Source organism: Epinephelus fuscoguttatus, linkage group LG10, assembly GCF_011397635.1.
Source record: "Epinephelus fuscoguttatus linkage group LG10, E.fuscoguttatus.final_Chr_v1".
NCBI classification, from domain to species: Eukaryota; Metazoa; Chordata; class Actinopteri; order Perciformes; family Serranidae; genus Epinephelus; species Epinephelus fuscoguttatus.
This window is the reverse complement of record NC_064761.1, coordinates 40728969-40796361: the sequence shown is the minus strand read 5'-3', so window position 1 is coordinate 40796361 and position 67393 is coordinate 40728969. Positions and strand designations below refer to the sequence as shown.

Genomic DNA, 67393 nt, shown 5'->3' with positions numbered 1-67393 from the left:
AGTGATGGATCATCTTTATAAAGTCTGATTTGGAAAAAACAAAAACAAAAACTGCAGTGCCAAATGTGTCAGTATCAATAACTCTCTAGGATGTTTGCTTCAACAAGAACCTTTTCGTTCTCAAAGCAGCTTTTCGTTCGAAGTCGGATCCTACAGAGGCTAAGAAGGCAAGACTCCTTCCTAGCATTCGATAAACACACAGTGGAACAGGCTAATGAGTGCTCAGGTGTGTGCCACTGAAGAGGCCCCGCCTTCAATTTCTACCAACTGAGGATACACACATGTATCCTTGAAAATTCTCTGAAGGACGGATCTTGGTAGAATTTGAAGGATCTTTGACACATAAGTCCTTAAGCGAGATTTGATAATGTAGCATCCTTCAAATGCAGCCCTTTAAAGATCCTTCCTCGACTTCGAAAAGCAGGAAAACAAAGGTGAAGTCCCTCCCCTTCTGGTCCCAATGGCCCTTATTTGGGGGAAAAAAATATATACAGAAGTCAACAACGTCAGACTTAAATTTTTGATCCCGATTTTTGATTTGCTAGTAAAGAGTCTCAGTTTGTTGTAGGTCAGTAATGCACCAGATTTGTAACACATAATCATGAGTCAGTAATTCGTAATATAGTCCACATAATCAAGACTACGATCATTTGATCAATGTGCTAAAAGGAGGAAAGAAGGAATTATTAAGGGCGAAGTCACTGTAAGGACGGAGGTTAAGGTCGTGAATGGGTCAAACAATCACAGTACTTTCCACCAGGAGACTGTTTGCGTCCTGCGTGAAACCAAGTAAACTTTTAGTTAAGGTACTTCATCACTGTTTCTTTTTCCTAACCTGATCTAACCTAACCTTACATAACTTTACATTAAAGCCACAGTGTGTAGGAATTTCTCCCATCTAATGCTGAAATCATATATTGCATTCAAACGGATAGCGCACTCTAGTGCCTCACTGTTTCAAATGCGTATTGCAACAATGGTAGCCACTGTGCACCAAAAAGCTATGATAACATTGATGAAACCATGTCATCCGATACTTCATGGAGTATTCATTCAGGCTGCTACACAGACAAACCCCCTCCTCACCATGCTGGCTGTGTTTACAATGTAGGACTGTTGGGGCGGGTGTAAGTTGAAACAAACCAATCATGTCTTGTCTTTTGACAACTTACAAGTGGATCAACCTCACACACCTCATCCCTCTCCTTGCATCACTGCACCACTAACAGTGATGCTGGCCTGTGATTACATTGGCTTGGCTTACCTGTTGGCAAAAAAATGACAGGCAGGCCAATCAAAGCGTCCCTTTTTCAACCTTTCTCCTTCAGCAGCTCTTTCCACCTGGGAAAGGCTACCCCGATGTTGACCCTCGTTTTTTGAATTTGCCGGTCACGTTTCCTTTTTGATCCCCCTTTGCGCTTTCTTGGCAATAAGGATTCCGTCTCTCGTGATGCTGCGTATGCATGATCCTGCATTATGCTCAAACAGTGGGACTTTGTTATGCTGCAGTAGTGCCGGGTAGTAGCGAAGCGCCTCTTGCTCCTCTCCTTCGGCTTCTCAGTCACGCAGCGCTGACTTGGCTCTCAACGAAAACACAGAAGGCCGGGCTCTTCCCTGGTAGTGCTATATGTCCCTTGCTGGCAGATGCATTTTCAAGATGGCAAAATGTTATGGACCCCCCCCCCAAAGAACTTATCGCCCAATGTATAAACAAATCCAAAATTCTCTTTTTATGAGAATAAGTCAGATTATTGAAGGAGGTAATGATACACCTATGATGACATGCATGTATGTAACTTTATATTAAGTACATACCATGATGAAGCTTAACCATGTTTCCTTTCCTGAACCTAACCTAAACTTTACATTAAATATGTTACGTGATGGTGCCATTCCTGAGGCGCTAAGCTGTATGTGCATTTTTGTATGAGCCGTAGAGGATACGCTGCGAGTTTGTTGTTATACTATTTAATTTTGTGTGAAACTGCTCAGTGAACTACATCTCACATCTTGCACAATTTCCATCACCTATGCCATATAGTTAACTGACAGGTAACTTAGCAGTGTTCCAAGTACAAATGTATTGTTATCTTCCCTGATGTTTTTTATCTAGCAACTTCCTGGTCCTTATCACCCAGAAATGAAAGAATGAGCAAAAGCCATTGCCTATGTGAGTACATCCCGCTGCAAGACACACAGGCATCGACACTTTCTCTTTCTCAAGAGAGAAAGTTTTATGACGTCACCTACGTAACTTTTGTAGCCTTTCAAATCATGCATTGTCATAGTCTCATACGTCAACAGTAAGTCAACTGAAAAGATCATTTTGCAAGTCAAGAGGTCGCTGTTTGTCGCTAAACATCATGTAATTATGGCATGACAATTCAAACGGGATAAAAAAAACCCCTCACCATTGACTGGCGTGCAAATTTTTTCTGAAGTTCACCAGAAGGAGAGGGACATCGCCTCACTAACATGGTATGAGTGTGGTTTGATCCCAGGCTCCTCCAGTCCACATGTTGAAGTGTCCTTGGGCAAGATAGTAAACCCCAAATTGCTCCTGATGGCTGTTCCATCAGTTTGTGAGGGAGTGAATGGAGTAGCAGGTTGCACCATGTATGGTAGTCTCGGCCACCAGTGTGTAAATGTGTGTGTGATTGGGTGAATGTGACACTAGTGTAAAAGTGCTCTGAGTGGTCAGAGGACTAAAACGATGCTGTACAATGCGTCCATTTACCATTAACAACTAACTTGCTTCCTGCTTCTGAAGAGTGCTTTCCTGCTTGCTCCAGCCTGCTTCCTTCTTTACTCTGCTTTTTAATCGTTTTACTCCTTCTACAAATCCTGGAAAATCTCTATATCCATCATTTCATGAATTATTTTAAGTAAACCAAGACTTTGAAGAACATTTTTATATTTTTAATCGATCTGACGAGCCAGCAGCACGTCCGGGGGAAGAAACCCAACAAATTCCTTCTGTGAACGCTGTCGGAGATATCAACAAGAAATTAATGAGCTACAAGCACGGATTTTTGCTTTAGAATCTGAAAAAGGACTTCACAAGACGCTCCCAGTGACATCCGGTGGTAAGAAGCCCACAGTTACTTTCAGTAAAAAGGGTGAAAAACCTGCTACTTTCATCTTAAACCTGAATGATACTGTGTCTTTTCCAAAACTCTGTAAAGACCAAAATGCCTCATCCTGGAGAGAACTTGGTGCTAAGCCAAAGCAGCACAAAGTAATGAGAGACAATGTTAATACCTACGTAACATCACCCAAAATACAGCTTACAAACAGATTTTTGCCACTGTCAGAGACTGAATTTAATGATTCTAATGAACAAAGAGAAAATGGATTATCTTCACGAAACTGGAGCCATAAAGTCGGCAAAAGACAGCAGGCAGAAAGACAATCTAGACCAAACGTCAAGGTCAGAGATACGCTGCTGATAGGAGACGGTGCTATCAGTGGTATAAACCACGGAAGAATTCAAACATGCTGCTGTCCCAGTGCCACTGTCTCTGAGATAACAACACTCCTCCCAAAAGTTTTGTCTACACACCGAGGAGTCAAACAGCTGATCGTGCACGTGCAGTGGACATCAGAAAGGAACAGACTGAAGTCTTGAAAAGGGATTTCACTAAGTTCTTCAAGGAGCTTGATAAAGTGGAGGTCAAGGCATTCATTAGTGGACCTTTTCCAAACATAGACAGGAAGATAAACAAGTTCAGCTGGCTGCTTCAGCTGAACACATGGCTGTCCAAAGAGTGTGCGCACAGAGGATTGCACTACATTGAGAACTTTTATCTGTTCTGGAAACGAGAGGACCTGTTCAAGGGAAAGGGCCCACACCTGTGCAGAGGTGGGAGGAGAGTGCTGACGGAACACCTCCTCCACGCTCTGAGGCATCAGAATGGGCTGGGACAGGGTCCTGAGCGACCAGTGGGAGAAAAGAGGAACGAGAGAAGCATCTCTGTCACAGAAGCCAGAGACCGAGCCAGTGTTTCAGCACCAGCTGCACCACAACAGCCTCCACCGCCCCCAGCGAAGGATTCAGCTCCAGCACCACAACAGCCTCCACTGCCCCCAGTGAAGGATTCAGGCCCGCCATCGGTTCCACCTCCTCCCGGGCTCTCATCACAGGCCTTGGACTCGTCTGTGACAGCCCCAGCGAAGGTTTCAGGCCCGCCATCGGTTTCACCTCCCCCCAGGCCCTCATCACAGGCCTTGGACTCGTCTGTGATGGCTCCCAGCTCCTCCCCCTTTTCATCTGGTCCATCACCCAAATTTCCCCTTGCTCGTCCTCCCCTGCCTGCCCCCAGAGCTGGTATCCCTAAGAGCGAGGATGCACAGGGCCTTTGCTGTCCCAGGACTTACAGCCATGATAAAGGTAATATCAAGCTGGGGCCCTGTGAGACAATACTCTCCCCTAGTGCTATATCTACAGCCAGACCACATAGACCAGATTACAGAAGGACAGTTAGACTGTCCAATCAGAGAAATTTAATCCATATCCCTTGTAAAAAGATAATGTCCAGTCCTACTGAAACTAATCTGAAACTTGCTGCGCTTAATGTCAGATCCTTGTCTAACAAATCATTTTTAATTAATAATTTGATCTCTTCGGATAATCTTGATTTTATGTTTTTAACTGAAACATGGCTTGACAAAAACACAGGTAATGCTGTTCTAACGGAATCAGCTCCACCCAACTACAAATTTGAATCTGAAACACGAGAAAACAAAAAGGGTGGAGGTGTCTGTGCAATATTTAGAGATCATATGGTTATGCACAGGTTGTCATTTGGGGTGTTTTCATCATTTGAGTATGTATCCTTTAAAATGGAGCTAAAACAATCTCCGTCCATACTCTGTGTAGTTATATACAGGCCTCCCCAGCACCGTCAAAGTTTTATTGATGATTTTACCAGGATGCTTTCAACTGTATGCACAGACTTTGATGATTTGGTCATTACAGGTGATTTTAATGTACATGTGGATAATGTCTGTGACAGAAATGCTAAAAAGCTCAGTGCTGTCCTTGAAACCTTTGGCCTGACTCAGCATGTGTGTGAGCCCACCCACAGCAGAGCGTAGCACACTCTGGACATGCTCATTACAAAGGGGGTTAATATTTCAAACGTCGATGTGGTTGATGTTGCTCTGTCTGATCATTTCTGTGTCTTCTTTGACCTGTCTGTTTCTCCCAAACCACCGGCTGGTCCTGCAGTTGTTCGGAGGAGAGACATAAATAACAGCACAGGTGCTCTGTTCATGGAAATGATAAACTTTGAAAATGCCTCATGTTCTAATGTTGATGATTTGTTGAACTCTGTTACTTTGAGTGTTTTGAATGTTCTGGACACCATTGCCCCTGTGAAGGTTAAAATGGTTAAAAATAAGCAGAAGGCGCCATGGAGGAATGACGACTCGGTCAGGGCACAGAAAAGGGAGTGCCGGAGGGCCGAGCGGAAATGGCGCAAGTCAAAGCTTCATGTTCATTATGAAATTTATAAAGAAAAGTTGTACGTGTTCAACCGGATCTTACGTAGAACAAGGGAGAGGTACTTTTCTGAAATTATTGGAAACTGCAGTAACAACTCGCGTGTCTTATTTGCAACAGTGAACAGATTAACAAACCCTCCAGCTCAACTGCCGTTGGAACTGATCTCCACATCTAAGTGTAATGAGTTTGCAGTATTCTTTTGCGACAAGGTTCAGACCATTAAAAATGCCATCAATTCCACAACACCAATAACAACCCTGCAGCCACCTAGACACTTAGAGCTGACTCATTTTGCACCTGTAACTGACAAAACTGTCCAAGAGATCATCACCAGTCTGAGTTCGTCTACATGCTGCCTCGATGTGTTACCCACTAGATTTCTAAAGTCTGTGCTGAGCAGTTTGTTACCACTACTCGCTCACATAGTTAACATGTCACTACAATCTGGAACATTCCCAAAGGCCTTGAAAACTGCGGTCATAAAGCCTCTCCTAAAGAAGAGCAGTCTTGATGCCACAGTACTGAACAACTACCGGCCCATTTCAAATCTGCCGTTTTTAGGCAAAGTCCTTGAGAAAGTTGTTTACCAACAGCTTACTGACTTTCTCCTAAAGAACAACTCCTTTTGATGTTTTCCAGTCAGGTTTTAGACCCCATCACAGCACTGAGACCACTCTTATTAAGGTGACAAATGACATCCGCCTGAACACTGACGCAGGCAAAGTCTCAGTTTTAGTCCTGCTTGATCTGAGTGCTGCTTTTGACAGTCGATCATGAGATCCTTTCACGGAGACTAGAGGACTGGGTGGGCATCTCTGGCACTGCCCTAAATTGGTTGAAGTCCTATCTAGAAGACAGGAAGTACTTTGTTGAAATTGGTAACTGTGTCTCAGACCACATGGCCTTGACCTGTGGGGTGCCCCAAGGGTCAATCCTGGAACCCCTTCTGTTCAATCTCTACATGCTGCCTTTAGGCCAGTTGATACAAAGTAATAATGTGTCCTACCACAATTATGCAGACGACACTCAGATCTATGTCTTACTGACAGCAGGTGAATATGGACCAGTGGATTCACTCTGTCACTGCATCCAACAGGTCAGTGTGTGGATGCAAAACAACTTTCTCCAGCTAAATTCAGACAAGACTGAAGTCATCGTATTTGGTCCACAGAAACAAAGAGAAAGTGTCAGCAGTCACCTCCAGTCTCTCTCTAAAACCTACAAATCAGGCTAGAAATCTCGGGTAATAATGGACTCAGACTTGAACTTTAACAGCCACATCAAATCAGTAACATCAGCAGCTTTTACCATCTAAAAACATTGCCAAATCAAAGGTATAGTGTCTAAACCTGACTGGAGAGACTTATCCATGCATTTGTCTCTAGTAGGTTAGACTACTGTAACGGCCTGCTCACTGGCCTCTCCAAACGGGCTGTAAGACAGCTGCAGTACATCCAGAATGCTTGCTGCTCGGGTCCTGACCAGAACCAGGAAGTACGAGCACATTAGTCCTGTGCTCAGGTCTCTACACTGGCTTCCTGTGGCTCAGAGAATAGACTTTAAAGCAGCTCTGCTTGTGTACAAGTCTCTCCACGGCCTAGCACCAAAGTACATCTCTGACATGTTGGTGCCATATGAACCATCTCGGACTCTGAGGACCTCATGGACCGGCCTCCTGCTGGTGCCCAGAGTCAGGACTAAACATGGGGAATCAGGATTCCAGTTTTATGCAGCTAAAATCTGGAACAGTCTTTCTGAAGATGTGAGACAGGCCTCTACTCTGACAATGTTCAAATCTAGGCTCAAAACAGCTCTGTTTCACTGTGCATATGACTGAAAGGATCTTATCTGCACTCTTCTCTTTTAAAGTTCATTTTATAATGATTATTTATGTTTTTTATTTTGTATTGTGATTTTAATGCATTTTCTTGTTCTGTAAAGCACTTTGAATTACTTTGTGTATGAATTGTGCTCTACAAATAAACTTGCCTTGCCTTGCCTTGCTTTTAATATTGTGAGAGCTGCCTTGAGTGTCAACATCACACCACTGGCCTAATTACAATGATACTACAAAGATTCTTCTCAGCCTTTCTCTCTTTTTAAAACTTCCTTAAGTCTGACAAACAAACATTTACATCAATGGTGGGATTTCCTGTTTTCTCTTATCAGTTAGATCCTGAAACAATGGACTCTGCCCACGCAAAATTTGTGCACCAGGCTCGTCTGCTCACAGCGCTGTCGTCCTCTTCGCGGCTTTCCCCTCGCAACCAGATGTCCCTTTCTGGGCTGGAGCCAAAGGATTTAGAGTACAAGCAGGAAGAATGGCTGGCTAAAAAATCAGATAGTGTGTCATCCATTACTGTAGTTTACGTTAGCTTTTCAACCTCCTTTTCACAGCAAAGTAGAGATGATCTGGATTACTACTCCCTCAGGGGAGAACCTGCTACGAGCATTTACACACATGTGCAGCTGGCTGGCACTGCACTTGGAAAAATATGACTGTCATATGTCAGGCATGAGAAGATTTCTTTGCATTACCCTGCAGACTTTCAAAGATATGCAATGATAGAAGCTGCATGGAATGGTGTTGAGCCTGATGTGGTTGTGTGCAAGGATGTAAAAAGGGACCAAAACTATTTCACTGGGAATTCAATATACACAATTTTATTTACATTGACACATGTAGTAGCAACACATCAAATTTACACAGTAACACTAAAGCCTCAGGTTTAATAAATATGTAGCAAAATGCGGGAAAACTCGTAGGGGAGTAATGACATGAAAAATAATCTCTTATTCTGAAACATCTCCTTCCTGGCTGTAAAATCCAGAAATATCATTTCAACTGATATTACCAGGGATATTGATGATCAGATATGATCACTGGGAGCAGTTTAGTCTGTTTGACGAGGCAGTTACCAAGTGAACTGGCATAACTGGTTACAATGGTGAATCAGCCAAAATTAAAACATTAGCCAAAATGAATCTTTTCTGTTTAAGTTACCATGGTGACAGAGACACAAGCAGCTTTTTTTTCCAGTTGAACCTCCAGTTTAAAATCTGTGCACACATAAGAAAATACAGCATAATAAAACTCTGCGTCAGTGTACCACATCTTCATTGAGATAAACATCTTCAAAAGCATCGACATTACTTTACAATATACGCACATTTATATTTACAAAAAGACAGAGCAGTAAGACTGGAGTTTTAGTAGCCTAAACTATTTGATGAATCTTTAGTAGTGGCACCTCTTGACAGTGAATCTTTTAAATTCTGCAATCATACCGACATGCACACAAAGACAAGTACACGTGCATGCTCACACACACATACACACACACACATACACACACATGTTCATACACGCAAACAGGACACTTTCCTGGTGCTCTTCACAACAACATCCACCAGCGGGAAGAGGGGAATCATAATGGTCTGGAATGATACAGACTACTGGCTGAGAGGAGCTGAAAGTCCCACATCTGATGGAGGAAACAGCTGGATACAAAGAAGAGAAGAACTGCCGGGAAACCAGCTACTGGTCGGAGAACAATGAGATGACCAACACACTGAGACTGAGCACTGTGCCCAGCGTCATAGTCTGAACAGATAGTCTTGAAGACCGACTGGCTTGTCACCTCAGGGAATATTGCAGTCCACTTAATGGCAGTTCACATGAGCATTGCCCTGACTTCGTCCATGATATATACTGTACTATGTAGAACCACAGCGGAGCATGGGCAAAAACACTCCCAATTGCCTCAGCCAAAACAAAAAGTTCCCGTTTCCTGGTCCTTCATGAAGGGGAAGAGGGTGAAAAGCAGAGAAAACACATCTCAGAAATGGCAGTACCTGTCTCATGCTTGTAAACAAAGATCATACACTGGATGTGGCAGGAGAGGCAAACCATATAAACCTGAACACTTATTTACACCTTTACAATAAAACTCTCCAGCAGTCCAGCTGTCAAAAAGTGAAACTATACACCTGCATTACATGCTTATGCAACAAAGCGAAGATGAATGTTAAGAGTTACAGGCTTCTCAGACTGTCTTCTTGTCACACATTTAACTGTCAGCCTAGTTGCCAGAAGGAAATGTTTGGATTTTAATTTCTGCAAAACATGGATATGTTACATTTGCACGTTTCATTCGTATCATATCAACATTTATAAAGTGACACAGCTGATTACATGTATATGTCATTGGGAGGTGGAAGGGACATCTAGGTGAAATGGCTGCCAATCTGTAGACTACAGGTTGAGACCAACCAACAAGGAACGTGGTTGTTTTTAGCAAGACTTTGGCGGCATTTCAGGTGGTGATTGTGCCACAAAATAGGGTGTTTTCAGCCAAAATATGATCTCCTCCTAACCATTACCATGTGGTTTTGTGCCTAAACCTTTCAACCATCATTAACCAGTGTTAAGTTTCAACATTTCCACTGAATAATAACATACAAATGTTACATATCAGTGGTTTGCTCAAAGGTACAATACCAACATTTCCCCTGGCAATTGGGCTGTTAAACTCCCAGCTCATTGTACAGCAATGACTAATATCATTACCTACAGATATGTACACATATACAGTCACAAAGCACATATGAAAAGCTAGCGTACCATACCATATCTCAGAAGATGACTGTGTGTGTGAAGCAATCCACGTTATGTGTTAACAGATCCAGTGAAGATAGTTGCTCTCTCGATAGTGACATCCAACATAAAAAGAGCAAAAAAATGTATTTTCTAATTGATTTGAAGCACTTATGGACTCTAAGCATGACCGACCACGCTGTCTAATAGCTTATATACCAGTGTCTCGATATCTATATTTGAATTGGCCCCCGAAAAAAGTGTCTCCTTCATATCAACATAGGTCTGAACAGTTGGAAATAATACTGACAATAAAAGAGTAAAAAAAAAAAAAAAAAAATTTAAAGCTGCATTATATGGTGTATGTAATGATGAAGTTCAAGTGCCTCAAGTGCTTCTCCTCCAACAATTGCAACAGCCAATCAAAAATAAAAATGCTACATAAATATCCATGACAGAAAAACAACAAAGAATAACAAAACACAAAATGTAAAAAGAAAAAAAACTCCAATTATTAGAAAGAAACAAAATAAACTTTATGAAATGTTTAGGAAAAATGTAACTGAACAAAAAAATAACAAAACAGATAACAGTGTAATAATGAAGTTAATGACAGTTTAGAGTAACGGTTGATGTCCCTCCACCCATATCAGTGCCTTTACAGTTCTTTGCTATGAGCAGGGAGCATTAGTCCAACTGTTCTCCCTGTAATCAGTAGGCAATCATAGAAGTGATAATGATAAAAGCCATTCGTCCTTTGTTGTTTCTGGTAATAGATGGCAATTACCATTCCTCTGCAACACTTGAAAACAAATGCTGCTGGTTCTGGGTGGGAGGGTGTAGTGGTTGGATGGTTTGTGGCGGAACATTACAGGCACTTTATGAGGCAGCCAGACAGGTTGGGTGGGTCCTTACACCCGTTGGGCTCTGAGGGTTGTCCCCTCCAGGAAGACCTCGTGCTGGACCAGTAAGGGCTGGGTCTGAGCGCTGTTGTTGCCGGATGAGTTGAGACGGTGAAGCGCAGTGCTCTGAGAACTGGGCTCCTCCCTGGCTCTGGGCGTCACAGGCGGCCTGGAGCTAAAGTTCAGATAAATCTGTAGATAAGGAAGAGGTGGTAAAGAGAGAGAAAGGAGGGTGGGAACTTAGTTTGATATTTCATATTGGTTCAGTTCTGCATTTTCAAACATCTCAGTTAAATGTCAATATTTATCTTATCTGCACGGGTTGTCTCTTTTGTCACTTAGATGTTTTATTCATGCGTCATTACATCATGCAGAGAGAAGTAAAAGGAATAGTCTGACATTTTGGGAAAAACACGTATTCACTATCTTGCTGAGAGTTAATTGAGCTCTGTCGCAAATCTCCTGCAATCAGTGTTATGCACGATTACACTAAAAGAATGCGTTCATTTAACATGCTTGTACTTTTGGTGAACGGTGAACTGAATGTTTTAGTTTGCATCATATGAACTTGAAAAAGAGCGGTGTTCACCCCAGTGACAGTAAACAACACTTGCCGATGCCACTTCAGATAACGCAGCTACTGCTAGTACAGATTCCGACAAAAACACATGACATTTTTATACGCATTGTGCCTGCCGGTTCTGACAAAACCAGTCCGAACCTCAGCTACCTTGGTAACCAATTTTAAAACGACACATCAAGTTAAAGCAACCGACCAGTGCTGGGGAATCTGATGATGAAAAGGAGTCATTAACCATGATTCAGCAGCCGCAAAGTTCCTCCACCCTCGCCAGATTTACAACATTCTGGTAAAGGACCAGGGGTCTCATTTATAAAACACTGCGTAGAATCCAAACTAAAAATGTATGGACAAAAGCCAAAAATGGCTTTTCAACAATTTCTACAATCAGGCTTCCACGTCACCATCTGCATCGCCAATGTCCCGTCACCAAAATTTCTGTAAGCTTGGTTCAGAGTTTCTCCCATCAAGTCTGTTTTTATAGATGACAACTTTTGTGTGGGGAGTAGCGTTCGCCTCTCTCAGGCCTCGTTTTGTGCCCCTGGTCTTTTTTCATATTATTGCTTTCTGTAAATCATGTGCTCTGCAGAACTGAAATCACAACACTTCTTTCAGATAGTTTGATTTACTTCTTTCACCTAAATCAACTGTAGTGATGCCAATGGTGGAGCCGGTGCCAGTTTGTAGGGAAGAATTCTGAATTTTATATTTTATGTTAATGAACTGCTTTACAGTTTGGTTCATGCGGGTTAAATACAATTTCCATTGCATCTACAGTTTACCTTTACTGCACCTCTTTGTTTTCATTTTCTGCATGACGTTATATTTTCTAAGTGGTGAAAACTACAGGCCTACTCACAGTTTTTTCTTGGCTTTCAAAACTAAACTATGTCTGATTCTGTAGTAGTATACAGTAATTCATTTAGTTTGGGAAGTGGGCAGCGGCAATGGCTGGGGGCTGGGGATGGATGAGTAGGTGAGGGTTCAACATAAAAAGAATAGCTTGGAGCAGCTAATTTTAAACTAGAATTACCGCCTTGCTGTTGTATGCCTCCACCCACCAGTCAAGCTGCACCTACAGTCCAAATCCACATCTGTGAAACATGGATGCTTCACACACATCTTCCCCTCCGGGCAGCAAAGATCTGTACAAGCAGCACACTTTGAAGGTGGACACTCTAAGATAAGTGTCACCAATTCAGTATCTGACCAAATGCCCCCCCTTCTGCTCCTCAGATGTGATGTTCAGTAATGGTGAGAAAACTGCTTTTGCAGAACATTATGATGTCACAGTGAAGCTGACCTTTGACCTTTTGGATGTAAAATGTCATCTATCTATGCCTCAAATCTAATGCACGAACACAAGAGTGGTATAGATCTTATTATCTAACTCTCGACAAGAAGCAAACGAGATTAATTCCCAAAATGTCTACTTAACATTGACATTGAACTCTGTGAGCTATTGGAGTGTGACAGGACAGTCATGAGAACAGTGGAGGAACTCATATGTAGCATGATCGAATCAGACCAGCTGAGAGTTCTAACACAACAGCTGGTGCTGTGAGAGGCCCCTGACCTTTGGCTGAATTATGTGTGAACGCTCAGGAGGTGATTTTAAAAAAACAGTGTTCCCACGAGAAGTGATGCGACAGTCTTACAATCGCACAACTGGTGTGTTAGCTGAGAGATTTGTATCAGAAAATCAGAAAAATCAGAAAAAATTAAGCACTTTTTAAAACGTTTTTAGCATGAAATAAGCCTGGTGTCCATTAGTCTGGGTGCAGTGTTAAGCACAGAGGACTATATTTAGGTTTATTTTGCCCAATATGTAGAAACATTTTCTTTTGTGAAGACTAAAAAATTGTGTCAAAGGTACAGTACACAGCCACTTTAAGACCCAGGCGTCACTTCTTTCACTACCTCATAATTCTGCTGAACCACCTGTGAAGTCTTCATTTATTATTTCTAAAAAAATAACTTTTAAACCATTTAAAGTGAGAGTAAACAACCTACATGCTTAGTGGCATCTGACAGCTGTTGTTCGATCCTTTCCACGACCTTCCTGAAGGGGGGTCTGTTGAAGGGGTCAGGATCCCAGCAGGACCTCATAATCTGATACCTGCATCGCAGCACAGAAACACACAAACACATTCATTTGTCTGCAGTTATTACATCCCCTTTCTTTTTTTATGTGTATATTATTCTCTGTTCTCAGTTCCACCTAAGAGTTTTAGTTATGCTTGTGAAAAGCCAAACGCAACAGGATGAGAGCTGACTGCTATTCAACCCCCCACACACTGCATTCTTTTATAGTCTCACCACCTCCACCTACCACCTTACACCATCTCTCTCCTATGATCCTTTTGCGCACACTTGTGTTTCACTTCAAACACCTTTTACACACACTCATATTTCACTTGAGCAAGAACTCACATTTCACTGGGTGCAAACTCTGGAGCATCCATTCTGTATCCTTCTTTTATCAGTTTGTAGAACTTGGCGTCCACAGGCATACCAGGATAAGGACTGTTTCCTACATTCAGCGGGGAGATTCAGTTACATTGTGCTCCTCTGAACACACACAGCCAGTCAGAAAAACACACATACCCAAACACACACACAATGGATGGATAGACTTACCTAGTGAAAAAATTTCCCAAAGCAAGATGCCATATGACCACACGTCACTCTCGAATGTATAAACACACTCGAAGATACTTTCTGGAGACATCCATTTCACTGGCAGACGAGCCTGAAAGAAAAACACAGAGTGAGTAGATTGAAAGATGAAAAGCCTTTCCCCAGTGATGTTTTCTTTTCCTTTCATTTTCTTTTTTACCACGGCTTAGGTTAAAAAACTTTGTGACTGCGGAGTGCTAACTTAACACACTGTACAAAATGCCAAGTATGCACACTTTGTTTGCCTGAGGATCTAAAATAACAGACAACCACAAGAGCCCATCTGCAACGCCCGTACCTGACAGGTATGGAAAAAATGTACCGACGTGCATCGCAGTCAACTCATCAGCTGTCATTTGGAAATACTACCTGCTTGCCAGGAGGCACAATAAATGCAGGATTTAATATGATTTAATGTTGTATCTTGAGGCTAATGATTTTAATAAAATAGGATATTTGTCGCGATCAATCAGATGAAACAGTTCAACTGAGGCCACCGCCACACTAAAGTTTAAAGGAACCGTACACCTTGAGATGTGAAATGAGTTATTCTGGGTAATGTATGATAAAGTTCAAGGACGAAATAAGTTTGTCTTGCAGAGAGATATATGTACCTGTGATATATGCTATCCTCACATAAGAAGAATCAAGTGCAAGCGCAATAGATGCCCGGATTTTTTGTTTATTTGTTTTATAACATGATGGCTGCAGATATGAAAACTTTCACATCTCTGGATTGGGTTTCACGAGTTTTATGAAATACTAGCTAGCTGAAACCAGGATGTACAATCGAAACCTAAGAATTGCCATAGCTAGCAAAGCTAAGCCTTTAGTAATGTGTAAATCCATCAGAAACATCTGAAGCTATGTTGTCTCAAAAGCAATCAGCTCTATGTGAAAGTCATTAGTTGGGTTTCCATCTGAATGGGAAAATTTTATACAAATTTTCAGAATATTGACAATAAAATAGGAATTTACTGGTATGCGCTTTTCTATCCATAAGTGGATATCTGGGGTTGGTTTGAGATAAGCAGTATCTCAGCAGTATTAGTCAGGTGCCACTAAAGAATAAGACGAAGCAACAAAATGACATAATTAAGAATGCCAGCCAAATATCAAACCAAGGAAACAATGGATGCATAATAATGGAGAACACCCTGGACAATGGAAGTAAAGACTTTTGAACAACAAATTTTACAGAGCTGTTACCAGAACTCTGTGAAGAGGATCTAGGGTCTCATTTGTAAACGTTGCGTACGCACAAAACGAGGCCTGAAAGAGTCGTATGGCACTTCCCACGCAAAAGTTTCATCTATAAAACCAGACTTAATGGGAGAAACTTTGACCTATGCTTATGAACATTTCAGAGACAGGAATTTGGCAACGCGGACGGTGAGCTGGAAGCCTGATAGTAGAAATTTAATATTTTTTCAGTACAAGCCATTTTCGACTTTTGTCAGTACGTACACTTAGTATGGAATCTACATTGTTTTATAAATAAGACACCTGGTGACAGCCCTGTGTGCAGAAGTGTGTAAAAAGCCATTTAGAGATGACAGAGAGCTTCCAATGACCTTTGCAATGACGTAACAAATACCTAACATTATGGTTCAATGGTGTTCATTATGTCTTTAGTTTATGATAGTGACTTTAGTTGTTCTTTTATCTCAGACATGTTAGGATATTCCGCCTTCCTCAGAAGTGTCACTTGGTGGTGGTTGTGACACGTCTTTATCAGCTGATGCGTCAGTCAATCGGTCATGCGTCCCTAACATCGGCTGATTGACAGATCTCTTATAAAGACGCGTCACTTCTGAGGAAGGCGGAAGTTTCCACCGAAACATGTCAAGGTATGTAATATCCCAACATGTCTGAGATAAAAGAACAACTAAAGTCACTACCTAACATTATGGCATGTCATAATTTATTCGCTGAATCTGTTTCCATTGCGCTTAGTCACTTCTACCTTTTAATGATACACCAACTTATCTACCTCCCCAAGTGTAAATACTATATTCACAATACCTCAAGATTCTTTTTAACTGTTGGCGTTTCTACTCAGGTGAATGGAAACACACCTACTGTACTGTTGCACCACAAGCTTTAACCGAACCACCAACATTAACAGTTAAATGAGGCTAAATGATGTATTAAACCTCAGTGCTAATCCTTTCTATATGTAGGCATGACTGATTTTCTCTACTTTCTTTCCTTCTTTATTTATATTTGAAGAAATTTGTGTCAGAGTTGATATTTTCATGGAGTTTAGAGTGTAAAAGACCTAATTATGCTAACGTAACTGACATCATCAGTCTAACATTTTGTTGTTTTAATCTAATTTAACAGCGTACATTGTTAAACGCTTCATTAGTGTCATGTTGATGTGTCAATATTCCATATTACCTCCTTTAGTCTTCACATTACTCTTCACGTTAGCAAGCTAACATTAGCTTTGTCAGTCAATTACCTATGCAAGAGTTACACTTGGCACCAGTAGGTGTAAATATTTAGTGACAACTTATCTCTATGTAAGAACAAGTTTCAGTGGTGCAACCTGTTTCATTTTAGTGTTACGTAAATGTTCACTTTGTAAACACTTATTGTGCTAAGTCTGAATTTACAAATAGCTGGGAGGAACCAGGGCTCTACCAGAGGTGACATTAGCTAAAACTTTCCTCGAAGTAGAAAGTCAAATGCAGCTGTATTTACTGTTTGGCCTTGAACATGTGTTGTAACATTAAATAACTTGACTTATCTTAACATACATATAGAGCTAAAAACTAGCTTTCTAGTGAATTGGAACAGTTCCTGAGGTGGAGGTTTGCTGCACAGTAGCTCTGACAAGTAAAGACATGATGGACTAAAGCCTGATTTATGAAAGTGCACTCAGCACTTCCAGTGAATGTTTCATTTTTTATTTTTAGCAGGGAAATGTGTTGCTTAGCACTTATTTCATGATGCAAACCTGGAGAATTTTAAGTTGCAGACACTGTCTTATATTTTTTGCACATTAGACTCTAGGTATGATGTTTTTCTGTGTGCTGACTTGGAGATTTGCGTCGCCCTGGTTCCCTCATTAGAAAGCCAATGTGATTTTTCCATTGGATTTTGCATCATTGCAGGAATAAGCTCTGTGGTAAACAGGAGTTTTGTGTTCAGCAAGATAATCTACACAAATGAGCACAACTTTCATGACTTTTTCAGCCTACATGAATTTGCCAGAGGTAAAAGCTAATGTTAGGCTGAAACTGAACTACACTATGGTCCCATGATTTAATATCACTACCATAACAAGACTGAAGATGAGTTCAGCGTGATGACATTCTGTCATCTCATTTAGCCACTTGTTTGCAAACGCCTTCAAAATTCAAGTGAGGTATTAACTCGTATTTTCTCGTAGAACAAAACGGGAAAATATCTTCTTACCAAAAACCCATTCAAAAAAAACCCATTGACTTTGAAACAAGTAAACCGGGAGTGCTAAAATGCTAACTCATTTCTGGGTTTTAGGCACTCTATGCGATTAGGTAGTCACAGCAAACTTCTCTGACACATCTATTGGAGTTTTTGTGCGCCGGAATGAGCAACATTGGGCCGGTGTTGTGTCGAAGACTTTTTCCCCATCTATGTGTTTCCCCTACTTGAAACAAACCTTGTCCCTGACCTTAAACTCAAACACAATCCAAAGGGGAAACAGACTTTGATACAATGGCAGATCCGGTTGCCCATGTCATCAAAACACTTTGCAGACATCTGAAAAAATCAAACGTGCATCTCCTTGTCCATGGCCTGCATTTGTTGGACCAAAACACATTCACCCTGTAGCTCCCTTGTTTGGCTCAATGGACGTACTGAAGACCTCCTTTTCTTGCTCTCCCTCTCAGTAGAAGTAATCGTTCAATTTACAATCTCCTCCTCTTCAACTAACTCACTGATTTCATCAAATCCCTTCTTTACCTAAATGCAAAAGGATAAAAGGTAGCACAAATATAGACACAAAGCAAAATGCCCTCAGAAGGACATACCGATCAGGATGATATAATGTACATAAACAATCCTGCTATCGAGCAGCTCTGTAATTTCTGTCTATCGAGCGGCTAACTAAGTACTTTACAAATTTAATGAATTAGAACATCGTTTCAACTCAGGAAGCCAAAGCACTGGGTTTGATTTAAGACAAACATGTTGGAGGAGGAACTTTGTGACACCACTGGATGTACCCTGCATCTCAAATTCCCAAATGTCAAGTGCAGACTTACATTGCCTTTGACTACGTAGTTGGAGTCCGTGTTGATGTCCCGGGCCAGGCCAAAATCACAGATCTTTGCCACCCTTCCTTGAGTCAGGAGAATATTTCTGGCAGCCAAGTCTCTGTGGATACACTTAAGAACAAATGCACCACTGCCTTTAATATCTGATTATACATGTGATGTACGTGACCAATCAATGATATAACATTAGGCATGGATGGAGCTCTTTTTATAATGCAGCTTGGTACTGAATTTCCACACTTGAATCTGTAACACGCAACCACTGACACTGATACATGAGCTCACTGACGACAGTATCTTGCCTCCACAGCTAATAAATCTTTCAACAGCATGCTCCAACAAGCATTTTAGATCCGTTTACTAGCCGTGGAAACATGATTCATGCTCTGATATCATCAATAGAAATAATATCTATCATCCAAAACCAAGAGATGATTGATATGCGATGCTCACATTTTTGGAGGCTAAGAACTCCATGCCTTTGGCCACTTGATGTGAGAAGCTGAGAAGGTCTTCAGTGTCTAGAGACAGACCGTCCTCGTCAAACAACTCACTCTCTGCGTCTGCTTCAAAGTAGGAGCCCCCTGAGAGGACAAAACAGGATAGATATTATTTTTCTGACATGGTATGAGTCTTACTTCAACTGCTTCTCTGTGTATTTTAAGACTGAGATATTTGATGAATGGCTGGCTTGCTTGCCTTTGCGTAGTGAGCGTCTCTTCTCGGAAGATGAGCTGGACGGCAGGTTGCCAGCAGCAGAAGGCCTCATGGTCATGTAGCCGTTCAAGCTGTCACTGTGAAGAGGAAAGGAGCAGTCTGGTCTCAGCTGAGCACAGCCACACAAAGACACGCTGCTGTCCAAATACCCTCCTCCTACGCACGTTCTGGATAGTAAATACTAGTACTCTTTTCTCCTACACACACAATATACCACTCTTTATACACAAAAAAGAACCTGACCCAGCAGCGTCTCTCTGCGGCATGACGTTGCGGTAGTAGCAGTCTTCCTCGAGCTTATAGCAGATGAAGGATTCCCTCTTTCTGCGTAGAAAGTTAAGGAGGTCTCCAAAGCAGCAGTACTCTGTGATCACCAGTGTAGGGCCTGCAGACAAAGAAATGTGCCTCATGATCATGATCTGTCAACATAGATGACTCACAGCTTTTGTAAAAAGGCTGAGTAACTAGGTGAAATAAAGCTCTACGGTGACGGCAAACAGAATTAATCTCTTTAAATTCTGTCAGCATTCTCTAACGTTCACAGTTTCAATCCACAGTCTTAAAGGGGCTCTATGGGAAATTAAGAGTGTATGAGTTGTCTGGTCACGGTGCTCAACATAGAGGGGGCTGAGCTGATGGCAAGCAGCTGACAGTGCTAATTCCATTAACAGTGCTAAACAACAGCAGCATTGCTGACATAGATCAGTGTTGATTGGGGAGAACTAGAGGGTGGAGGCTATGCTTCAGCGTGGTGCCGTCTTATACACTGTTTGTACGTATACTATGAAAACTAATGCACCGCAAATTGTATTTAATGCTTGTAATCATGAGCCAGTAATTTGTATAACAAATGTTATCGAGAGGCTGCATCACATAACCGATGCACCAATATGTAACATTATGGCGCCCAACTGTGTTTCTTTTCCTATACCTAACTTTACTTGCCTCAACCTAAGCTACATTTCAGTAGGACAACTCATGTCTTTAATATTTATTTCACCAGCAGAACATAGCTGGAGTTTGGCATATAGACTCTGGCCTCTGATTAAATATTTCCACCTTAGCCAGAGCCTGCAGGTGCATGCTGAGGTGGAGGTGGGGCTGAAAGAGCGAGCAGCAATACTGATGGAGGACAGCAGTGGCATTGACGAGGCAAAGGGAGAGCTGGGAAGATTTTGGAGCTTAAATACACCGCCAAATTGGGAGGGTGTGTTTTGTAGATGCCGTATGGAGAGTGACGTATGATGTGTGTGTATGAATCAGTGCAGCTCGAGTTGACTGCCTGAACTAGCTCACAGGTGTCGCTCCATAAGTTAACTTGCCTAAACCTAACCTTTGTAACTTTATATTAAGTTCTTAACTTTACGTTATGTATCTTTCATGGAGCATTAACTTATTTGATGAAGAATGTGCCTGTCTGTACGATATCGTATAAGCTGTTGTACGAGGATACGTCGGTAGGACACACGTGCACTAACAGGCATGCTCAGGAGGACTGCCTTACCACAACAGACCACAAAGAAGATCAGATTATAACACACAGAGCATGACTTCATTCTTTGCCCAGGATGCCATTACTCCACTTTATCTTAACACAGCAAATAGTTGTTTGCTGTTATATTAACACTCTGAGTGTCGCGCAAAGAACCTTTAAATGATAATACAGGACAACATGGATGACGCACCTCCAACAGTGCAGGCTCCCAGCAGGTTGACAATATTCATGTGGTTTCCCAAGTAGCTGAGGACTTTCAGCTCTGACATCAGTGCCTCCTTCTCTGTTGCATGAGCGCTGGCTATGGGAATGAGAAGAAAGATAATCAGAGTCAGATCAGTCAAACAGTGATGACATATCTTGATCTTGTATTTGCAGGATTAAAAAAGAGAGAGCGGCGCTGGAGGCTAATTAAAATAAAAAGGTGCCTGTTAAATATTTTCAATTTGGCAGCAGTGTGCAAGCCACCAAATAAAATTAACCACATAATTGCTGTATTTCTCTGAACACCTGCAGCAAAGTTATTCATTCATCACTACTTCAAAAGCTAGCATGCACATTTGTCATAGAGTCACAAATAGCCACGCTGTGCTCGCTCCACTTCATTTGCATGTGTGTTAACAGTGCTTACATTTGAGCATTTTCACAGCCACCGTCATGACTGAATCTGCTTTCGAGAGTCCATATGCAGTGGCTTCCACCACTTTCCCAAATGCACCAGATCCCAGCGTCTTCCCTGAAGACAAGAAGACAAAACTGTTATTCCCCATCCTGTTTCCCTCCCACAAACTGGCCCTGTGCCAGCGTTCCTGGGACAACACCAGTTTTAGCCCCGGGGCTGTGTACGTAGGCACCAGGACACGCAGGATCCTGTTTAAGGAGGTTTGTTAAAAACAACACCCAGAATATGTCAACAATATCATGTTTGCAGTGAGGGAGTGGGATTACATCATTAATGAGCTGTGAAACTGGTTAGTGACCATGGACATAGCTAAAACCTTGATGCTGTGACCATACACAAAAAACAGAGTTTGTCAATCAGCATGAAGTAGCCTGAGGGGGGCAGTGGTGATGTCATGCCGACTGCACTGTTAGACATTACTGAGACTGTTACTGACAAAAGCCTTCATTTATCTCCACATCACTGTGCTCAGAGGGTGATTTACACCCAGACATAAAAACCAGGACGTACACTACGGTGTCAGAAATGACAGATTAACTAAATTATGGAGGCCTCATCGCAGATCACGCTGCAGATAATTGTGAGAAAGGAGTGCTGGAGGCTCACCAAATCGCAAGTTGTTTCGAGGAAACTCCCACTGGTGATCGTATGGTAGCTGGGTGGGGTCAATGTAAACATAGTTGTTTCCATGGATGCCTTCGATGACTTTCCACTGTATCTGGTATTTGGGTTTCTGGCATGAACGCAGAAAAAAACATCAATTACAAATGAACTCATGTGGTTTTGACATGCTTTAGTCTACTGATTGACTCTTGTCTCAAAATTAGATAGAAGAGGGTGTGCCATGTGGGAAAAGTGCAGAGCTGTCTTACCTGCATGTACTTGTAGAACAGCATGATGAGGACGAGACAGAGGATGCCTGCTGCTGATACAGAGCCAATTAGCAGTGGGGTGAATAGATCATGGGGAACAGTTCTCTCTGCAGGGAGACAGAAATTATCATTTTAGATACAAGTGCAGCAGCCTGTTATCATGCACTGTTTGTACGTAAACCTACATAAAGTAATGCATCGCAATTTGTATAAGCTAACCCATGTAATCATGAGCCAGTAATGTGTGTGTATAACCCAGGTAATGGGGAAGGTTGCATTCACGTGACCATACACTGACACGAGTAAAAAAAGGAAGTAAGACCGAAAGTCCACGTAAGCAGGTAGGCTGGGGTGATGGATGCATCACGAAGCACAGGACTTTCCCAGGGAGACGGTGTTGGAAACTATGTGAAACCAAATGAATTTTGAGTTTTTCTAAATTTAACCTACCTAACTTTATATGAAGTATGTAACGTAACAATCCCATTCATGATGTGCTCTTTCATTAGATAACATACGAACTGTTGTAAGAGAATATGTTGCTTAGGTTTGTAGCACTGTTAAGTTTTGTGTGGGACAGCTCAGTGGACTACATCTGTATCACCCACACCAGCTAGCTAGGTTAATTAGTTGAAGAGTTAGAGTCCTTTTAAGGTATGTTGTCACCATGTTTCTTTTCCCGAACCTAACCTGCGTAACTTTACGTTAGAAGCTGACATAATGTGCATATGCGGCTGTAAGACGATAACTAGCATAGGTTTGTCATACTGTCTAGCTAACTAGCCAGGTAACCGAGAGAGTTAGAGTACCTTTAACTTACATTGTCACCGTGTTTCTTCTCCTAAACCTAATCTACGTAACTTTACGTTATGTAGCCTACATATATCGTGACAACATAATTTGTTGGGCGCTAATTTGGTAGATGTCATAAAATGGTTGTATTTGCATTTTTGTAAGATATCTTACAAACCGTTGTAAGACGATACATTGTGTAGGTTTGTCATAGTAGCTAGCAAGCTAGGTAACTTAGAGTAAGAGTTCTTTTAACGTACATCATCACCATGTTTCTTTACCTAAACTTTACTTATGGAAGTTTACTTGCCGAAACCTTAAAACACTTAAAGAAATTTAAATTGCCTAAACCTAACCTTTGTCGTAGTAGCTAGCTAGCTAGCTAGGTCACGTAGAGTAGAGTTCTTTTAACATATGTCGTCACCATTTTTTTTTTTTTTTTTGCCTAAACCTAACCCACATACACATTAAGTACATAACAACATTAAGTATGTAACGTCATTCTAATTTGTAAGATATCATATGAAGTGTTGTATGTGCGTTTTTGTAATATCATTCAAATTGTTGTGTGACGATACATTGCATAGGTTTGTAGTAGTGAGCTAGGTCACTTAGCATGAGAGTTAGAGTTCTTTTAATGTATGCCATCACCATTTTTTCTTTTTCTTTTTTTTTTTTTTTTGCCTAAACCTAACCTTCGTACAGTTTAAGTATCTAACTCTACGTTAAGTACATAACGTCATTTGTGGGGCGCTTATTCGTTAGATATCATACGAAACGTTGAGGGTACATTGACAGCTGTGGTAATAGAGTCAATCAGTGATTCTTTTAATGGTTTGCCGTGTTTACACTCTAAATGACATTGCAAAGGGGCATTACGGTAAGCCACAGAGGGCTAAGTCACAGTGAAGCTCACTTTGGTTAAATCACAGCGAACTAATCCAATTATATGTGTAAACATACTAGTGTTCTCTGCTTTTTTTCCTGTGTTTGCAAATTTTGCATTTTATTTTGTACTGACTGCTTGAAATCCGTTTCGATCAAACAGTATTTTTCTGTATTTCTGTTGCTTTTACAGCTGTGGCTGTGAGTAATTATATATAATCAGTGTTCTGTTCCTTTGTGTCTGGCTGTTTGTGGTGTCTTATTGTTTTGCTCCTCTGTACAGTGGGGTGTAATAAGCTCTTTAGAGATAAGAAGCTTTCTCTCCACTTCAAATCTGAGAATGCAGAGTCTGCAGGAACTAATCCCCTGTAAACCTGTCAGTGGTTTCTAAAGCTCTGTGTATTCTGTGCCGCAGCTCACTGACACCTCCAAGCCTCCCACAGCCCCAGAATGCCCAGCACCGCCAGGACTCCCACTGCGCTCCACACTCTCAGCGCCTCCGCCTGGTCTGCTGTTACTCTGTGAAGCGCAAAAATCCTGGGCACACGCTCCCAAAGGCCTGTCCTGCCTGGCCACAAACACTCTCCTCCCTCATAATGCTCGCCCACATACCCGCTGTAGCCACAGTTAGCCCCCCGTGTCCTGCATAAACCCAGGTTTCCAGGCTCAGGCAGGGACAACTTCGCTGTACTTTCAGTTCCTGCACCGACACTGCTTTGAGGACATTGTGCAGCAGATGGGGAAGCCGTTATAACAGAGCGGATTTGGAGTCATAAAGTAAACAATGGACTACAGCTTATTCCTATCTGTATGTGACATCTTATCGTGGCCAATCATGTTTGAGGTATCTCCCCTTGCTTATGTTTACCTAACAGATTGTAGACGACCAACCTCTATTTGTAAGACCACAATTATGGGTTAATCCTCGCCAAAATCATACTTGTAGTAAATATTTTGAGTTGAGGATTAAGTCCAGTGTGGGGCTTACAGAACTGCTACGATAACTTTGTTTTTTAGCACACAGGACAAGGAAGTTCGAATGAAACTAACTTCAGGTGGACAAAGATTTGCAATCTGAAAAAAGGGAGGTTTTCATGTCTGTATGTCCTCTCTTGTAGTGTTGACTCTGTTGTGCTTAGTTCTAATCTGAAGGTGAGGACATGCAGAGGATTACATCAAATCAGCAACAAAACATGAGACTGACAGGCGCCCCCGTCAGTATCACATGACCCCTTTTGAACTGTGCGGATAGATTACTGAACGGGTCTACAGGCACAAGCCCAGGGGCCCAAAGTGTCTTGGTGGCATTTTGAAGGTGATTACCAGGGGGGGCAAATATTAACACATATCTATCAGAAAGGGATTCAAAATGACCACAAAATGACACAAAAAGACCACAACTGCAAAGAGAAAGAAAATATCTCCAAAAATAGGCAAAACAACCACAAAGAGACACAAAACAACCACAAGGAGAAATAAAATGACCACAAAGAGATGCAAAACGACCACAGTCTGTTTGTCTGGCACCTATCTGTGCCCAGGGACCCACTGCCTCATCATCTGCCCATGCATGAACTGCATCTGACTTTATCTAACGTGAGCGTGCGTGTATGTGAGATCAACTCACCGCTGATGGAAAAGAGCGTGTAGGCCTGCTCCCCCTCCACCGTGGCCACACATTCCAGAGTACTGAACCGTCCTCTGCTCACGTTCACCCGACTCTCCACCTCCGTCTTCCCAAACATGGGGCTGAAGAGTGTGACGGTGATGACATTGTGCTCCTCCTGGGTGGCATTCACCTGTTGAGAGCACCTGAAAGCAAAAGATTACATGTTGTTGACGTGGCTCACTCAGGCATCTGTTCCCTTTGTCTCTGCAAGACATGCATTCCTAGTTTCCTGAGTCTTTAACACCTGTGCGACATAAAACTTTACACAATACTCTGCACTGTATGTCTGAACGTCTGGCAGAAGTCACAACAATAGTGGGGAATTCCTCCTGAGCTCATGAAATATAGGTGAAATGTGTAAAATGTTACCCAGGGCTCCATAATTCACAGCGCTGCAGCATAAAGAAAAGCTGCTGATGTCTGAGTGCCTTCTGGTCACATGCTCACTCAGGTCAGGTTACTTTATCTTTCTGTACATACAGTACATTTGCGTGCTTATATGTAATTAGTATTAAGTAGATTTGATTATAATTAAAAAATTACTGGATAAAGTTTGGATAAGCACTTGTGATTCACATCCTGTGCTGCTTGGGATTGGTGTCACTATAGCAACCAGGTGCTCCTCCTTCAACACACTTTATGTTTGACACGAGATGAGACGTGTCCAGTAGTATCCAGGCAGACGTGCCGAGTCCCTACCAATCACAAGTCAATTCTTTCCAATCCCCAGTCACATGAGGCCCATCTTAACGCTGTCAACCAATCACAAGTCAGCCCACGTCAAATCCAACAATCCCACATTCCACCGTCATCATCAGTCCTGACCCTGTCCAGTGTGTCTTTAGTGTGACCTTAAGGACCCTCGAGATGCACGTCATGAGAGTTTTGCAAGTGTTTGAATGTAATACTACAGATAAAGTGCACATCTGAAATGGTGGGCGGGTGCTTTGCAATGAATGGGTGGTGGCTGATCACCCACGGAGTTTCACCTTGTATCTATGGTTGAACACACAGACCCGTCACTCCCATTCAAAAAGCCATGACATATGTTAGCAAACAGATCGATTAGTTGGAAGCATGTTTGTTTAGTAACATATAATGCTTTGGATTTTGGTTTGGCAGTTTTTCTTCTGTTTAGTCAGTTTGATGACCAGTCTTTCTTAAAAGCTGAGGGAAACTTTAACCAATAAATATGCAGAAATGTAGATTAAGTTCTGGATTGGAAGATAAACCATATCTCCTTTTTGTAAAGATCCAGTGTGTAGGATGTCAGGGTCATAATGGCAGAAATGGAATCTAATAAATATGTTTTCTTTAAATATGTTTTCTTTAGTATATCAATATCTACATAGTGGGACCTTGTCCACAGTGATCACAACGTTGCACCCTAATGTTTCTACAGTAGCCCTGAATGGACAAACCAAACACTGGCTCTAAACAGTTTCGTTTTATCCAACATAGTTAGCAGCCCCTCCAAGACAAGAGTATCGGAAAAAACACTAATTTTTAATTTGAAACTGCTTTATTCAGTGTTTTTACTGGTTTAAATCAGCAGGTCCGTTTGTGTTGGAGCGGCAGAGACCTCTGTGGATAATTCGGCTCCTGGTAAAAACCTCCTGAACGTCTAGATCTTAAGTCATCAGAAAAAGAGGTGAGCACACTCATCTGCGACGTGCCAAACAGTGTCAGAGAAACACTAATTTGTATCGTGAAGCTGTTTTATTCAGTGTTTTAAGGGTTTTAATCAGCGGGTCTGTTTATTTTGGCGAGGAAGAGATCTCAGCGGATACTTCGGCTCCCGGTGAAAACCTCCTGAGCAACAAACACTAATACCAATAGGAATACTGTCCAGGAGAAGTTTCAGCTGCTTTTTATTTGCAATCCTCGCCGCTAGATGCCACCAAATCTCCCTAAATCTTGCAAACTGGACCTTTAAGCTACTCAAATAAAACATTTAAATATTAGGTTTTTCTCCATGACACTGAACATTCATTATAAGTAACAATTTGCATTGCTAATCTTTAGCTATTTTTTTTTTTATCAAATGTTATCACACAAACTCATCAGGACTGTGAGGGTGTGGTTATTATTGGCCTAACTTAACTGACAATGGCCTGGAGGCACGAGCAAATAACCCCACAGATGCCATCACTAAATTCTGATTGGTGCAGGGACATATGACATCACATTTCCCAGCATAGCCCCACTCACTGCAAGATCAAGAGAAACTTTTATCAGTAAAAATTAATTGGTGTAGATAAAGTTTGAAATTGGTGGACAGGACTATATCTACTTTTCTCCTCAACGTTAAGTTGTTTGCTAAATAAGTCTTTCTCTATAAAATTAAATATTTATTGCTAATAAAAGCAACAGTTTAAAAATAATAATCTAGTTACTTTATGAAGGTGTGGTTATCATTGACCTGATCTGACTGACAATAGCCTGGAGGCATCTGCAAGTAACCCCACTCATGACTAAATTCTGATTGGTGCAGGGATGTATGGTATCATTATTTTCTTTCCTGCCCCTGCCTGCTGCAAACCAGTGAGTGAAGCTCAAACGAATTCAGAAACACACAAATCTTTCATGTGAAACACCCCGAACTGAGGAGGAAAATTGAGTGGTCATGTACCACACAATCACTGACAGTCAGACGCTGACTGAGAAAAAAGGTTTTCAAAAAATTTCACCTGGCATAGGGCTGCTCACAGTAGTACCAGGTGATCTGCGGGGCAGGGAACCCCTCCGCCACACAGCGTACCTGTCCGTCCACTGGACCCTCATGAGATACAATCTCAGGTTTACCTAACAAACAGAGGTTAATGTCAGAATATGTCAAGTAAGATATTTATGACAAGCTGGAGAGACTTTCACATCTAATTGCACTGAACCTAAGCGAGATATGAACGACACAGGGTGGGCCCGAGGTAAAGAGCAAGACCTAATTTCACACAAGGACAAAGGTCAAATCCATTTCCACACGTCAGCTCCTGAAGATTAATGCAATGTGGAGTACTGGAATCCATTATGTGGCTTAAGGGAACAAAAAACCTTTGAAGAAATCTAATTACAACTTACTGATCACAAAGATGGTGAATGTGTGGTTTACTGAAGCGTCACCGTTGGAGGCTTGAAAGGTGTAAACTCCGCCCTCTGACATTTTCAGTCGCACCAGCCTCAGCTCAAAGCTGTACCTGAACATAAAGACATTACATTTTCAGCATGAGTGCACTTATCAATGTTCATTAGCTAAGAATCATTAGGTAAGATGTTTTTAATGCTTCATTAGTGCATAAACAGAAAAGAGCAGATTCTCTTTCATCATGCTGCCTTGAAATGTTCTGAAATTTGCATTTTAGATTATAACCAGTCTTGTGTTTGTCTCCTGCTCTGTTATGCAGTTCACTGACAGTATGCACATGCAAATCATGCCACTTTCAATTATTCTCAAGTCTACTGTAGACATCTCTTTTTATATTGATTGAGATTGTTCTTGGTGTGAGTTGTTGCGTGTAGAGATGTCTGCCTTCTCTCCACTATAATGCAACTAGATGGCACTTGGCTTGTGGTGCTCAAAGCGCAAAGAAATACATTTAAGAAACTTAACTGCGATGTATTTTTCCCAAAATCATGACCTGGTTACTCAAGATAATCCACAGATATTCTACTATACCCGCCGACTTTATCCCCGCTCTGAAGGAAGAGTGCATCTACTCATGGATGAGAGGCTTGTGATCATGACAGTACGGGATGTAAACATTAATGGCGTCATCCATGGCTGAGCTGTAACGTTAGCTAGCTCAGTGAGTGCTAGGTGGGCTAGCAGTAGATGCACACTTCCTTCTGCACAGTGATACAGTTGGTGGGTGTCGTTCTGTAAATAACACTTAACGTAAAAGGGAATAACATTTATTTTTGATTGGATGAACTGTCCCTTTTAACATTGTAAAAAAAAATGCGTTCCCTCATTTACGATTTACTTAAGGGAGTTACAACCAGTAGCGGCTTAAAGGTCATGTCCTATCCTCCCCCTATCAAAGACACATTTGTAACAACCCCATGAAATGCAAGCTAAAATCCATTATGCGTAACATGCAGCCTTGGATAATATTATGTAATATTTCTAGCTGCAGCACAGAGGTAATTCTGCAGATATTTCATGCTTTCTTTTCCTGTGAAAGCCATTTATATTCTGACAGTTCCTGTTTCACTAGAAACCCCCAAAGCGTTTTCTTTTTTGTTTGTTTCCAGCTGTATTTCTCATGGAGCTGTGACAAGTGCCACTGTTACATCAGCACCTCCACTGGCCTGCAGTCAAACCAAGGGTGTGAAATTCCACTCAAAGAGGGTAATGAACATTTTCATCTATGTGGCAAAACTGAGGCACTTAAAGCGAGTGTGTGTGTTTCTGTGTTGTCTCACTTGTATTCATGGCTTCGCATGGTGATGACATGGTCAGTTGTGTTCTTCAGCTCGTGGCCCATGAAGCTCCAGGAGAAAGAGTGCGGCTTCGGATAAGCCTCCATGTCAACATTTAGGGTCAAACTCTCGCCTGAACGGACATGGATGGTTTCGTTGATTGTGGGTGTTGAGTTGATGAAGCCTTTCTCTGAAAAATCAGGAAATGAGAGTCTTAGGATTTGCAGAAATAAAATGTATTCTATATTTATTAAAGTAAAAGTAGGTGGTGCTGCTCTGGAGACTTACAGGCAAGTCACAAACATGCATATGAAGACCTCACAGCATAAAAAGATGGGGCACAACACACAAGAATCACTCCACATACAGTTTATACATGCAAAGGAAAAGTCTGGGAAATACACTTGCAAAGTAAGATGAGAAGATCAACACCTCTCTAATATCTGACTGTTAAACATAAGGCTGGTGGCTAGCTTAGCTTAGCATAAAGCCTGGAAATGGGGGGTAAACAGCCTGCCTGGTTCTGTCCAAAGGTAACCACCTACCAGCACCTATAAGGCTAATTAACACCATATATCATGTTTGTTTGATCCGTACACAGGCTGAGGCATGAAAACAACAGTTCTCTTTTTCTTTATGTGGGACTATGTGACTATTTCTGCAGCCAGAATCCAGCCAGCACAAACCCAAGCTCTGGGGGTCTGATCTGCCCCGACTCCACGCTAGTTCAGCAAACTTTCTGTTGCTGCCATTACAATGGTTATACTCCCTCTGGCCACTAGCCCACCATGACCCCCGAGGCTGGGGGGTCTGCTCTGGCAAAATTTTAGCCGCTTCAGCTGCTGACTGATGGTCCATCTTAGAGCTACTTCCCACTGTCCTCCAAGGGAAGCAGTCCACAGTGGTGGGGAGCGAGGTGGATAGACAGCAGTGTCTAGCTAGCTAATTCTTGTCTGATTTGTGGTCTGATGAACAGAAAGAGGGTGGAGAAAGGTGGGGCTGAGCAAATGTGCTGTATACATCTTTGTACAGAGCCAGGCTAGCTGCTTTCAATCATAATTGACTGCTGAGGGAAGCTTCATATTTACCATACAAATTTGTGTGTGGCAAAGGCATACATTTTGTTTCAACATTGGAGTGGGGATACATAATAAACGGGGGGGTTGGATATCCTCTGCCAGAAAACTCTGAGCATCAAACACTTAGATTATCTTGCATTCTGGTGAGTTTTGGGGGGTGAACGTGTCCCTTGCATCCCCCCTGAAATCTACACCTATGGGGTGTGGTATCAGTCTTCTCATTTAACTCCGCAAGATGGCAAATGTGTATTTCAGAAATTTCAAAATTGGAATACTTAAAGCTGCTGTCAGTGCTTTTGTGAGGAGATAAATTAAATATCAAGAAATTCCACACAAAACAATTGATTGAAAGAAAATACTCTTTGGGTTAATACCTCCAAAAGTTACCGACTGCAGCTTTAGCTAAAAGTAAATGTCTTCATGTACTCACCATAAACATCGAGCCACACTGACTGCGTGCTGACCCCCTTTTCATTCTGAGCTTCACACTGGTAGTTTCCCGCGTCTTCAGGCCTGACCGCTGCGATGTGCAACGTGGCACTGCGCACATGAGTGAAGTGCTCCGTCAGGATACGCGAAGAACTGTCAACCTTTGCTGGTTGCTGTGGATACCAGACGGCACCCTGTCAACGCCCAGAGATCTCTAGAGATTAACCCCGTCTGCGTGTCTATCCTCGCCAAGCACACAAATACTGACACAGACACACAACTGCCTGCATGCACACACACAGTCACTGACACACAGTAGTCCGCATGATGCTTATGCAGCCAAGATCCTGAAGCTTAGACAGTATGAACTTTGACCCCTTTTACTCTCGTTCATTAGAACAACCACTGATACCAACTACACAGCAAGAAAGCTTGTCAGTAGAAAGAAAAGTGATTTAAATAATTTAATTTAAGATAATAAAAACAAATGTTTCATTTCATTTGATTGGTACGATTGTGTACTGGAATGCCATTTTCCACATGATTGTCACTGGGGTTTGTTTTCTTGTTTGGGAAACTTAAAGACCATGAGTTGTGACAGCTTAATTGGGATCATTTTTCAGTCAATAATCAATGTAGCTGACACGTAGTTATCAGTTGGTGTCATAACATAACATTTACAAAAGGAGACTTATAAAGATGTTTTTACAGTGGATTCAGAAAATAATTAAATCCCCAGGACAGCTCATATATTCAGGGGCTGACTCTTCACAATCTTACAAGACAACAAACAACACTCAGTACAGTTTTTCTATTTGTGTTCCACCAACAACAAAGAAAAAGAAAAGGCAAAATGGTCTCACCGAGCCAGGTGGGGTGACCCAATTTAGAGTGATCTCTCCATTGACGTTAGTGGTGTTGCAGGTGAGGGAGAGACTGTCCTTCCACGTAAGAATTACTCTTCCGGTTGCCTGCATCTCAATCACGGGAGGCGCATCAGGAACTGAAAGGAAAACAAATGTGATTGAATGTTCAGCCTGTGTGTGTGTGTGTGTGTGTGTGTGTGTGTGTGTGTGTGTGTGTGTGTGTGTGTGTGTGTCAGGAAGCTTTTAAAGCAACAAAGCACATGCATTTATACCACTTTACCTGGTTTTACTGTCAGGTAGTAGTCACGTGATCTAACAAACTTCTCTCCAAGTCTTCCTGTGCACACATAGCAACCCTCGTAGGCCTTTTGTGTGTTGTTGATGATGATGCCTTGCTCCAGGCTTGCAGAGAACCGGAGACCAGAGGCCAAAGCTCCACCGGAACATGTTTCTAGGCGCAGGTTGTCCAGACTTGGATCAGTTGCCAGGCAGGAGATGGAAGCGTTTTCTCCCACACGAGTGAGAATCTTGAACACCATTGATTTTCTGAAGGGATTGTCAGGATCTGCCAAAAAATGGAGGCGTCAGAGCTGTAAGCGGGGCTGCACACTGAGTTGTTGAAGCTTCAGTTTAGTGACAGCTGATATAACAATGCTACTCTGTTTAACATGCCCTATTTTCCCAACACTATTTTGTTTTTTGATCTCTTGCCATAGAATTACTAGGACGCCCTTGCTTCTGTATAACCGTGTGATTGGCTGGCTGGTCACACATCATCACCTGTTAATGATTATGAACTCAGACATCATTTTTGATACTATTTATAGTATTATTTTTTTTCCTGTAACAGCCATTCAATGTATATACATTTACTGGTTAGGTTTTTATAGAGTAGTTTTCATTTGTAGTGGCGGGGTCCGCCACTACAAGAATTGGATCCAAATTGCCTTAAAATGCACAAGGGATTAAAACAGTTGGTTGTGCTGGAGCTTCACTCAGGTGCCATTAAATCATTGCAGAAGAAGAGGGCACAATGAGATGTATAATTAAAAGAGCGCCATTCAAACCCAAGCGGCAACCTATGGAGCTGAAAAATGAATCCAATATGAAAGTGCCAAAAACTGCAGTTCACCTAATGGCCACTTGAGGCTGGCTCTTAATATAACATTAGTTAAAATTTTGATGGGTTTAAAGTTACACATAATGGAGGGCGTGGCGGCTTTGAGCGACAGACTATCTGCGAGGCGTCACAACAGTCTGAGTCAGATCCCTGGGTCACCTCTGGCTCCAAAAATTTCAATGGGGATAAACAAAATGCAAAAGTCAAGGCTTCAAAATAGGAATCCACAAATGAATTGGTGACAGTACAATGGCTATGTCTATTATTTTTATACAGTCTTATGATCAGAACTAAAATGGTGGAAAACAATATGTAAAACATGGAGATCTAGCCTTTATGTTTGTTCCGTGCATTACTTTGGTTAGTATTATGGTCTAGTTAAAGTGGTGTCTTTGACCTGTAGTAGCCCTATGGAGCTGTTTTTCCACACATGGTCTGTTTGGTTTGTCACATGCACACAAACAAGGTCACACATGAAAGCATGTACACATGCTCACACAATCCTTGTAGTGGTTTCACCCTGTTTGACTGATCTACAGGTGGCGGTAACGTGACAAGAAAGATAGCAACGAATACAGTGACAAAGGTAACTAGTTAACATTTATTTTCGTAACGTACATTTGCATAATAACAGATGGATGGAAATGCACTCACTGCCTCACTGTTTAGCTGTTTACTCTCTTCAAACTGGATCAGAGCTGTATGAAGTTACAGCCAATGCAAACTGGACACGGAATGACTGTTATTGTGAAGCAATCCCAAGAAACACAATTTGTAACAGTGCTTAGCATGATCATTCATATAAATGTGTCCACAAAAGAAAACAGCTACCATAAAACTTTAATTAATAGCTCAGGCTATTATTTGCTTTAATTGCTGAAATCAACAGGCCTATTTTTGGGACAGGCCTTTAATTCCTTTCACTCAAAAGCTCAGCAAAGATCAAGAACTACAATCAAATTGTTTATTGAAACCAGTATGAATATTACTTGTTTAAAAATGTAGCTTCAGATTATATATCAATTATGAATCATTCACTTGATCTAGCTCTGACAGACAGAGCATCAGAGAGACAAAGAGTTACAGCACTCGAGGATTACAGCACCCAGCACACAGACACAACACCACTTTATCCTGTTAAAACAACACTCACAACTTGGATTAATTTTTTATGAAAAACCCTTTTGATTCTTTTGATTTGAGGAGCGTCACGGACTTAAGGAATATGAATAACTTACATTTGAGGTAGCCAACAACTGCTTTTATACATCCGAAGAACTTCTATTAAATAAATGAACTGTTTGGCAACCAGACCAGGCGTCTATTTAAGACAGGAGTTTATTTGTCAAAATATTTAGCCACACCGGGCTAGTAAAAGAGACTGGGCATTCAAATGGCGCTCGGCTTTTAATTGAAGTTTTACAGTAATTTAACAAAACAATGTGAGTTTGTTTAAAACACCACATTTTTGGTTGGCTGCATTGTAACACAGATACACCAGCTGCTCCTCTGTTGTATTGTTGACATGTTTGCCTCCCCCCCTAAAATTCTGGGACCTATCAAACTGCAGTTGCTGTTACCATGGTAACTGCGGGTGTCACCACATCAACCAGAACTGAAATTGTAAGGACAACAACTTTAAATCTAGTTATTCTACTGGTTTTTAGTTTTTCAAATTTGTACAACGACCAGACACAAAGATTGATCTGTCCAAGTGATCACACAGCTGCGATTATCTCAACAGAAAATTGAGTTGTCTCATGATATTAATCAAATTCAAATATCTTTTCATGAAGCGAAATCTGAGTCTAAATCGAAAAAGTAGTTACTGCTTGTTGTCTTAACAGTGGACAAGGTGATTGTGTACTGAATGATCAGCACATGATACCAGGCAGCCTGCAGTGATGGAACTGGGCCAAGGGGATGTGGAGTCACACAGAGGAGGAAATACAGTAAAACTCAGTCATGCACTCAGTAAATAGTTACAGTATCTACTGTACCTGTCCGGGGCAAAGTTACAAACACCTTTCTCTGTGAGCACACCCACACACACTGCTCCCTGTCACTACAGCGAGAAATGCCAAAATACTTCCTTCTGCTGTACTCTGCTGCTCTGTATTTCAGCTCTCTCTCACGCACACACATAACCAAAAGCACATTGACAGTTGCATCCATTTACCTTTCACATATACGTAGATGGAGGTTTGCTCCTTGGAGCTCTCCTCCAGGCAGATGTAGCGGCCCATGTGAAGAGGTTGAGCCCTGGGGATGCGCAGTATGGACATCCCAGGGGTCTTTTTCTCTCCCCGCACCTTCGGCCGGTCCTCCCGCTGCCACTGCATCTCCTTCTCGCCCTGGCAATGCAGCTCGAAGGGTGTGTTGAGCGGGACGACAAGGTGGGGCCCGGCGGGGGTAATGGTGGGCTTGGTGTTGCCTACAGAAAGGGAAATCAGCTGCATGTCAAACATACTAAAATCAGGATGAGCCAATTCGTGTTATTTGTATGATACAAAATACTTTTTTAACCACACTTTGGAGGGAAAACATCATGACATCATCGCATAATTGTTGCCATGTTGCAGATATTTGTCTTTACTCAGAGAAAGAGAGAGATAATTACTTGTTAACTCTCAAAGTTGAGTTATGAGCAGAATCATTTTCCCACCACTGTGAAGTCATTGCGTGTCACCATGTTCAACCCCACAAGATTCACATGCATGAGACAAGCTTAAAGGTACAGCTCCTGATCCAAAGGTAAACTACAGGATCGCTCCACCTCCAGACTCGAAACAAAAGACAAGATTTATACCTGCTCTCATTTCCAAATTGATTGAGAGGATTTTTTGTTCAACAGCTTAACAACCTGACAACACCTACATACTGTGCAAGTAAAAACTGTAATCTTGAAGCAGTGGTTCCCGACCAGTAATGTCTCGTGACATCTTAAAACAAAGCATGGTCCGCTTGTGACCCCTCATTACGAGGCTTGTGCTGCAGAGGTAACAAAACTATGATTATTATGATCATTTAGGGAACACAAACACTCTTATTTTTCATCTGCAACTCCAACTGCAACAATATGAGTGACAAGACTTGCACATCTAATTCTGACTAGCATCATAATGCAGGTAAAGAGGCTTGATGGGGATTGAACCCTCAGCCTCTTGACATCTGAGCAGATCTCTGTAATCACAGGGCCGAGGAAACCAAATGATGTTATAAACAAGCAAGATTCTTTAATCAACCTTTTACCGTCATGCTTTACAGAGGCAGCTCTACCCAATAGCTGTTGCTTGGGGCCCCTGACCTCTGAGGGCCCCCTAGAATTTTTTTTTTAATGAATACGAGACAATAATGATAAAAAAGTTTGACTCCCTGAACAAAAATTGACAACTCACGAAACAATAAGCTCAGAGATGGGGGAAATATATAGTTAAAGTGGGCTAAGTCAGCTATTTACTGTTCCTGTAAAACAAGCTCCAACGATTCTGTGGTTAAACAAAGATATCATGTTTTGTGGTTGTTAGTTATGATAAGGTAAACAAAATTAATGAACAGGACAAGAACAAAAGCCAACACAAACTCAGATCTCCACAAGCCATTATCGCAGCCCATGATTTACTGTAAGTTAAATAAATTACAATTGGAGTTAAAAGAGTGGTATAATTCTTCAGAAGTTCCTCATGTAATGACAAGTACAAGTACAATGTACCTTAAACCCTGGTATATGAAAGGTCACGGTAATAATAATCAATTTAAGACAAACTGGACTTAACTACTTGCTTATAGCTTTCCAAACTCGTGTTCCAAACTAATGCTGACTTACGTTTTTGGTTCCTAATAAAATCCCTGTCACTGGAAACTTATGTTAACATTTTATTCAAACAGTGCTCCTTTTGTCTTTCTTTCTCATTTCAGCACTTTATTATTAGTCACCTTAAAAAATGTATCTGCTTCCTTGTGCATCATGTCTTTTTATTCATATCATCCTTTTCATTCGGGCATCTTACACACGAAGACGGGTGAGGTTCAGCCCATTATACCGACACTATAACATTAAAACATGCATCAGACTTTAACCAGATCAAGCAAAAGGCCCTGAGAATGACCATTTATAGGTTTAGGGTGTAAAAGACAAATAGTGTGTTTACTGTAGTCTGTTTGCTGCTGATGCAGCCGGTCCCATTTTAGTCTTTACATGTTTTATTTGCTTAAACTAATATTTTTATTTACCATCCACACGTCGGTTCACTGTCATGTGAAGTGGCAACACCTTACAATAAGCCCCCCACCCCCCCAATCAAATTCTGCCTCAGGCCCCCAAAAGTCTAGGTCTGGTCCTGCCATGCTGTAAAATAAAACAAATGTCTGTAGCATTAGGATGGGTACTGTGGAGTGCTTTCAGAGCCAAAGATTCAATCCACTGGGTCAAGTGAAAACAGGTGGGGGCAGTGAAGAATGAGTAATGTTTGTTCCCACTGCATCTTTTTCTATTGAAGCCACCTGTGGCAAACTGTGTCAGCAGCTTCCTCTGGTGAGACTGCAGCAGCAGCAGTGTGAAACAAGGTGCTGTTGACTAAGACGCTCCCACTATCTTCCCATCTCTCCTTTGATTAAATAAATAAAGAAATAAACACGTCTGAATCAGTTACTCTGCCATTCCCATAGCCTTCACTTCAACAGACGAGCCATGAAACGTGAAAGGGTGTGGCGATGGTGGTGGTGGTGGCACGATAGAAACGCATGAATATGTAGAATCACAGGACAGCAAACAGGATTGTATCATTGTGCAGAAACTGGTCTGTTTGTAGACTGTTGCTTCCAATGGCTCCTGTGTTTGCAGAGCTTCTGCACCTATGCGTAAATATTTGACAACAACTGCGGAATAGAGGTGAAGGCATAAAGGTTTGGTTATCAACAGAATGGAAGAGAAGAGATAAGAAAAGTAGGATCTACAAGTTCTTTGTTTTATTTTTAGAATTTAAACATATATTTGGTTATTGATGAAATGACCACAGAGCGCAAGAAAACGCGCTAAAAGTTAATTGGGTCTGTCGCCTGCGTAAACGGGCTCAAGGCAAACTTCATGGCGTGCACTATTGCATCACATGACAGGCGAGCCTGTGCACACTGCCTGGAGATGTGGCAGTCATTCAAATACCCAGATGACATCGACACGGCGTGAACATCAGCGGTCTCCCATGAGCGCATCTTATAGCCTACTCTCAAGCTGTCGATCAGATGGATACATACGGGCAGAAAACAGAGCCCACCTGGTGCCGCTCTGAGCTGCGGGAAGCTCGCAGACGCACCGAGGGCGCAAAAGAGCGCAACGGCAACACTCCACTTCACTTCACAGCTTGTTTCGACAAAGGATGGCTTGTGTGTGTACGACTTCAGCTTCCCATAAATGTGCGACCCAAGTCTAAAGAGTTCCCAAATTCAGCACTACAAGCAACATTGTAAAAAAAAGTTGACTTTGAATTTAATCCATGTAGAGCAGACTAACAACTGTTAAATTAAACCCTCAAATAAAAAACAATAGAACGAGACCTGGTAAGGGTATTAAAATGCCATAAAAGCCCAATTACTGGTTTATGGACCGTGACCTCTGAATCCAGATCTTGAAGATGAAGCCAGGCCGTAATAGTTACAGTATGTTTTGAAAAACACCACAAAAAACGTTCAAGAACTGCTCTGTTAAAGTCACACATGTAACAATGTTTATACAAAATGTGTTAAATTATATAAGCATGCAAACCAGCTCTGGGCATAGGCTACCAGTTACTAGTTTGCATCGCTTCCTAGGAATTAGGAGTTGCCAATATATTTCCATAATGACGGTTACGCGCGAGGAGGAAAACCGCATGAACCTGTCGCGTTCATCGAGTACAACACGATCACAAAGTCTCTCTGCATCGCGCTCATGCACAGTATATTATTCTGCATCCTACTTCATCTCCACTGTTTGATTACTTCTTTGTTAATGGCGCTCTGGTGTCTGAATAAAACATGAATTATTGAAGTAGCGCGCTGGCATCCAGATCATCAGCCAAAGTATCCACTTTCCTCATCGGGTTTCAGTGACTTCGGGTTGTCTTATCAGCAGCCTTCAGATCTCGTTGCACCGCTTTCCCAGAACAAAGAAAAGTGTGGAGAAACGCATCATAAAGACGATGCGGAACAAGTGGAGCAATTCATTTCACTATAGTGTGGATTATCTTTGTCTAGCTGGGCTAAAGGGAGATGAATACCTGTAGTCGACCCCGTGGTGCTCAACAAAAGCAACAAGTTGCGTGCGTAAAGTGGCGCATCAAGTGCAAAAGCTGAGTCTTACCTGGATGAAAGGTTAACTGTAGAAAGACAGACAGCAGTATCCAGTGGTATTCCATAGTGATTATTCCATGGGTCTAGCTGTGAAGGTGAGCCAGTGCCTCTCTGGTTAAGGTGTCTCTACTCTACTCGCTGAGCGCGTCGGAGTTGTGGGAAGTTGACTGTGATAGAGGCGCACTTACAAGTCTTTAAAGGCACAGATGCTCGCTCGCAACAGCAGCAGTCGTCGCCTATCTGCAAACATGCTGTTCTCCTGGAGCGCGCCAGAGGGGACGATACAGGCCGACCAGGTATCTCTGACTGACTGTGGCGTCAACAACATGTTTATAGGAGCCGGTGGTGGAGCCTATTACTGACACGCTACACACGAGAGGGAGGCGTTTGGGACCTGTTGTCTACTTCCCGACAAAGAAAGAGAAAAGAGCGAGCAGAGGCAGACTGACAGATCAAGACAAAGACACATGCATCCAGTTTTTATGTCTTTTTAATTTATTATGGTATGGTTTATGGTTTTTCCTCCTTTAATCAAAAACAAACCTTTTACAGCCAACACCGAGAACATACATTTCAGCTCTGGGGATGACTGGCCTACAGCAACGTTTCTCCAGTATTTTTTATTTGATTTAATATGATTTATTCATATTTATGTCATGTCACAACAGATAAGTCATTGAGGCTAAAATCCTAAATTAAGACAAGAAAACCACATAAGACCCTCTGTTTTGCCGCCTCATGATACCACACATGACACTTTTTGAACACTGGTACACACACACACACACACCCTTTCAGAGTTGGCCTATTTTTGCATTGGCTATGAAACACCCGCTGTTTTTTATGATGCATGTTAACAACAGTTATTGCCTTTTTTTAAAATTGAAAACAGCCTTTCGTAATGAAGTAAACCACCCGCTTCAAGTTTGCATCAAATACTGTATCCAATTCTAGTGACTTTTAGGGAAAAGCAGAGGGGGGAAGTCAGGATAAACCGAAATGCTCTGTCTCTTTTTTTCCTGTGATGTGATGTTTAACCATTTTATTAAGATTTCTGCACGTACACTGTCGACTGTTGGTGCATTATAAGGGGTTTGTTGCATGGAATTTCCACACTTCTCGGATGGGAGCGCTATAAGGGCTTTTTAAAAACCTTCTCCAGCGATTATTCTTGCACGTCCATAAATTGGGAGATTATTTTTTATTAGATTTATTTATTCATACAGACAACACAAATTAATCAACATTTGTGTAAATGTGCCAGTGTTAGCCAGCTAGCTATTTTTCAACTGCAGTCCTTTGGCAAGATGTTTTGAAACCAATAAAAGGATAAAAAAAAATCACAGGACAAAAATGCCGTAAAGACATAAAGACAACACTAACTACAGCAATTAGAAATTGTCATGATAGAACAGAAGCCATGCAAAGCAACTAGCAACAGCAGAGCACCAGTACAATACAATAACACAACAACAGCAAACAGCATGTTAGCACATGCAAGCAACACAAAGCACCAACACACAGATTAGCATTACATTCAGACATGCAGAGCAGAAATAGAAAGTAAAAGCACACAAAACAGCTATGAGTAACTGATAAGAAAAGAATGATCAGTATATCTGTAGAAGCAGATATATACTGACTTTGCAACACATTCTCACTCCGACCTCATCTTGGATTTTCCACGTCTACACATGACCAAGGAGCCCAGGTGCTGCTGTTGATGTTCTGGGACACCATGTCAACTTCAGCCTGTTATATTGATCCTGTTTTTCAAAATACACCTCTGTTTTCACAGGAAATCTACAGTTTGCACACAGTCTCTGTCCAAATAAACATACTATGTCGGTACAACACCTCAAATAAATGTTTTTTCCTTCAACAATGAAAGCACATAGGGGTGTGGTCAGTGGTGCCAGGTGAGCTAGCAGTAGATGTGTGCTTCCTTTTGCATGGTGATACAGTTGGCAGGTGTAATTCAGCAGGAAGAAAATAGTTCCTACATGAATCTGCTCAGAACAAGGTCTGTGGATCATCTTCACCAGGTCCTGAATTCTGGAAAGAGACATTGCTGTTGAGTTTTACAAACATATGTTTTTGGCAGTTTAAGAATCTAGATTGACAAACAGCATTTCAGGTAAAAGGAAAAAAAACTCTATTTTTGATGTCGGGGTGAACTGTCCCTTTAACATACAATGTTTGGATGCACATGCAAATAATTTGGGCTGTGGGTGTGGCCTAAACCAGCCCCAAATCCAAACATCCACAACCAAAACACCATGTGTGAACAATATGATACTTGGTCTACTTGTTTTACAAATAACAACAAACAATTCTGCGGTGGCATTTTTGACCCGAGGCCATGACTGTCACCATTAAGCCATTTAAACAAACAACATGAAATTTGAGACATGTGCTTAGAAAGAAGATAATCAATCATAATTTAAAAACTGTGGCTGAAGTGACACGTGGCGGATGCATAGAACTTCACGTGTCGCATTTGGCAAAAAATCTTATCTAGATTCTTCTTCTTTTTCTGGTCTGTAAATACTCATTACCTCCTCACATGGTTTGTGTGCATTTTGTCATGAGCGCTATAGGTACTTGAAGCACAGAAGTGCTGCAGGCTGCTGTATCAATATATTTATTTAACACAAGACTCCTGCCACCTGACAGGGATCTGCAGAGGAGAGTTTGAAATAACAAGCTCCTGTTTTCATTCTGTGTGCTGGGTTTTCTTTACAACCACACAATTTTGTACTCATAAGCAGTTTTTGTGTGGGGAAAAAACATGCTTGTTGGTAAAAATGTCTCAACATCATTAAAGGTATGAAGCATAAATTCATTCTTTGTCATTTAATATCCTCTAGAATGATTTCTCATAACGTGAGCACCACAGACCACTCTTAAAGGCCCTAATGGCTTACACACTGAAACCAAATCTCTAATTTGACTTCCTCGAAGCATTAACTCCTGTAAAAGACCCATCAATTATCACACATTGATTTTTCCATTCACATAAATGTCTGTTAGGATAACAGACAATGATTTTTGATCAACATATAAAACGACCTTGAACAACAGCTTGTTGTCAAATCAACCAATGACGGCATTTTTATTCATTTCTATTCATTCACGGGTTGCTTTCAGTGGCATAGCCCAAACATACATGAGAATGAGTTGCTTCCTGCAGGCAACAGAAGTGGGATTCATGTGTGAAGCAATGTAAAGCTCAGAAACTTCAATTCTTCAATTTTCTTATTTACAGAATAGAGTAAGGATACACAGGTTAGAGACAGAAGGAAAAAGATGTAGTCGACTATGTTATACATTTGTAAAATAGTACGTGTTCTGTAAGACTCTTATCATAGAAAATGCACAAAAACAAAGCTGTATTTTATTTCCTTTTTAACCACAAACAACAACAAACCTTTTTACATCTACTCTCACAAACATGCTGTTATGTAAAATGAAAGAAAGTTGTGTCTATGTTCAAAGAGGAGGCACCAGCCTCCTCTTTGAGCCTTCAAAACAAATGTCTCTGTCCAAAACATTTCCTGATGTGTTGGTTGAAGTCAGTAGGGAAAGGCACTGGGACACTGGGAGAGGGAAGTGGGAACATGATACTATCTTCATGCTGAATAATGTTTGTTTAAGTCTGTACACAGCCATTTATGAGCAACGGATTCTGAGTCCACAGTTACAGTTAGTTTTGATAAAACAGTCATACCAACTTTGTCTCAACTGCTTCCCTGGGAGTTACAAGCGGGCGCATGCGGGCATATGTTCATCTAAATGCAAACTGAAGATGCATTGATGGAGGGGTGATGCATTGTAGAAAGGCTTGTTTAGGGAACTGAGGCTTGTTAGAACTTGTGTAGGTGATTTAACAACTCCTTAGGAGCCTTCAATTCCAGAGAAGCTGACATCCCAGCAAGTCTGTGGGATGTCACCTAAAAAGAAAATGGATGTAGAAAATAATGAATAAATGAAATAAAATGCTATCACTAATGATTGAGATATAATGAAAATCATAAAATTAATGAAAATGGTTCATAAAAATAAAAAAAACTTTTTTCCCCACTTTGTTTTTGCTATTTTAAGTTTACATTTTTATGTGATATGTGTGTATACGAAGACATGTGGCCAGCAGGTCTGTCAAAGTGAAAACATATTGTACGTTTCTGCAACCCACTGATGCTTTACATTTACACGTGATTATGTTGCAATGCATTGAGACAATGCTTTGTTTCAACAATGCTGTAGTTAACGTGTGGTTGGGTTCATGTACAAAAAGCACTGGTTGGGAAAAGATCATGTTTTGGCTTAAAATACCTGTTTTTCTGGGGCACAATCCGAACAGGAAATGCAGCCATGTCAAGGTAAAAGCTTTATCCCTGCTGAGAAAACAGTCTCTAGAAAACACTTGCGTTTAGTGGCTAAAAATAACCTAGAAAAACAGCAACAGGTCACTAAAAGCATGTTTGGTACTATAAATCACTGATATTGGTGCCAAAAAAGCCACTCAAAATACAGTGACAGGTTGCTACAAAATGCCCTCGTTTGGTGCCTAAAAAAGCTGTTGGAAAAACATCCACAGCTTACTTAAATTGCCCATGTTTGGTACTATAAAACACCTATATTTGATGCCAAAAAAGCCACTCGAAAAGCAGTGACAGGTTGCTAAAAAAAACAAACACATTTAGTGCCCAAAAAGCAGTTGGAAAGCAGCAAACGGTCACTATGGGACACCTACATTTGGTGCCCAAAAAGCCAGCAACAGGTTGCTACAAAACACCTACGTTTGGTGCTTCAGGACCTGACAGGTGGCTACAGAACCCGTTTGCTGGCTCAAAAGCCATAGGAAGAACAGCCATGGGTTGCTAAAAGCAGTTTGGTACTATAAAACATCAACATTTGGTGCCCAAAAAGCCGCTGGAAAAACAGTGATGAATTGGTACAAAACACCCACATTTGGTGCCTAAAAAGCTGCTTGGAAAAAAACAGTAACAGGTTGCTACGAAACACCTACATTTGCTGGCTAAAAATCCACTGGAAAACAGCCATGGGTCACTAAGAGCACCCATGTTTGGTACTATAAAACACCAATATTTGGTACCCAAAAAGCTGCCGGAAATTGCTCATTTGATACTATAAAACACCAGTGTTTAGTGCCAAAAAAGCCACTCCAAAAACAGTGACAGGTTGCTACAAAACACCTAATTTTGGTGCTAAAAAAATCGCTCGAAAAACTGACAGGTGGGTACAAAACACCCACATTTTGTGGCAAAAAAGCCACTTGAAATGCAGCAACAGGTCGCTCCAAGGTGCAGACGACGTCTCTCACCTAGATGGCGCACCATCCACCGTTTTCTCATTCTCCAGATGACAAATTAAGCTCCTATACAATGTAACATTGATACATATTAAACATGCAAATGTAATGTATGTGCTCATGGCTTGTAGAAATGTACGAGGCCAACATTTTTTGTAGGTGTAGGTGGGATGAAAGCAGCACCACATGATATCAAGGAGAGACAAAATATGAACACCATCAGTGTAATGTCCAGCACATGCAACTTAAGCAACTTAATGAGGGCTTTTCTGCAATTCTTATAAAATAAGTCCTTTTTCTTCATTCCTACATCCTTCTGTGCTTTTCATTAATACAATCCCTTTGCTGCGCTTCATCAGAATTGCAGTGAAATCAAAAATCTTTCACTATTGGGGTTGATGTATTACATTTTGTGCAAGCATCTGTTTTCACCACAGCCAGCACTGGAAAAGCCAAACAGCTTTCACCCGTGGATCTGTTACCACTTACTCTGTGGTCTGTAATCACTGTCTTTTAGTTCAGTACAACTCAATAAGGCTGCTGACATTAGGTGACCGGGTAAAAATGCTGCTTGCATCTATGGTATAATTTACATTCCTTTCTATTGCTGTTGTCATAGAACTCCATAGTAATATACTTCAAATGTGAAATGAAATGTTTATGGATTTATGCAGTTTTCTAACAGAAGTAAAAAAAAAAACCCAAACAAAAAAAAAAAAACAGAAGTAATACACAAGACATCACCTCTATTTGGTGATACTTATACTATAAGAATAAGCATAACACAAGGAGAATAATAAATCACACAAGGCAGTGCCAGACCTAGTACATTTGGTACCCCAGGCAAGCCCTCCCACCCCCCACCCTCCCTTGTAGTTATTCCAAACAACAACAAAAGCTAATGTGAAATCAACTTGGTAAAGTTTGGGGGCCTGTGAGTGAGATGGCTCTTGCTCAAATCTAATGCTCTCCACAGACTTCCCATTCCACCACACCCATCAATGCTAGCATGTTCTCACTGTGATGATCACTCACTGATGAACACATTAAGGTGAAATTAAAAATAGATAATTAAAAAGTAATAAATAAATAATCTAATAAATAATCAAGTAAATAAATCTGGTGCCCTCATATATACGTTTTTTTGGGGGTCGGATATTACCGCCCAGTGGGAAGGGCACCCTGTCACATGATCTGCCACTGCAGGGAGGTGACAGAAGGTTGGCTGCTTAGCCCTGCCAGCAAAGGTGTTAACAAGTTTTATTTTGCGCTGAGATGAAGCAGAGCTATGTCTGCCATGTTTTTGAAAAGGCTAATGTTTCTCCTGCAATGCTGCAAAGTGATACTCAAAGGACAATGCTTTGTGGAGGGTAAAATTAGATCCCACTCTCTCAATACATCAACATTGAAGAGCACTAAAACAGTTTTAGTTCTATTCATCAGAATGTGACAAGAGGATCAAAGACAGGAGGCGAACATTGCTAGAAAACATTTTCTTTTTCAGTTGAGTTATCGTCATGCCACAAGCAAGGTATGGACTTAACTAAGGATGTCAAAGGCAAATAGTGACTCTTTAATCTGTTAAAGGCTGATAAAAAGAGTTGTACAGAGCTAAAACCTAAAGATGCCGAACTGAAATATTCTTTCTATATTCTTTTACCTTGATTAATTTTTGAGAAATTGTGATTTGAACAATACGAAAAAATTCGAAATACTGATCATGGCAGAAACAGACTAGACTTGTAGCTCCCTTGAAAATATGACACTGTATCCATTCCAAATTTTCACACAAGTATAAAATGTAGTTTATCAGATTTCATAAAAACCCATTCAAGCTTTCAAAATAAGTGACTTTTTAATTTCTGTGTTATAGTTCAATAGTTCATTTAAGACAGGATGTGACTTCCACCAGCTGTGTCTAAACTCTAGATAACATAGAGGGCACACAAATAAAACATCGTCAAACCCACAGTCAGCGGGTCCATGTCATTGGTTCGACAGCCCATTGGTTCGACATCCCATTAGTCCAACTGTCCGCGGTGCTGAACGGCTCGCGGCGGGCGTATGGTGCGCCGCGACCGGCTTGAGGCGGAGCAGGCTCACGGCTTATGAGTTTGTCACTTTCTTTTTCATTTTAACCCACACCATGATCTTTTCCTGACCCTAACCAAGTGGTTTTTGTGCCTAAACATAACCAGACCTTAACCACAGGGCATCATGATGATTTCGGAATGGACTTCGGAACAATGAGTTTAATATGGTCGGAACAATGGGCTGTCGAACCAATGGGCAGTTCCCCAGTCAGCGTGGACCTCTTGACCTATGGCTAAGCCACGCCCCCCTCCACTCACTCGGACAAACTATCAACATTCAGTGACCAGCGCTATGGCAGTTGTCATAGTACACAGCATTTTGCAGGAGGCAGTTGATAATTTTTGGGGACATAACAATCAGATGTCATTGAGAAGTAACCAAAAGGGCCTAAACTACACATTGGAGGGATATATTCATCATTTTATTGTTGAGAAGGTCGATGAAAAGCTTAAATTACAAGCCAAAATTTACAGGTCACAGTGTATGCTTGCGAACCGCATCTCGTTGCCGTCACCATCAAAGACAACAAGTTAAAGTGCCACTGAAGTTAAGGTTTTTGGCTCAGAATATGAGAAAAGGATAACGGCCTTCAGTGTTTCCCACAGGACAGGAATCTATTCGTGGTGGTGTGGTCCTGGTGGGGGGGGGGGGTATTAAAAATATTTTCAATACTCATCTGTGTGAATGAAGTGAACATCCAACGTCAGAGTTAATTACTAACGAACAGAACCACACGGCCGGGCTCCACCGGCTGCAAACCTACGTCACATCAGCGTAGCGTCGTGGCGTATTCATTTGGGCTCCACTGACTGCGTACGGAAGCGACACGTAGAGACGCCAGCAGGGTTGTTTACTGTTTGCCGAGCCGAGAGGCTGCATGTAGGCTGCATGAAATGTTAAAGCATTATCCACCTAAATTATTACATATATTTGAGTTAACTACAAGTTTACTGTACTGTTTGTCATCTACTCGCTTTCAAATGTCCACCACGGACATTTACACAATGTCACGGATAAACATGGGTAAATGCATGGAAAAAATCATCACATATCACCTCTGATAATGGTTTATTCATTTAAAAACACATTGTGCTCGTTTAGCACACTATTTCATATAGTTTTTATCTGCTGGAGGGTCACGTAGGGGAGCATAGCGCGACAAACATAGAAGAGCCGCATAAAATAGAGCTGTCGCGCGACAGACGGGGGTTGTCATGCCACTTCCGTTGCCAGTGGAGCCGCTGTAATTGATTAACAGGGGGGCGAGCTGCTACGGGACTCGCGCTGCAGTTAACACTACTAACAGCGTGAGTTAATGTCTCTGCACATGTTGAGCTTCCACCTATGTTAATACAGACACAGGCTAATAAAACAGCTAATATAACATGATGAGTTAGAGTTGTTTGGACCACTTTTGGACTTGTTTGCCCACATATTTGTACTGAGAGGTCTTTGGATCCGTTCTGCTACTACGTCTGCTTCTTCTTCTTCTTCTGGTGGACCAGGTGCGTTAAGTGCGTCTTTACGATGCATACTGCCACCTATTGCACCGGAACTGTAACGACAAGCTACATTCACAGACACTGAGTCCCATTATAATGTGTTTATGAGCGAGGTCGAACAGGTAGCGCCAAAAGCAGAAAAATCTATATGTGGCGGAGATAATTTATTCGTGGCGCACCGCCACAGATAAATGAATGTATGGGAAACACTGGCCTTTTTACCATCTTTACCAAGAGTGTCTCTCCGTTAGTTTGGTGCTACAGTATTTACACTGAATCATTCAGCATAACGTTTGCCAACCTTTGTTATCTCTGCCATTACAGATAAGTTAATGAAGCTAAGCTCCAGAAGTTAACGTTAGCTTAACTAGAGCCCTTTGGACAACAGCTAACAATGATGTACGATCACCAAAGTACAAAACTAGAACAAAATAGGCTAATGAACTCCCAGCAAACAAGGTGACATGATGAACAACGCAGCTAGGAGCTAACGTTAGGCTAACTTTAGCTAACGTTAGCTAGAGATGTTAAAGATAACTTTATATTTCTTTCCAGCAAAGTGACAATATGTTGCCTCAAACACAATGTTGACTTACCTTAGAACAGATGTAGACATCATTGTTAATCTTATTCACGTTGAGTTGATGTTGTGGTCTAACGTTACCACACAACTTTATCCAAAGGAGACACTTTTCTCGGTTGAGATGTGGTTTAAAGTGTAAAAAATACACCTCGTCGCCCAGCCTCTCAGGATACCTTGTGTCAGAGTTGCATGTACTCCATGCACACCGTTTGACCATTTTTAAACTTCAAATCTCCAAAAAAGCTCATAAAACCGAACAAAACTGACTTTCTGTAATGCATTTCAATGGACATGATCCAGCCAGAGACTGTCCTATGGGAATAGTATACGCACTGTGATTGGCTCATCGTTTTTGAGGGCGGGACTTATTTTATACAGTCTATGGAGGTGACAGGTTTTGAGGCTGGACAAAAAAGTGTGGTTTAAATGGCACTGACTAACTTTGAAATGAATGTATATGGGGATTGCTGCGGTACCCAGACAAGAACAGGATCTGAAGCATATTTCTGAGAGGATTACTTAACATGAAAGCAGCAGGACAAAGCGGTAAAACTGGGCTTGGCAGTGCCCAAATTGACAGCACATACAACATACATGTGCTCTATTAGATTATTGCCTGTACCCAACTGTGGCAAATCTGAGTGTCAGCTTATCAAATTGTGTTATTTTCTGATTTTCCTTGTGTGCAAATTGTTGCCTCGCCATTTGGTTCCATCAAAGAAATGCTACAGAGCTATTAGATAACACTGTGCAATGTGTGCCAGTAAACATGCTAGCAGATTAGCTTGCTAGTAACAGCACTAGCTCGGCTCCCTTTGACTTGCTGGTCGAAAAGGTCCATGGAGAGTCACCAAAGGTCGAGGGTCGTATTTCCAGAGCACAAAGGCAACCCTTTAAGCTCCTTATTTGGAACTTCCTGGCTCCAAGTGGAAGAGATGGGCAAAGAAAAAGAGGCATATATAACCAATGTGCACAGGATAGGGCATTGTTGTGGTTATGTTTAGAGTTTAATTTTTCCCAAAGGTCACTATTGAGTGGCACATGGGTCAACAGGGGATTTGGGCTGAGCCAGAAGGTCATTCTGGGGGCACTGGGGCTGCTGGAGTGCCAAAAGTTTAACTTCAGGGCAAAAATAAAGCATGGAAGTGTTGTGTTGGGCACTTCCTGGTCGACAAAAGGACACTTTGGCATTCAGAGCAAAAGTAATTGACACAGTAAAATGAAAAACAACAATAATGAAGTTAAACAAATTTGGTGCACGCAATGTTGAAAAAAAAATTCAATGGAGACCTGGGGTAGGATGGTGGGAACTGCACTTTGGAGTAAAACAAGGCACAATATTGACTACAATAAACATTATGAATGAGTTATTGGAGACTTGATGGCTGAAGGAATGAGAAAGGATCAGAGCCAGAACCATCACAGAAATATGTTTAGAAGCATTTGAGAATCTTCTGCATGAGCAGAGCTCTTAATTCTAATAATTATAAAACTAAAGAAGGTCTGGAACAATTTTAAGTCTCATACATTTGTTAAAGTAAACCTATGTATCTTTTTCTAAACAGCCACTGTGGCCACATGTGACAAGGATAATTGTTAACGCTTAAAAAAGTGGAGAGGCCCGGATGACTCAATAATGTCAACTAGTCCTTACCCATTGGTAGCTTTGTCACCTTCTACCTATGCCAATCCTCAATGCCTATGTGCAGTTTCACATAGATTGACCACGTCAGTGAGTAGAAAAACGTGGGACAGACAGAATGACTGACTGACAGAATGACACACTGACAGTTTCCGTGATTATGTACAGCATACCATACCATGACTTAGTCATACCAAACATTAGAAAAAACACCAACATTGGTCCACAGGGGGAGCCACAGTGATCTATCGCATTTTAGCCATTTTGAAGCATTTTTCTGTTGTTATAGCGCCACCCAGTTGCCAATTAGAGTTAAATTTCTCCAGTCACCTTGAGGCGTCCTGTTCTACATATCTACCAAGTTTAGTAAAAATCCATATGGCGGTTAGGCCTAGATAAGAAATGAGCTCTCTAGCTCCCCCATTTTGTTTGATGGGCTCAATAATGGAGGGGTCCCCTCAGATTATGTGTGCTCATATGCCTACAAAGTTGCGTGGTGATGGGTGAAACCCTTGAGATGTTATACACCTTTATGTGATGAGCCACGCCCTCCGCAATATTCATTGCCTTATAGAAGCTCAGTTTTAGGAAGTTTTCCAACTTTTGCCAAGAGGGAACTTTAGATATTGGTCCCTAGATTATGTTCACCCATTTTCATGCAGATCGCTCAAACTTCCTAGGAAGAGATCCATTTGAAGTGTTTTTCAAAAAATTCAACATGGTGGAAAATCTATATAAGCGGAAGTTATGGGTTCTTGAGGCAAATGTGTTCCTCATGAGGAGAGGCATCTCTGTGCAAAGTTTCATGTCTCTACGACATACGAGGCATGACATATGCCCATTCAAAGTTTGACATTTCAATCGGTTGCTATAGCGCCCCCCTTTGGCCAATTGATGTAATATTGCTTCATTGGCATCCTCCCATGACCCTCTACCACTGTGCCAAATTTCACACGGATTGACCAAGTCAGTGAGGAGAAAAACATGGAACAGACACACAGACAGAGTTTTTGTCATTAAACAGTAAGATAAGATGACACAGAGAAACCTACAGATAGCTAACATTAGCCACAATAAGCTAGCACTTGTACCAGGTGAAGTAAAACTGAAACTGCAAAAACTTCTGCTTTTCATTTGTGAGTGAAAAATTGTGTTCTTTTTTTCCTAATTTAAAAGTACAGATGTCTAATTTTAAAATCTTTGCAAGAGTGTACTATGGGTACATCAAACCAGCACTAAAAACAACCAGCGTAGTTCTGACCAATCAAGAGCAGCTTTCTTGCACAAGGCTTTTGATCTGGTCTGCTTGTAAATGCTGCCGTGAGAATACAAACAAACTCCAGGCAATTAGGCAACTTTGTAATAAAATTAGTCCCTGATTCGACCCAAGCAAGAGACCTCTAGGTCTGAAAGCACCCTGAAAGTTTTGGCATACCTGCTACATATGAGACGGACAAATGTAACATGTGGTTTGCAGAAACGTACAATGCCAACATTTATTATGGTGACTGAGTGGAAATGATGCAACTTTGAGCACTTAAGAACTTACAGAACTTACACCTGTACCTTTCTCTGAACAGCTGAAGTCCTTAATGTCTTTTAGTATTTTATCATGAGTTCAGTTTAAACATCAGAAAGTCTCTGCTCAGTCATTATGGACAAGAATAATAACAGTGTTTCACACAAGCTACATCTAACAACATAATAATCGTGAATTATTTTGCTAGCGAGCTCCTCATTGGAGACCACTTGGTTCCCAGGACCACACAGTCAGAAATATTGCCGCTTTTCAAAGGAGGCCAGAATGAAAAATGAGCTTTTATCACTTCTTTTACTCCATGGTGTGAATTGTCAACGTTGCCCTTCCCTCAATTTTATATGTATCCCATGAACTTGTTGCAATCTCTTCCAACTATAATGCTTTGTTTGTTGTGCCATAAACCTATCAACTTAATGCTAACAGACTGCAATGAACCTCTGAGAGTCATAGAAGAGGAAGTAGCAGGTCTGACACAGCTATACTTTAACATTGTCTATAATCCACTTCTGCAGCGGGGAGGCCCAGCTGTCTGTTATCACCCTGTAGACATTAAAAACACAGTTTCCCAGACAGGGAAGGCTGTTTGCTGCAGGAGTTCAGACACATTTACGATGTAGATATGACTGGAAATTGCAGCTTTGAGAGGAGAGACGTTTTTGTTTTTAATGTTGATTATTTACTCCACCAAGGTTGGTTTAATATTTTACTCAGAGAGTTTGCTTGGATACAAATTATAATAAGAGAGCTCTGTTATTTTCTCCATAGCCTTTTGTTTTTGTTTCAAATGTTCTTGGCAGCAGGCAGGTGAAAAAAACAAAAAGCCTGTGAGAATAAGCTTCAACAGCGCTTCTGCAGAATTCCCCACAGGCCTCATTTGCTTATGCCGATATTGGCATAGTCAGTGAATGCACAGAGTAGCAACCTTGATATACAAATACTGTTGTAACCACTGTTCAACCATTATGTCTAGTAATGAAAATGAATGTTATCGCTAAAATGTGTTATTTGTCATACAGACGATGCATTATTTCCTACTAGGAATCCATTATTCACAGTTAATAAAGTTTTGTCAGTGTTATTTCCCATCTGTTTCAGTTTAAGTCAGAGCTGTTAGTATGAAGGCTTTGTGATCTCAAAGCGCTAAATGAACCTTAAACTTAATGCAGGTGTTGACTAGCACCCAGTGAACTGCCAGTGTCCAGGTCCGACATTTTACTTAAGGCTACCACAGCACAGACCTCTAACTGGAATTTATTAAGTGTTTGTCGTCCCGTAAAAACAAAAAAAGGGCATGAGAGAAACAGGTGTTTTTGGGAGGGTAGGGAATCAGTTTGTGGATCATGGAGGGATTTGAATCTGCTCAGCTGGTTAGAGAGATCCTTCAAAACTAAAATTTCATCAATCCAACCAGCCCATTGTCTTCCCAACTCATCAGATTCTTTGTCAGTGGACCAAAATGTTAAATATGACACTCTAGGTAGCCTCCTGTTCTCTGGATGTTCACAGATGGCGTCTCAATTGATGCTAGTTACGAATATTGTGTATTTTCAAAATACATTTCCATGCTCACAGGAAATGTTGTTTCTGTTGCAGCCCTGAGCTCTGTAAGCTTGTCTTCTTCAAAATAAACTCACAAGGTTGGGAAAGCACTTTGTTTTTAGGTCTATTTCTCTAGGTTTAGGCAACAACATTCACCTCAACTCAACTCAACTATATCATTGCACCTTTCACACAAACATGCAGCCCAAAGTGCTTTACTTAGCAAAACTAGAAGAACATGGATACAGTTTAAAGCAGTCTTTCCAAACTGGTGGTTCGTGGTCCAAAAGTGGGTCACGGCCCATTCTGAATGGACCGCAAGTGACTCACGAACATGTTAAGTTTGTTAAAAACAGACTTTGGGCCTGTCCCAATACTCACACTTCCCCTAGAAATACCCACTTGCACTTGGTTGTGTACGTCCACGTTTAGGCTAGTGGTGTCCCAAAACAGAATTGAGGTAGTGGAAGTGGTTTCCAACACTTAAAACAACGGAAAACAATTTGTTACTGTACGATCGGATTGTAGGCTATATAAACAATAGATGGTTGGACTAGCGTAAACTCATCAGCAACTCGGTTGATCAGAACTAGAAGATGTTGTAGGCGCCTCCTGTTTTTAGCATTTCTTTTCTGTTGATTCATCAGACGGAGAAGAATAAACATAGCACACGCCACAACACAAGCGCTGGAACCGGCATTTTCAAACCTGAATGACTACCGGTATCTTGCATCGCCACTACGAGTGAGGTATGCCTGCACGTCAGCCACGCCTCTTTGCATGAACTGGTGCCTCATTTCTTACGGAAAGCTCTCTACCCTAATATTTCTCACTTCCTTCAAGATTTAAGGGGTAGAAATGGGATTGGGACTTTATTTTAGAGTGCAGTGAATTTCGAGCTTTTATTTTAAAGTGCCGTTTCCTGCTGTAGTGTGAGTGACTAATAGACCAACCCAGTCTTACTCCGAAGTCGTCGAATCCCATGCTTGGGCAGTGACTTGCAGCGTCAGACGCAGACAATAAAAGCCATCGTTTAACATTGGCGTGATACATGGCCGGTCAGCATTATACCACCGGGCACTGTTAAACTATAATGGTGACCAGCTGTGTCAGGGTAAAAAGCAGCTGGACAAGAACAAAAGTTAAGGCAGCAAAATCCCGAGTGGGTTGGCAGGACGGTGGTGGATAGGTCCAGCACTGACTTTCACCCAGCAGAGTGGTGTTCACATCCTGTGAGATTCTAAAGCCAAACCCTCTTCTTTTTTCCAAAACCTAACCACATGCATTTATTGTTGAAGAAAAAAAAAATGTCGATTTGTGATGTTGTACTGATGTAGTGCGTTTATTTTGAAGGAGACTGCATGTTAACATTAGATTTCCTGTGAAAAAGGAAGTGTATATCCAAAGAAGACAATGCATGTAACAGGCAGAACTTGACACAGTGTCCCAGAACGTCAACAACCAACACACCTCTCTCTTTCCCCCTTTCACACTTGTCTGTCCTATCAATTAAAGGCCAAAATGCCCCCAAAAATATCTTTAAAAACAAAACAAAAAAACAACCAACACACCCAGGGTACCTTGCACATCGTATCTAGATGTAGAAATCCATGACCAAATGGCAATATGTGACGAGGTTGGAGTGAGAGCGTGTTGAACGAACAGCTACTTAATAATAATAATAATAATAATAATAATAATGATGATGATGACGATGATGATGATGATGATAATAATAATGATAATAATAATAATACATTTTATTTGAAAGCGCCTTTCAGGACACCCAAGGTCACTGTACAGAAAATATAAAAACAAAGATATAAAATACAAGATAAAAGACAACAAACAATAAAAAGGGAGGGGGGACCATGTGAAGCAGTTTAGAGAGAGTAAGCAAGTCTGAACAGATGAGTTTTGAGTTTAGATTTGAAGATGGGCAGGGTGGCAGAGTTACGGAGGTCAGGTGGCAGTGAGTTCCAGAGTTGGGGAGCAGAGCAGCTGAAAGCTCTGCTCCCCATAGAGCTAAGGCGGGCAGCGGGTACAGTGAGATGGAGGGAGGAGGAAGATCTGAAGGCAAGGGATGGGGTGACAATGTGCAGGAGGTCAGAGAGGTAAGGAGGGGCGAGGATAGACTTGTAGGTGTACAGAAGGATTTTGTAGGTGATTCTTTGATTAACCGGGAGCCAGTGGAGTTGCTGAAGGACAGGTGTGATGTGGTGGGAAGAGGAGGTTTTGGTGATGATCCGGGCAGCAGAGTTCTGAACCAGCTGAAGTTTATGGAGGGACTTTTGAGGGAGGCCGAAGAGGAGTGAATTACAATAGTCAAGGCGGGAGGTTACAAGGCTATGGACGAGGATAGCGGTGGTGTGGGGGGTGAGGGAGGGGCGGAGACAATTCATGGAGCGCAGGTGGAAATAAGCAGACCGGGTGATTCTATTAATGTGAGATTGAAAGGATAGTGTACTGTCCAGGATGACACCCAGACTCTTAACCTGAGGGGAGGGGGAGACTAAGGAGCTGATGGAGAGAGAGACAAGGTGTCAGCTTTAGATAGGGTGGATTTGGTGCCAATGAGTAGGAATTCAGTTTTATTGCTGTTTAATTTTAGAAAGTTAGAGGTGAACCATGATTTTATTTCAGAAAGACAGGATGTGAGGGAGGGGGTGGGAGTGTGGAGTTAGGTTTGCAAGAGAGGTAGAGCTGGGTGTCATCCGCGAAGCAGTGGAAATTAATGTTAAATTTGCGGAAGATATGGCCGAGGGGGAGGAGGTAGGTTATGAAGAGGAGGGGCAGGACAGAGACAGCTAACTAGCTCAACAACATGGCCAAATGCACATATGATGCTTAATGTATTAAACTGTGTGGACCTTGAACTAATGACTAAGGAGAAATCTGGACCCCGTGGCTGGACCATAACGTTACAAAAATAAGACAATAAAGTATACATATTTTTTTTTAAAAGCAAACAAAGAATAAATAAAAAATCTATAGAATAAACAGAAAATAAATAAATAAAAATAAAGTAAAAATAAACAGATAAGATAAGGTAAAAATGAATGACTAACACATTTAATTAAGGCAGTAATCCATCCATCCATTTTCAACCACATATCTGAAGCTGGGTCACAGGGGCAGCAGGCTGAGGAAAGTATTCCAGATGTCCCTCTCCCCAGTAACACTTTCCAGCTCCTCCCGGGGGACCCTGAGGTTTTCCTAGGCCAGACGAGATATGTAATCCCTCAAGTGTGTCCTGGGTCTGCCCCGGGGCCTCCTGCCAGTGGGACATGCCCACAACACCTCTAGCGGGAGGTGCCCAGGAGGCATCCTGATCAGATGCCTAACCACCTCAACTGACCCCTTTTTAGATGTGAAGGAGCAGCAGCTCTACTCTGACCTCTCAACTCAGACTCTCAGCTCGCCATTTATCCTCACGCATTTCCTCTCAATACAAGAATCTGGTGCCCAGATTTTAATATGGTTTGAGGTTCACACTCATATCCTCCAAGATCACAAAGATTTAAGAAATTCAGAAAAAGAATTTTGCTCCCCACACCAAGGCAAAGCATCTATGGTAATGTGGTCTACCAGTCAGGCTGTGACTAAGATTTGTAAGTTAGTGTGTAAAGACGTTTGTTTTTCATTTCTGACATCCATTTTTTTCTTTGGTAAATGCTAAATGAGTATTTGCAGTTCATTTTTTGTACTTACACACGTTGGTCGTCTGTTATAGACTGATCGCTTTATACGAGTTCCTCCTTGCTGGCTGTTGGGTGTGTTTTCTCAGAGCTTTGTTATTTAGTGCAGTTTGAACAGTCGCAATTTATTTTTAGACATCCGGGTGATAATTGAGATAACTGTCGACAAATTACAGTGTAATTATTGGGTATATGGGATAACAATTAAATACTGGGTTAGGTAAGGCAATGACAACTTAAATTACACTCTACGTCACTGAATACTTATTTAATACAAGTCATGCAATGTCTCAGGGTGGGACACATGACAGTGGTGATACTGAAATGAAAATTCTTATGATATATTTTTATTATGGATTTTCGTTATTGCTAAAGTGTATATTATTGTTGGAGAACAACATTAGGCTGAGCCTGGGAAGAAGGATGCACCTTTACAGCTGTGGCTGTAAAATAGTTACATTCATTTTATTGGACAAACTACAGTTTAAAGATCAAGATCAAGATCAACTTTATTGTCCCACAGAGTGGGAAATTTGTCTTGGGCCCCACACCCATACTGCAGCCACAGAAATACAACAAAGACAATAGTGCATAGACGAAGAACAGTGTGATATTCTTAAGAACATCAAATGACTTATCCATTTTTATATATTTGTTACCCCCATATTCTCTGTACTTCTTCATCTGCATCTACCCAGCAAATATTTCTGTGTGTGCGAAATATTTACCCTGTCATTTGTACAATTACAAATTATAGCATGAATTGTAATTGTGACACCAACATCATATACTCACCCTGAGTTACATTCAACAAATAAGCCAATAACAGAGAAAATTCTTGAAGAAGTCAAAGGGGTCTGCGTTTAACAACAGCAATACTATATCAAAACCACTCCCACACAGCTCCTGCAGTATAATCCAAGTCTCATTTATTCAGTTGTGTGCTCAGTACTTCCCAAACACATGCATCTTCGCAAAGATGTTCCAATTTAAAACGCGTTTTACATAAACAGTGCCACACATGGACGAGTAGTGTGCCTGTGCTGGTTATACAAAAGTGTTTTAAACATTTACACATTTAGAGATCTGTAAATATTTTCTCTGTAGTAAGAATGCAAATTGTGAATGTAACTACAGTCAAATAGAATTGTGAGTTGTTGGGACCAGACCTCACAGCAGGTCATTAATTACTGGAAACTGGCGGTTTAAAATATCTATTAGAAATTTTTGATAAGAATTATCATTAATTATGTTACATAATCACCTTGTGGCGCACCATTCCCAAACAGGGAAAAAATGATAGCCAGTCAATGAAATTAGTCGCATATAATGCACTAAACTATCAGTTTGGAGCCCTGATTAATAACTAAATCAATAACTATAGTATAACCAGAATTACCAAATTAATAGTGATAGTTAAAGGATTTTGCAGTTCTTGACACAGTTGTTTACAATTAATTCGCTCTTGTGCAAAATTACACAGACAGCAAGTAAGATCCCAAAAGTGTTTATTCACAAGAAAACAAGCAAAACAAAAATCATGTTTGAAGCTGTGTACGTGGGCAGGATGTCACCCTGGGGTGGGACACTTGAGGCACCTTTGTGGAGATGAGTGCCAAATGACTGTCCTTTGTTTGATGGAAAAAAAAAAAACATGCGGTATCAGCCACTATTTCAGATGGGAAGACCCAGAGGAAAATCATCTGTGCAGTCCCGGGAATCCCAACAAACTGCTCCAAGATGGTGCGTTTACTGCGCTTATATTCATATTCAAGCCAGAGCCTTTTTCCCCAAGGAGCACATGTGCACCTAAGCTGAAAAAGTAAGGAGCGCACAAAGAGCTTTAGGGGCACAATGTAAATTGAGCAAATAATGTGTTTTCCGTAATAAACGTGATGCAAATGGACATTTACAAGCAAAATTATTTAATGAATTTGTATATAAAATGTACAGAAAGGTAAAATCATCAAGTTTTGAAAAAGTGTTGCAATTTAATTTTGTCTTTAATGTTATTATCTTATATATATTATCTTTGCAATATGATTATCTTATATAATGTTATTACTATCCTAAAACATTCTCCAGGTCCTCTGAAACTCTGCAGGACTTATTTCCACCCTGCCCAGCAGCGGTGCCGTGGCAAACGGTCCCTAACTGCGGGGAGAGGGGAGAGGGCTTCCCCGGAGGTCTCCTCTGCCACACTTTGGGTTAGGGTTAGGGAAGGTTTAGGGAAGAGGGAAGAGGGAAGGCTGCTGGAGTTCCTCCAACATTTGCGGTTAGATTATCTTTTTTTTTTTATTGACAAAAATATAGGCTGCTTCAGCTGATTTTTTTATGTGCACATTTGCCCCTACATATTTTTTACAGTTTGCACACACCTATTTTTATTTTGAAACGCTTGCACTGTCGAGCGCTGCCAGAGCTGAATGAAATCATGAGTAGCAGGCCTGAATAATACTATTAAATGCTGTTCATTAGCCTCCTGACAAGCCTCAAATGCTGGCAAATGAAATTCATACCATAGAGGTCTAAACAATTTTATGGACTTTTCCACTGTAGCTGAATCATAATGATTGCTTCAGGCAACTACAATTGTTTTGAGTCTGCTCTGGAAGCCATCACAGTTTTCTTCTCATATGGCCTATCACTGCTCACATCGACAATAATGATATACAAAGACAGTCAAAGCAGAACAATCAATAGTTCAGCAGCCGTGACAGAGGAATTGAAACGCTGCTAATCAATCATTTCAAAGGTTCTGCTCCACACATGGAGTTGAATTGCAGTCTGAACTACAAACACTGAACCGTGTAACGATGCATTTGGTTCAAACAGAGGGCTTTTATCCACACTGACCCTGAGTGCTCAGTGCACTGCAATGTAGAAACATGTGCAGATAGACAAAACAAAAGCACATAAAGAAAACATCAGTGGAACCATCTTTCACTCTCAGTCCAGGAGGCAGACAGCATCTCCACATTTAGGAGTAGCTTACAGTCAGGGCTGGCTCAGGCTTCCCTTGGACCGACCCGCAGTTAGGCTGATATAGGCCTAATACGCTGAGCTCCTCTCTCCTCCTCTTACTCTCTTTCTCTCTTTACACACAGTCAGGTCCAATAAATGCACGTTACTAACTTGGCTTCTTCCTCAGAGCTGTTGTGCATTCTCGTCTCTCAGGGTCCCAAGGATCAGCAGTGCGCCTTGATCGTGGGTCGCGGCTGTGCTGCTGCCATGGGTCCTGGCTGATGCCTCCTGCTACTGCCATTATACACATACAGTCATTACTGTTACACACATGTACTAGCTTATATTGATATATATGTACATATAACATATATACTATCATATACTACTATTATTCATTCATTTTCCGTAACCTCTTATCCTGTTAGTGATCACTGTTAGGGCTGGAGCCTATCCCAGCTGACGCTGGGCGAGAGGCGGGGTACACCTTGGACAGGACGCCAGACTATCACATGGAGACAGACAACCATTCACACTCACACTCACACCTACGGCCAATTTAGAGTCACCAGTTAACCTGCATGTCTTTGGACTGTGGGAGGAAGCTGGAGTACCCCGAGAAAACCCATGCTGACACGGGGAGAACATGCAGACTCCACACAGAGGATTTCCCCCACCCTGGGTTCAAAGCAGGAACCCTCTTGCTGTAAGATGATAATACTAACCGCTGCACCACCCTGCCGCCTCACTACTATTATTTGAAGTCATATTTCTATTATTATTGCTGTTACTGTTTTTATTGTCATTGCTGTGCATCCCCCTCTCACTACGTATCATTTTGTCATGTGGATTACTGTAATGTTATCATGTTGGTCTGTTCTATACACATGACATATATTGCACGTCTGTCAGTTCAGGGAGAGGTTGCTCCTCCTGGGTTTTTCCTTATCCGCTGTGAGGGTCCAGAACAGAGGGATGTGTCTGTTGTAAAGCCCTCTGAGGCAAATTGTGATGTGTTATATTAGGCTATATAAATAGAATTAAATTGAAATGAATTGACTTTAGGAAAAAAATGCCACAAGGAAAGAAAACTCAACCAATTAGAGGAACGTAAGTTGCACTTGTTACCGGCTCACCCTTTTCCCCCTTAAGGGCGGTGGCCTTGAGGGTAACCTGTGAGGGTGTGATGTGTGCTTTTATGTGTGTGTGTGTGAAGGGAAGCAGCTCTCTCGGGGTGTCATGGTGAAGACGGCAGGCGGCAAAGAGCAATGATAGTCAGCAGAATAAAGTGTCTCGATAAGCTCAGGGTTACTGTTAAACCTCATGACAAGGCCATGTTAATTGTTTTGTGGTGAAGACTGCAATAAAGCCACTGTTGGTGAGCGGCACCCTGACGCCTCGCCATCCCTCCTTCTGCAGAGTGGGCCAGACCGCTAGAAGCTAGTTACCAGCTAATAACAATGTCACTGAGAGAGGTGACACACAGAACACAACGGAAACAAGATCATTATTATAGCTGCTGCAACAAGCAGAAGAATTGGAAGACATTTAGGAATTTAGCAACACAATCTGCCTTTTGCATCAGCTGAGGCTTGAACTCACAGCCTCTGAGACTAAGAATCAATTTCTATCTCACTGAATCTATTTCTATTATCAATTTCTATAATCAATTTCTATCTCACTGAGCTACTTCATTTGTAGCTTCGCAAACTGACTAAGCCAGATGTGCAGGTTTAGCAGCAGTCAACGCATGGAAAAGCAGATTTTAAACCACTGTAAAAAATTCAGTTATTGAAACAAAAATCTGAAAATACACTTACTGCATCTAGACAGCATAGAGATGTTGGTAATTTGTTTTAACAATGATTGATTTGCTCCATAAGTGAAAAACTGATGTTTAACTAGTTGAGCTATGTGCAAAGTGAGAAGCCTCAGATGGTTTCACACTGAAGTATTGACACTGGATCTTTGTGCAAAGTTTGGTTTATTTTCAAGCATGAGAAGGCAGATTTTCTAGCAGAAAAAAGACTTGAAGATGCTGCACAGTGATCAGTCACGCTCAGGCAATTTTAAGCAGTAAGCTGGAGCACAAGAAGATGATTACATTACAGTGTGAATTCTGCACCAGTTGAGGCTTGAACCCACAACCTCTGGAACCTGAGACAGTCATCTACCGCTCTGAGCTAATTGGCAAGTAGCAACTCAACAGTGGCTTCACAAACTGAGTAAGCCATTCACTGTTGTGTAGGAAAGCAGCCATCCATGCATGGAAAGGCAGATTTGAAACCACTGTAAAAAAAATTCAGTTATTAAGACAAAAATCTGAAAATACACATATTGCATCTAGACAGCATGGAGATGTTGGTAATTTGTTTGTAACAATGATTGATTTGCTTCATAAGTGAAAAACGGATGTTTACCATTTTTACATTGACTCCAATTGTTCACATTAGAGCAAAATTCAAAATGCTGTCAAAAATTCAGTCTTTGAGATAAAATTCTGAAATTTGCCACACATCATCTACCATGACTATAGAATTTTGTCTTTTTTCATGAACATTGAAGATTTATTTAGCAAGAATTTGCATGTATATGTTTACAGTACCGTTTACAGTCAAACATTTTGATGCACTGTAGCCTCAATTTTTGATAAATCAAAAATCTGAGAAACATAGTTTGTGTAGGACAGTCTGAAGATGCTCTGTAGCAAGTTTGGTGTCAGTTGAGCAAAAACTGTGGGAGGAGATAGGTTTAAGAAGTTTTACAGTTTTTGAAAAAAAAAAAAGTGAACTTCATAATTTTTAATAGGTTTAAATGTACAAAAGTTTCTTCAGTATTGGGGCTACAGTTTGATGAAAGTTGTTTTGAACTTTAGATGCTTGCTGTAGCGCCACCATCAGGACTATTGGCTTGAGTTTACAGCTGAGGATATCTGGCATGAGACTGGACTTTTGTGCAAAGTTTGGTGAGTTTTCACCCATGGGAAGTATGATTTCCTCGGAAGAGGAAGGAGGAATAGGAAGAAGAAGAAGGAGAAGGAGAAGGAGAAGAAGACGAAGAAGAACTAGCATTACAATAGTGTCCTGGCAGCTAATAAGACGTGTTTGGTTGTGTTTTTTGTATTTGCAGTGCATTAGGAGAGCAGCATCCTGAGATGAGTCTGAAGTAGTGTTAAAGTTAGTGTCACGCTCTGTCCACCACCACTGTGAAATACAAGACCAAGAGCTAAAAGTAACCAAAGTCTTTCATGGTGCCCTTTTCTGTTGTAGGGGAAGACAGACTCAGTCCAACTATTGCCTGTGCTGAAACAGTAGAGCTGCAGCTGTAGTGGCTCTGCCAGACTGCTGCTGGATTAAAACCCTAAATACTTTATTTAGTGCGGCTGAGAATTTAATGTGTTTCCTTCACACCACATGGAGGGCATATTGTGGCCATTCTTTGAAACAATGTGGGAGTCAGATGCACTTTGGTGACTTTAGAGAGTTTATTTCTGTCAGTCTGGAAAATGAAAAGAGTATATTTTCCCCCATTTAAGCCTGGGGCTCGTACAGAGTACCAACACAGTCCACTGTCACTGATCACATGAATGGAAGGATGTCATCCTCAGGCCAAGGCCACAAGTCAAAGAGCACATGACTACTACATTGGCTCAGTAGCACGCAAGTGCACATGCATCCACACAGACAAGCAGACACACCAAAGCAAACACACACTTGCTTGTTTTTGCATGAAACTGTTTTTGTGTCTTACACTGTCTCCTGCCAGTGTAAGACACAAAAACAGTTTTATGCAAAAACAAGCCCTCACACGTTAAAAAACAAGCCACACACAGTTGTTTTGAGTAAACAAGGTTGTGTCAGTCTTCCAGGAAGCAAGGTGATGTTCTAGACCAAATCTATAAGGTCAGTGTGTGTTTGAGAGGAGAGGGAGGGGTCAGGGGGTGAAACAGATGATTGGATTGTTTCAATACATTTCAGACAGCCAGAGATCATACTAGAGACTGTATCGCTGATAGAGCAAATTCCAGGGAACCTTTTCAGTGTAGCACCAACTGGTGAATCAAAATAGAGGAAATACTGTAATATGAGGCAGGCCGTGTACATTAATGTTTAAATATACTACTGCATGTGGCTGGAGTGGTGAATGCAACAGTGGAACTGAATAGCTGGGTGTCTGGTGTCTTTAACAATCACTACTGTAGTCCAAGACCAAGTGGTGCTTGTCAAACCTGAACTGTCAGAGACTGTCTTTTCAAAGTAAGTTCCCTTTCATGGATAATTAACATTATGCTGATCTCTACAGTCATTTATTCATGTTGTGGCTGTAGCAGGTGGAGCTATATAAAGTGATTTGTGTGGCCCCTGAGATGAGTTTATGGACCAATTTAGAAAATAGATCCTTGCAAATATGAAAATGAAAGTCCTTTTTTATTTGATTTGATTTATTAAGTGAGAAAATTTGGAGGGAAAAAGCACATTTTTCACTCTAAGAAATGGTATGATGTCACTGCTGCTGACCTTTAGCCCTGAACAGACATGGGACCAATCGGAAACAGAGAAAGTTTTGTGCTTTAAACAGCATAACCTCTTAAATGCCAGTTTCATTTGGAAAGCCCTGACCCTTACTAATCATGTACGAAATCAAGTGTAAGAAAAAAGTAAAAATCTGCATGAGGACAATTTCAGTCTTTATTTTCAGTTTTAGATCTGTCTTAAACTCTTACACTCAGGATAACAGAAGCTATTTGACTGCTGATTACTGAACAACAAACCAAATGAAATTGTCACAATAAAAAACAGATTAAAAAAAAACCTTATAATATGTTAGCTAGCGAATGTCTGCATTAAATATATACAAAATTCACGATATAAAATTATATTTTTCTTATTATTTGTACATTTAAAGGAAATATGAGCTGTTTGGAAATGACATCCGATGAACATATTCTCAGTTTAACAAAAGTTGACATTGATTTCTTCTTATTTCAGTTCCCGCCATGGAGCAAACTGTCCTCCGGCCATGTGCTCTCCTGTCACATGACGATGCAGTCACCAAGTACACAAACTCTAAAAACAACCTCCCTGAATTTACATTCTGTGCGGTGTGGTGGAGATGACAGTAACTCCAAAACACAGGAGAATTTTTTATGAGAAAATACATAAAATACTAATATCTCACAACACATCATATATTTCATTAAAATGGGTATTTATGTGTCAGTTAAAATTAGATTAATATTAGATTAAAACTAAGCATGTCCAACATCTGGCCCAGGCAAAGAGGAAATACACTAAAAACACACATAAAAGGGCTCTTTTTTTTCAATAAAAATAATCATTTATTCTTGTATGTTCCTTTTGGTGACAAGTGTGAGAAGAGATCTTATTTCTGACAGGTTACATAAAAGAATTAATACAAGAAGAAGTCTTAAAAGTGCTGTTTGGATCCCTGTTCTGCCTGAGCCTCCAGCATCTCATATGATTTCTGAAAGCAAACTTTCTTCACAGTCATGAGTTAGCATGTTTTCCTAGCTTGCAGCAAGTTCCCAACAACAAGGCCTATGTAATTACCGCTATGAATTAGACATTAAGGGGTTTTTGGTCTTCCTACAGCATATACAATGTGTGTGTGTGTATTTTTTAGGAGGTCGGGCTAAGAGGACTGTTTATGTAATGTGGCCGCTGTTTATTTTCCCATTTTCGTGTGACAAATCAATGAAAGTATCTCTTACAGAGATGGTGTTTTAATCTGTATATGATGCCCCGTTAAGCCTGGGAAGCACATGCCGGCCCCTCAGAGAAAAAGCTGGAAATAGGACACCGGCCTCGGGGACATGCAGCGGCCAAGAGACAAATCTCTTTTACAGCAGATCTGTCTAAACCCCGGACTACTCCTGGACCTGTTCTCCCAGAGGAGCGAGGATGGAGACCTCACGGATGGCAATAAGGCGTCGAGTTTCACGAAGGAGACTGATGTTACATATCAAACAAACCAAAGAGATGGCTAATCTCATTGTCTCACACTCACTCGTGCAGCCAAATATATCAAAATCAGATTCCCTCTCACTTTTGCAAAGTAAAACATGATGCAATCAAATTTCCCCCAATCTCTCTAATGACTTATGATCTGGCACGGTCTCACCCAGTCTTTCCATATTGTTAAAGGAGATCTTTATTTGTCATTGTTAATCAAATCTAGTGTCAACCTGGTTCTTAAAGCATTTAGTAGATGCACCACTTGTTCTTTGTTTGCAATGCATTTGTTGTTCAAACCTCTGTTAGCAAATCAAAGAAATGAATTGTTCCAGCAGGAAGGCAGGGTCAACCAGAATCCAATCATATGATTTGTAGCATATTTCTGTGTGCTAACTTGCCCAACAGTAGTGTTTTTGTACTCCGGGTTCGCTTGAGTGCAGCCCCTTTGACACATTTTGACAGAGGCCCAAGCCCTGCAGGGCACTAACTGTCCTCAGCAGTGCAGGGAATTAGCTTAAGAAATGAAGACAACAGCGTCAAGTGTATCAGCAGCACTCCAAATCACTTTATAAATAAACAACTGTTGACACAGCCAATAATGTGTGGCTTTGTCTCCATCCTCTCTCCTCAGCAA

The 67393-nt window shown here is 41.3% G+C and overlaps 1 protein-coding gene across 2 annotated transcripts; it reads right to left on the bottom strand.

Moving 5' to 3' along the window:
• Window positions 1-8154: 8154 nt before the first annotated feature.
• On the bottom strand, window positions 8155-40212 carry kita (KIT proto-oncogene, receptor tyrosine kinase a). 2 transcript variants are annotated; one of them, XM_049587190.1, is made up of 21 exons: window positions 39898-40212; window positions 35740-35994; window positions 32721-33005; window positions 32438-32577; window positions 31576-31768; window positions 30070-30256; window positions 28726-28841; window positions 28338-28452; window positions 25606-25790; window positions 22302-22408; window positions 22036-22162; window positions 21379-21483; window positions 20938-21048; window positions 19496-19637; window positions 19235-19329; window positions 18989-19119; window positions 18524-18646; window positions 14226-14337; window positions 14019-14118; window positions 13599-13704; window positions 8155-11197 (listed from the first exon to the last, which is right to left on the bottom strand). In XM_049587190.1, the coding sequence occupies exons 1-21, from the start codon at window positions 39950-39952 to the stop codon at window positions 11015-11017; spliced, it is 2973 nt and encodes a 990-aa protein (XP_049443147.1). In that variant the 5' UTR covers window positions 39953-40212; the 3' UTR covers window positions 8155-11014. The 2 variants fall into 2 exon arrangements, with proteins under 2 accessions (XP_049443147.1, XP_049443148.1); XM_049587191.1 differs by having other exon boundaries at window positions 31576-31747.
• Between the last annotated feature and the right edge of the window lie 27181 nt (window positions 40213-67393).

What these genes read in the sequence shown, in the direction of transcription:
- kita (XM_049587190.1), bottom strand. Translation starts at nt 39,952, where the DNA reads ATGGAATACCACTGGATACTGCTGTCTGTCTTTCTACAGTTAACCTTT. An exon ending in CACGCTCTTTTCCATCAGCG is followed by an intron (nt 22,409 to 25,605) that starts GTGAGTTGATCT and finishes GTCTCCCTGCAG; the next exon opens with AGAGAACTGTTCCCCATGAT. An exon ending in CCGCAGAGAGACGCTGCTGG is followed by an intron (nt 19,330 to 19,495) that starts GTCAGGTTCTTT and finishes TCCTCTTCACAG; the next exon opens with TGACAGCTTGAACGGCTACA.